Source organism: Parasteatoda tepidariorum, chromosome 12 (assembly GCF_982258835.1).
Source record: "Parasteatoda tepidariorum strain Cologne lab strain chromosome 12, Ptep-v5.0, whole genome shotgun sequence".
Classification (NCBI taxonomy): Eukaryota; Metazoa; Arthropoda; class Arachnida; order Araneae; family Theridiidae; genus Parasteatoda; species Parasteatoda tepidariorum.
This window is the reverse complement of record NC_141766.1, coordinates 66,195,580-66,267,668: the sequence shown is the minus strand read 5'-3', so window position 1 is coordinate 66,267,668 and position 72,089 is coordinate 66,195,580. Positions and strand designations below refer to the sequence as shown.

Sequence of the window (72,089 nt, the reverse complement as noted above, 5' to 3'; positions counted from 1 at the left end):
GAAGAACAACAGTACTACAGTTTGTACTTGAATAAACAAGATGATGGTTACCAGTATCAAGGGTAAAACATAGCTTTTTTGTTTCCTTTTCCCAAAGCGTGTGCAGGAATTTTCATAGTTCATACTCTTAATTTTTTTAAAAATGCAAGTAGTACAAAATATTTTGAAATGAAGCGATTTCTCATAAGCTACGGTCTTGGCTGTTTTCAGAAGAGGTCATGTTTAAATTTATCTCTCCTACGAAAATAGAAGAATTCGCGCTTTTGCAATTTCGAAGAAATGGAGTGTTGTTCTTAAGATGATGTAGAGCAACTAAAAATGATGCTTTTAAATTATGACTACTATTTAAAGGTCAGAAATAGTTATTTTTTTCTGATGCTTTCAACTTAAATTTCTTTCACTCTTCGTGTTCTTCATAATGATTCGTTTAAAATATTAACTTCTAATATTAGGATATCTACAATCAAACCCCACTATAGTGAACATTCAAGGTACCGAAATTTCGGTTCATTCTATTCATACCGCAAACAATTTTCACTAACGGTTCTGTACTCCTCCCTTTTATTACACACTATTTAAATAAATGAACAATAAAATGAAATACAAAAATAAACAATATGTTGTAACAAAAAATGTGTTATATTTTATTACTCTTCGTCTTAGGTACCATTATTATGATCTTTGTTTAGGGATGGGAAATTGAGATAATAGAAGTAAACAAGAAAAAGGCTACACTCCATTTTATAGATGGCATTAAAAATCGGTATATGTATTATAGGTAGAGATTTCAAAATTACCAGAAAATGAAGAAAAAAATCAGTCGAAGACAGAAAAAGTTCATTATATCCAACTTCCTCTCTTTTTTTACTTCACTATATCCGCAAAAAATAACAATATATGTGTATAGCAAAGCACGGGAGTTCACTATGAGCCGTGTTCACTATAGCGGGGTTTGACTGTATTTTCAAAAACCTTAAATGAAATTATTATAGTTTATAATTTAACCGCAATTACAATATTAAAAACTGTCTTACCCATGTGCGCCATCCATAGATGGCAGTACTTTTACTTTCGTTACTTGTACCGCCGGTACAAGTAAAAAGTAAGTACTTTTACTTGTACTTCGTTACTTTTTAAATTTAGTAATTTTACTTGTACTTTCGTTACTCTTTTAGGGAAGAAGTACAAGTATTTGTAACGGAAATGTGGAAGGAAATCGTTACTTTTTTCTAAAACTCGGTGAGATTTCTAAAAGCTGAAAATGCAATTATTTTGCAAAATGAATAAAAATATTAATTAGCTAGTTATTTTCATTCATTTTCGAGTTTTATACATTTATTTAATATATTTTAAATAAAAAATAAGGATTTTGTTATTACGTTTTTCAATTTTCTTTTTGAACTCACTAATAATACATTTTTGTCTTAATACATTTTTTACTAAATACATTTTTACCTAGTACATTTTTAACTAAAATTATGTTTATGCCCGACCTTGTCAAACAACGCCCAGTCAAATCTCTAAAAGCTTCAGAACTATTTGTGCCATTGAAAACTACTATAATTACTATTTTAACTCTTGAAAACTCGAAGGTATTAATTTAACCGTTGATACTAAAATTCGTTTACAAATTTTAATTATTCCGTTAGGCAGAAATGTTCGGAAAATGATTTTCTCGCATGACTTCAGCATTAGCCATTGTTACAAATAAAACTGTAGACTGTTCTGTTTCAACTTATACTGCACATTCAATTATTTTTTACTAGCTCAAAGATCGCAAGGCTATCTGAAACCCCGTGTTTGCTTTGTTTGTGCTTTTAAAACACGTTTCTATAGAGTAAAACAATTTTAAATCAATGGCAATTTAAATAAATAAAAATAATAAACTAAAAATTGAAATCAATAGATAAAAAAATTTTTTCGTGCAAATCCGTAAAAAGTTTGATATTGAAAATATATATGATTTTAAAATTATATTATACGATTATATTATAAAATTATATTATAATATTCTTCCGAATTTAAAAATAAATCAATGTCCATAACTTTCAAAATTAAAAATAATTAAATAAATAACAACAATTTTGCAAAAACATTAAAGAACATAAAAATATTATTCAATAAAATTTTAGGTTGCTTTGAATTTTCGATTTCCTAGAAATGTACTTTCAAATCGTTACTTTTTTTGTTTAGTACTTGTACTTTTACTTGCACTTTTTACTCGCTACTTTTTAAAATAAGAACTTTTTACCTTCTACTCGTTATTTTTTTTAAAAATACTTGTACTTTTACTCGTTACTTTTTAAAAGTAACGTTGCCATATATGGCGCCATCACTCCTACGTGAGAAGAACAGATGGCGCAAATGTGTTTTCTTGGTTTTATTACAACTGTTGCTTAAAACTGAAGGATAACAACAAAATAATAGAAATATGCATAAAAACAAATGTAGACAAAATTATAAATGGTTATTTTAAGAAAATATTAATGTTAATTATTTTTTTAAATATTTCGCGAAATGTGCAAACTTTCCTTCATCTTAATTGGAATATTGCTCAGTTGTCGATTTAGTAATTATATTAGATATAGTAACTAATTATCAATAAATAATGAATTATTATGAATTGATAATTCATAATAATAATTTACAATAATAATTTATAATAATTTACTAATGATTAATTAGTATTGCTTATTATATCAATAATTATATTATTAATTACATTAATACTTAATTACATTAATTATTATTTATTATTAGTTATCGGTAAATAGGCCTTAACATTAATAAAAGTAAAACTGTATTTTTAAATAAAAATTAGTTGCATTTCTAATTTACTTCCATTTCCTTAAGAATCAATAGATTAATTCATCTATTTCAGAATTTATCTAAGTTAACTTCAAGTCTTGGAGTTAATATGAAAAAAAAATATCTATGATCGAATTACTCTTTAGGCCAGGCTACAGCTGTGCATTTAAGAAAATGAATTGACCAATCTCTTACCAAAGTAAGAAGGCAATGTATATATATATATATATATATATATATATATATATATATATATATATATATATATATATATATATATATATATATATATATATATATATATATATATATATATATTAATGACTGAAATTGATGATTATTAGTCCTTAGTAAGCATAGCTTACACCAGCTACTTTTTATCAACAAAAGTAAGTTGCTTCAAATCATATATTTATTTTCGTAATATTTGAATGGTCCCTTTCTTTATTCTGAAAAACTTAGATTACGGCAACACTAGCAATCACGTGTCGAATTTTATGCGTCAGGAAAAAGAAAATGTAGTAAAAGAGGATTCGTGAATAATTAGATCATTTATGTCATTTTTCAGACGCGTTCTCGAAATTTTACAAAATGAGCTCCAACATTTCCGCTGTCTACACTTTTTGCGCAGATCAAGGTCAGTTTTACGATTTTACGGGAAAGAAGAAGAGCATTGACGGAAGAAGTTAAAAACTATGATTTTCCCTTGAGTTGTTCCTCAAAAACGAGATATGCATAAAATTCAGATTTATATGAATCAGAAAAGTCAAGCTGCTTATTAAAAAAAAAAAAAAAAAAAAAAGACAGTTTTAATAGCATTTCAATTTTTTCACTTTGTTTTTTATTTTATATCACAACATTTTTATTAAATCCATTCATATTTAATTTTTATTAGAAATTTAATGGAAAAAAAATTTTTTTCATTAAAATTTTTATTCTGAAATTTTAGTTTTTATTAAATCCATTTATATTTGAACATAAATTTAAAGAAAAAAAATTTTTTTTTCAGTGAAAGCCATTGAGTTAATTTGGTAAACCAGGCTATTTTTAGAAATACTATTTGAACACTACATTACACCACATGAAGGAGAAGTTTGAAATTTGCTTATTTTTGTTAGTAAGAGGAGAGGGTGTCCGAAATCACTAAGAAAAAAAAAAGAGTCTTCGTTATATTTATACCGACATTTACTTAAAACCTTTACTTAAAGTTAGTTTTAAATTTACTATCGAATCTTTTATAGAAAACTTAACTTAAAATTCTAATTTTCATGAAATCCATTTGAAATCCGTTTTTTTTCTTCATGCGAAAAAAAATTAATAATTTTAAATCGTGAGAAATTTAGTTGGTTATAATTTTTTTTAGTTTTCAACATTGTGACGTGTAGAAGCATGTGTAAAGCAGGTGCAATCTTTTCTTTGTGATGCACTTGAAAAGAGGAGTGCATATATATAGCATAATAAATAAATGCAATAAGAAAAACAATAAGTTTTATTTACTGCGCATAAGCTGAAAGTAAATAGGACTCATAAAATAAGTTCAAAATGTCGAGTTCAAAATGACATGGAAAAAATTACAGAATAATGAAAAATTGAAAAAGAAAAATAATAATAATGAAAATAATAAAATTCCGGAAAAAATCCGAAAAAAGGGAAAAAATTAATAAAAATCAGAAAAATAAAAGATATAATCTTTTCTTCAGCTCACACGATTATTTCCACAAAAAGGAGTGCTCTCTAATATTGTATGAATATAACGAAAGCAAAATATATCAATACAATAGTGTGAGGAGCACTAAAAAAATAGAACACATGAAGTGAAAATATCACGTAAAAACAGAAAATGAAATTCAAAGCAAAAACAGAATAAAACATAAAACGAAATCTATAAAGCGAATAGCAAATTCAAATGAACTTACATGAACGAGAAATTTTTCAAGAACGATTCAAAATATTTTTTGATTAAATTGATTTTGATTTTGATTAACTAAAAAAAAAAAAAATAGAGCACATTAAGTAAAAATATCACGTAAAAACTGAAAATGAAATGCAAAGAAAAATCAGAATGAAACATAAAACGAAATCTATAAAGCGAATAGCGAATTCAAATGAACTTACATGAACGAGAAATTTTTCAAGAACGATTTAAAATATTTTTTTTGATTAAATTGATTTTGATTTTGATTAACTAAAAAAAATAGAACACATTAAGTAAAAATATCACGTAAAAACAGAAAATGAAATGCAAAGAAAAAGCAGAATAAAGCATAAAACGAAATCTATAAAGCGAATAGCGAATTCAAATGAACTTACATGAACAGGGCATTTTTTAAGAATGATTTAAAATATTTTTTGATTGCTCCTCGCACTATTGTATGGATAGTTTTTGTTTTGGCTATATTGATACGATATTAGAAAGATTAGATTATTATTCCCTTTGCGGATATAATTGCGTGAGCTGTTGAAAAGATTATATCTTTTATTTTTCGGATTTTTATTAATTTTTTCTCCCTTTTTTTTCGGATTTTTATTATTATTATTTTTCTTTTTTTCATTGTTCTGTAATTTTTTCCATTTTTTTTTCTTTACATTTCGAATTTATATATATATATATAAGTAATTAAATTGTTTGAAAATCATAGTTTAATTCCTGAAGTTTACTTTATTAAAGCCAAATATTTACCTGTAAGAAGGATTATATTTTATAGTGTAAGTAATTGTATCGAATTTAAAATATTTGCCAATTGGGTTCCCACTTTTGCTCGATGCCTCCACATAACTAAATGTCCAACACGAACTAAATGATGAGTAACAAAAAGGCGATTTTGAATGATGAAATTATGTCGCATTGCTCCTCCTTTTTTACAATTGAGGCGGACAAGTTTCTGTAATTCATGTCATTCGTGAGATTATCATTAATAACATTGTTGAAACTTGCTTGATATTATAGGGCGGTTGAGATAATAAAAAAACACGTTTTTGACGACATTTTATCTCCTCCCTTTTTGTCAGCCGCGATAAGTAAATCGCCTGCATCTTATGCTTACGTAAAGATAAATTTTTAATTTAATTATCTTTGGAGCCGTTTAAATACTATGTAGGCATTTATTTTTCGCGATTTTAGACACCCCTCATCCCTGTCAGCAAAAAGCAAGCCCCTCCCATGGTAAAATTATGTAGCTGTCTGTCCATCCGATTAACCGTTAAGTTTACGGTAAAGAACACTTCTTTCCTTTATGGTTTTGAAACCATTTTCAAAAAACATGGTTATAAAACCGTGATTACAAAACTATACGGTTTTTAAAAAATTTACAACTAGAATTTTTCAGAAACGTAAAAAAGAAATAATTATTTAACTAGACATAGAAGGTCGGGTTTTCGTAAGGTAATGGGCATTGGAAAGTGCCGGACAGTGGAAATTCTTCATATGTTGAAGGAAATGGAGTAAATATTGTGGTGTCAACAATAGAACTCGAACTCCTGTTCTGCCGGTTAAGAGATTGACAGATAAGCCCGCTCGTCTATGATATGTACGCAGTTGCAAATAACTAAGTAGATTCATTAGGTGGTTCTAGTGGGTGTGATAAAATTCTGGTTGCTTAACCGTATTAGGTGAAAGCAGTTAATGATCAGTTTTCTCAAACTTGACAGTTCGATTACCATTTAATTTACGGTTATTTGGTTGTTTTGATTAAATATGGTAAAATAACCATTCAAAAAATTGTTATTTAACCATTTTTTCCGAGAAATTTCTAACAGTGTACTTAAGAAAGTTACACTACCCCTCTGTGTGGTTTTTGCTTACACTTTGACTTTTACAGTAGTAATCTAATTTCAAGATTAAATTTAAATAAAAGATGTAACTTGGCACAAAACAAAATTTACGTTTTTATCAATTTATAAAAATTTGAGTAAAATATTCTTTAGGGATATTTTATGTTTTTCTACCGTAATCAAAAGTCGTGACCTCTAAAACTCTTGTAAGAGATTTTTTCAACTCCTTTTTTTCTTTTTTTTTCTCCGAAATAAATTTAAGTTTTGAAATTCTTTCAATTGTAGTTATTTTTTTCATTTTACTTTAAAAAAAATTGAAAATAAGGGTATGTTAACACGAATAGTGAAACGAACAAAGGTTATATAAGTAATGCTCATAACTCTTCGTCAGCAATAATAAGCAAATGACAATCACAAACCCCCTCCCTTATGTTAGCCTTATATGATTACCGAAGATATTGTATTTTAGAAATAATAATTTTAAGCAGTGTCAATGTGGATAGTTGTGAACAGTGAAATCTGTGAAATGTGGTAAATATGAACAACTGCGGATTCTTCTTTATTTTTCAATAATCTGAGCAGAAACTAATGATAAATATTGTTCCATTTTATCATCTGACATTTTCTATTTTATCATCTGTCCTAATTTTTTGCTTGTGTATCAATTATTTCTTTTTAATAATAAATAGAAAAATTAAATCAAAAATAATCTGCAGATCTAATGGTGATCCTGTATTATGCAGCGTTGGAGGCTTTTCATACTGGAGGGCTTTGTTGTCATAATTAATTTCCTATAATTTGGACATTTTTTTCCCAAGTCCCGCAGTGAACTGTCGTGAAGGCACTGTTCCCAATAGAACACCAAAGTCAAACATCACTGGCTGCGGTCAGCATGTCAGCAAGCGGGTGACCACTTTGATCAGTCTGCGTAGGGACCGAGAGCGCGCGGTATCGGTCCTCGTTAAACTGTTCTACCGTAAAGTGCTCCACTTCACTCGCAGATCACCGGTCTACCAAAGCAGGGAGCCATCGCCTCCGCAGAGGATCGAAATTGCGATGGCATGTCTGCGGATCATCCTCAGGCATTTTTCCCAGACCGTCGCCAATAGCCCATTGCGATTACCCGACACTTTAAATTTTTGTTCGTTTAATTTTAAACGCATTGCTGTCAGATTGGCAGCTAACAGGCAATCGGACTATTTCAATTTAAAAATTATAACATCTTGAAATAGTATATCCTTGTGATTTTGAGTGAACTGAAAAGTAATCACGTGATAATCGGTCAAATGAAATTAAGTGAAGAAATGGCTTATTATGGTTGTTGTTGATGATGGTGATCTTAATGACCTACAGTTATTAGACTCACTACAAAATTTGAAGTAAAATTCTAATTATCAGGTGATATTATACAGCTGTATTGTTTTTTCCTCGGATGAAACCAGTTTGCATTTGTCCTGTATCAATTGATTAACATTGTAATGCAATACGTTAAAAATAAATACAAATAGGAAGTATATAAGTACAGTAGAGCGCCGATTATCCGAACCCTTATTATCCGAACGTCCAATTATCCGAACTATGTCTGAATTCGTTTTTTTCTTTTTCCTTTTAAAGTTTAGAATACTTTTTAAGATCTTGACAATTTTTCTAAATTAAGAAGAATAAATAATATCCCTTACATCCAAAGACCATATTTAATTTACAACCTTTTTAGCAGTTTTCTTAGAGCAGCCATACATACATGTATGGTGATACAGTTATACCTACCTACCCCTTTACAACTGAAAATTATCTTCCAAGAATGCGAGCTTCATTTTGATAGTCTACAATGGTTGGAATGCAGAAGGAGTTTATGAATAGATAAGTTCTGAAGTTTTATAATTGGGAAATGGGTAGTTGTCACTTATGTTTAATGATTAGTGATTACAGTGCTTGGAATAATAAATCTTGGAATAAAATTCTTAACAAAAAAACTGAAGTTTCTGAACCAGTAGATCTTTCGGATGAAAATGATGAAATTGTTGATTTTGAAGGAAAAATCGGAACTCTACAGACGAAGATGAAGAAGTAAGTGATCAAGTTCAAGATAGAAGCTTGCGATTCATTAGATATTGCAATGAATTGGCTAGAACGTCAAAATGATGTTGATCCAGTTTATTTAAAAAGAATAAGGGATATATGGCTGCTAAAAAAAACGCGTCTTCTTTGAAACGAAATCTTTGCTGGATTTCATTTTCAATGGAAAATAATGAAAAATGTGGTAAAATCAGTAATTGACCAAAAAAATTATAAAAAACTGAAATATGATAAAAATAATTGAAAATGAAAAAAAAGTTTTAAAAAAAGTTAATTAAAAATATTTAAAAATTGAAGAAAAAAAACTTTTAAACACGCCAAAGCTATTTTAGATAGTACTACCAGTCCTAAGCCTACAAAAGGTGCGATGGAAAGTTAGTGCATAAATAATAATCATGTACACTAGGTTTTAAACAGTTTTCCAATTATCCGAACTTTTCATTATCCGAACCATGTTCGGTCCCGAGCAGTTCGGATAATCGGCGCTCTACTATATAAAAAATCTCCGGAATAAGAACCCATTAAATGTATGTTTAAATATAAAAGTATCGCATATAAACTAGCGCAAATCACGAAATTATTAAGAAACTGCAGTGTGTCTAATAATTTGATCTAATTATTATAATATACTAATATAATGAATGCTTGATATAATAAACATTCTATATTTATATAATCTATCGTCAAATCTATATTATATATAGTCTAATTTAACCAATTGATACACTAACGTAGACAAGTGAAAACACAAAAACTGTATAGTATTAGCAGAAAATTAAGATTTTACACTGAATCTTATAGTACATCTATTAATTTAGCTAAGGGACTGTAAGCTTCCCTCTCTGCTTTTGTCAGTGAGTCACCACAAGATGCAAATTTGTATTAAATAAAATACAATGTTTTAATTCATTTTATAAAATTTGAAGTAGAATATTCTTTAGAAATCTTTCATCTTTTCCTCCTGTAATTGGAATGGTTGACCTTTAAAACTCCTACCAGAAAAATTTTTCTCCAATATTTTTTGATTTCTCTGAATTTCTTTTTTCCAATATTACTTAAATTTTATTTCAGTTTTGAAATTTTTTGAATTGATTCCCGATTTTTTAAATTTCATTGTCTTACATTTAAATTATAGTTTTAAACAAATGCGACATTTATATCCTACATAAGCGTAGCTTATTCCTTTCCTCCACCCTTATAAACAAAAATAAGCAAATCACAAAACCCCACCACCTGTGTAATATTTGAACAGCTCCAAAAATTATTTACATTAAGTCTTCTCAACATATGACAAAATTTCTGAAATAAAATAAATTCAGCAAAAAGTTGTATGTGTTTCTATACATGGCGAATTGTTTCCGAAGGGTGTGGCCTCGAAATTGAGGCCAGAGCAAAGGTTCTCATTTCATTGGTTCAGCCTAAACAATAACCCCCCAAGAAGTTGAATGTCAGGGATCATTAACAGCGAATGAGCACTCTAGTTTTGAGGAGAGGAGTATTACTCTTCCTGTGATTGGTTGAAACGAATTTCCGATTTATTCTCTTATGGCTGCACCTATACAGGTAATACATAAGTCCCCCTCCCCCGGCCCAGTCAAGCGTTATTAAACCTTAAAATTCACCGTAAAGAAGTATTTGAACAGTAGAAGGAATAAAAAATTTGCCTTGCCTTAATTTACGACAACTGGGCCACGTGACAAAGCCGCCTACCGATCTACGCAACGAAAATCAAGTCTAGTAAACAGATAGCGGGTAGTGAAGTTTTGCATATTAATAGCTTTTCTTTTGATATGATATAATTACAATTTTTTAGTTCATTATAATAATAGTTAAAAAAAATTGAAAATTGACTATTATAAAACCTGAAAACCTTTCATTGACCTGAAAATAACCACTCGCTATACGGCCATTTGCATTTTTCATTTAAATTAACTCTTGAACTTAAATTGCAACAATGAATGAAGTCAAAAACAACGGTGATTTTCTTATAGATAGGGGCTTATGCAGTGTCGTAACTTCATCCCTCGAGGCCCTGGGGCAAAAATTTTTGGCGCGGGGGGGCTCTTTCAAAAATTTTCTATACGCCATCTCTAACCGTCATTTTAGCTATCTATGTATCATGTTAGCTAATATATTTATGAAAACAAGTAACTTGTTTGCATATAAATTGGATCAAAAAATATTGTAAGTTTTCCACATGGCAAAATGCAAAATTTGAGTGAAATTGGTTCATCCTGAGAAATTAAATTTTAAAAAAGTTGTACAAATAAAACTCGATTTCTCAGGAACTAATCAACCAATTTCTCTCAGATTTTGTATTTTCCATGAGGAATTAGCTAATGTGGAACACTAGATTGCCTAAGGAAGTCACTTTGACTGCTTTTTAATTTCAATTGGAAAAACAATGATGTATATAATGACGCAATTTCTTAGAATTTTGTGACTTTTATGATTATTTTTATTGTTGATATTTACTAATAAATTGCTATATAACTAAAAATAATATCAAAAATATTAAAAATTAATTTAAATTTTTTATTTTATTTATACATTAGTTATTCTTTCACAATGCAGTCATTTTGACTGCTTTTGGGCAATATAGGTATTTCAGTCTCTCCAGTGTCGAAATGATGCAAAAAAAGTAGAAAAAAAAACTATATACCTTACAATTCAAAAGCCTTCAGACTTTTATTATATAAAAAATAATAAATATTTACTAAAAGTTATTTTTTGCATGGAATTATCTTTGGATAAAAGAATTTTATAATCATGTGCAAATTTTTTTTCAATTCCCTTAAAAAGCTCTCGAGCTGTGGCGAAATACGAAAAAATAAAATTAATATTTGGGGGTCCAAACTTTGGATAGCTCACCCGACCAAACTATTGAGACCATATTTCCCAGATTACGGCTACCTCCTATATTACGGGGATTAGAAAATCGAATCCGTTTAACAAAAGTTATGTTTATTCAGAGAAAGTATGTTTTTGCGTCTGATTACGCAACTTAAAATAAAATATCGTCTGTACTAATTAATTTGCATATTTGAGGTCACACCCTTGAACTATTAAGATGGAGTCCTAGAACGTAAAGATCCGATCATTAAATCAAAAGTTATTCAGGGTGGTCCGTTTTTGGCTCACTGTGCTCTAATGTCACCAATTAACGACATTTTACCCAGGAAATTTGACTAGGAAAAAATATTGAAGGAAATTATAGACTTTTTTTTATCTGCACATATACCCACATTTTAAAAAGTCACTATTCAAAAAATATCCAGAAATATTTTCTCTATGTACATCGATTATTTAAAAAAGAAACAAAGTTGCCATACTCCAATATGGACAGGTCCCAAAAAAATATAGCTATATTTTGAAGAGAACTCATTCTTGAATATTTGGCTTATGGTGATCATCCATGACAAAGAGTAATATATATATTTTTTAATATTCCAAAACGAAAAATGAGAAAAGTCAAAGTATTTTCGCTAATTAAAAAAAAAATTCTAATAATACCAATGGAGGTGCCATGATGAGTTTTTTCCCCATGTAGTAAATGGTGACTGGTGCAAGTTAAATATGTTAGTCATAAAGTCCTCCATGTTTCCATAACAAATCCTACCTCTGGGGGTACTGATCCAGGAGTTTCCTTGTTTTCTAGATTGGTTCAAAATTACAAGGCTACGGAGTTAAGCATTAGTAGCCGTAAGCCGAAGAATGGGTTGGCTGTTCAACAATGGTTATAAAATAAAATAAAATATCTAAACCAGAGCCGCGATAGCTCAGGAGATAGAGCGCTTGCCTTCCAATGAGGTGAACCGGCTTCGAATCCCGGCGATAGCTAATCTATACGAACTCCTCATCCGGTTTGCACCGACCACAGTGCTGATGTGAAATATCCCCGGTGGTAGACGGATCATGGGTTAGAGTTCCCTTGCCGTTAGGCTAACCGTGGGAGGTTTTCGTGGTCTCTTCTCAATGTAAAGCAAATGCGGGTTAGTTTCATTGAAAAGTTCACCACGAAGGCACGTATCTCCCAATACTTGATCTAGGAGTTCCCTTGTCTTCTGGATTGAATTCAAAATTACGAGACTACGGAGTCGAACATTAGTAGTCGTAAACCCAAAAAAATGAGTCGGCTGTTCAACGACGGATATAATAATAAAAAGTAAAATACGAATAAATAAAAATACGGATACGGATAAATAATATAATAATAAAAGTAAAGACGGATATAATAAAAAAATAATAATAATGAAAAGTAAAACATTTGAACCAGGGATTTTCTTACTCTATCATAATTGTTGTACAGCTATATCCCGGCGTGACTGGGTATATTATAGGTGTAAATTTTCTGACTATTACTTCGTATCCAGATTTATAAGTGATAAAGTGGTAATTGACATTCCTACAAGTATTAATGTATATTTAAAACCTCTTTTAAAAATTTATAGTACCCATGACAACCACGCAAAAAAATTGTAGATCTTTAACGTCTTTGGGAAAAGAAAAGAAACTTTAATTAAAGAAAATGATTTATGCTTATTGAAGACTGCGCATTACGAAATTATTTGGATTGATCAGTTAATACTTAAGAGTATCATGAAATATGCATTTGCACACTATATCCACCTTTTAAAATTCGCCTTTTGAGCTATGTCCATTTCTTAAATATGGACATTGAGCTATGTCCCTTTTCTTAAATATGCATTTGGAGCTGTGTCTATTTTCTTAGATACGCATTTTGAGCTATGCCCATTTTCTTAAATATGTATTTTGAGCTATGTTCATTTACTTAAATATGCATTTTGAGCTATGTCCATTTTTTAAAATGTGTATTTTGAGCTATGTCCCTTTTCTTAAATACATATTTTGAGCTGTGTTCATTTTCTTAAATACGCATTTTGATCTATATCTTTTCTCTCAAATATACATTTAATGCTATGTCCATTTTTTTAATAAAATTTTTGAGCTATGTCCATTTTCTTAATATGCATTTTGAATATCGTATTTAAAGCTATTTTCATTTTCTTAGACGTGTAATTTTGAACTATGACAAAAGCAAGAAACTAATCGACAAGATGAGAACAAAAGCTACTTTGGGTCAATAATGTGTGATAAAAATGATAGATTTTAAGAATATTCTGGGTCGATGTTATGCTAGAAAAATCTATTTTTTTCCCTGAAAATATTCAAATTTGCAGGAGAAAAATTAGGTTACATTTTGTTAAAGTTTTGGGCACTATCTACAATTTCAAGGAGCCGCGTTCTCCTGTATATACAAATCTAGTTTTGATTCTAATTTCCCAATTTTAGTTTTGATTTTCAAAGCAAAAATTTCAGGCTCAAAAATTTCTGTCGTTGTTGTTGTAGTTCATTTACGTCGCACTAGATCTGCACAATGGGCTATTGGCGACGGTCTGAGAAACAACCCTGAGAGAGATCCGAAGACATGCCATCACTATTTTGATCCTCTGCTGAGGGGAGAGCTCTCCCGCTTCGGTAACCCGACAACCTGCACGCGAAGTCGAGCATTTTACGGTAGAACATTTTAACGAGGATCAATACCACTCACCTTCTGTCTCTACTCAGAATAATCAAAGTGGCCATCCACCGTAGCCAGTGATGCTTGACTTCGGTGATTTGCTAAAAATTTCTGTCAATCAAGTCCGGATTAACCATTAAGCACACTAAGCACGTGCGTAGGGCACCAGAGGTAAGGGGGGCACCACGAAGCACCAATGAAAAAAAAAAATCTACTAGAAATATTTTTTTACACATTTTAATTCGATTTTTAAGTTCTGACACGGTTTTAACTGAATTGATATTGTGTTATAATTATTCCAATCACGCGGACACGAACGGAAAAGAAAGTTGTGTATTGACGGTATCCCATCACAAAATGACGAATGCTTTTTCCTAACAGACCACCTATATAGTTGGTGAATAGCTGAGACCTGAAATACAAAACTAGAGCTGGGAAGAAGTTTTGTGTAAACAAGTGTAACAAATTGATTTCCTACACTGAAAGTATCCCTTTCATCTCTGAAACATTTTGGGGACCGCTAAATACCCCCTATACTTTTGCTTTTTTTCAGTGAAAAATATTATTTCTCTGTAAACGGATTGAAACTTTTAAATTTTCCTTCTTTGTTGCAGAAAAATGGCGTATTTTCTTCTGTTGCAGAAAAATGGCGTATAAAAGAGAGGTTCCTTGACTGGCCTATTTTTCGAAATTAATTACGTGATTACATCAATTTTCTCATTTTCAACATTCATTTGTTAATTGAATTTTTAAAACTTAAGCAGATTTTAGAGTACGACTTGATCTTGGCTAAGTTTGTGTTTTGTTTTATTTCATATTCGAGGAGCTTAATTCTAAAAATATCAGTCTTTTTTGAGATTTAATAATTCATCGAGGCTATAAAAGGAGAGATTCTTTGAAGACTTCACGACTGAAGTAAAAAGTAACAATTTATTTTTATTAATTTAGTTTTAATTTGTGCTTCCCCTTTCCATTTATAGATTATTGAAAATGTTGGTAACAACATAATGGGATTTTTATTTATCATGAGATAAGTCACTTTAATCAATTGATTTTAAATAGAATATTTCTAATGAAAATTACGTATACTTCAATGGAAAAATTTAATTAGATTCAAAATTAATGTGGAAAAAGTAGGCTTATTTTATAATATAATATGAGTTTAATTTATTTTAGACCAAATGAATAATTTGTTTATCACGGGAGTCGGGTGTTCTTCACATATTATATCAGACATAAAAAAATTCTTTCTCAGAATTATATATTTCAAAAATTTTTTTTTTCTCGAGAGTTTCGGTATTCTCATCCCTGAATGGGGGGGGGGGGGCGAAATCTGGAAAATATGGTCCCAATAATATATACAGGTGTGCAATTAAACGTTTGGACTCCTTCTAGTTAATTTAACTTTTTTCGTATTTCGCCATATCTCTGGAAATTGCTAAGCAAATCAAAAAGTTTTTGCACACAATTATAAAATTCCTTTATCCGAATATAATTTTATGTAAAATAATAATTATTATATTTTATCTACTGAAGGGAAATTGAATTGTAAGGTATTACATTGTTAAGTATGTAATTTTAAGTAACAAAATACAAAAATTTAAATTAAATTGGCGGAATAATTCTAGAGAAATCAAAATTCAAAAATACTGCTTTTAAAAATTTGTTTACTCAGAAACTATTCGATTTATTTCGTTCAAATTACATACTTTAAAATGGTCAAAAAAATTTCTTACGTTACAACATAAAAATTTTTCGACTACTTTTAGTTAAAATAATTCATTATAAAAATTGTTTTTAAACGAAATTATCTTAAGAATAACGAACTTTATAATTGTATACAAAAATCTTTTGATACGCTTAAAAATTTCTCGTGATTTAGCGAAATGCGCAAAAGGTAAAATTAAAAGTTCCGAACTTTCGACTGCCTTCTGCCTAACCTATTGCTACCATATTTTTCAGATTGTGGCCAGCTGACTTCCATATTTTGAGTATCAGAATTCCAAATATGTGGAAATGAGATATATTTTTTCAAAGAAAGTACGTTTTTGTGTCGGTTTTTGTAATTTAATATATCATAAAAACATCGCCAGCATTAATTAAGTAGCACATTTAAAATGTGACCTTTGAACCCATTAAGATTGAGTTCTAGTGCGTGAAAATCCGATTATTTAATGAAAAGTTACTCAAGGTGTTCACTTTTTTATTTTGCGCACACCCTTTTTCAGAAAATATTGTATTCATTTTCAAATTTCCTCTTCATATAATAAGGCATGATTTCATAAGTTTTTATAATTAAAAAAATATTAAATTTATTTGTTGTATTTTTTCTTTATTTTTATGATTAAGTTTCCAACTAAAATTCCTTTTAAAAAAAGAGTTCAAATTCTACATTATTTTTAAAGTTAAAATATGCAACAAAACAATATTTTGAGTATAATTAAAACCAGTTCAGTATAAACTGAAAAAAGGTTGTTCAAAGTCAACTAGTTTAACAAGCTGATAATTTGTCCATATTTTAATAACTTTCATTTTAATAACTTTACATGTTAATAACTTTTTAAATTACTTTGATAGTAATGCTTTCTGAAGTTTCGTTTAAATAAAAAGCACAGGAAACAGATTAAAAAATAGCTGTAATACTGAATAGTGGAGTTCACTGTTAAAATGAAAATTAATAACCTATTTTAGTTACATATATAAAACAACCGTGTTATATTAGTGTATTAGCTTGTGTATTAAAACATTTCTATTCCTCTTTAAAATTATAATTGAAAAAAATATAACTTCTCAAAATACTATTAGATTATTTATGCACATCAAAGATACTGAAGACTATAAGAAACACTAGTTAATTGATTAAGTTATTTGGTCTGTATCAGTGCGATTCGTTGGTTACAGATGTTCTTTAAACTTAACTAATTTAAAATCTTCGATGAGAGTGAGAAAAGGCAACTTTTCTAATTACATACAGCTAAATTTCCTGTCGTTTGCATATGGTCTGAAATTTATTACAATCATTTTAAAATATTTGCTTTTAAACCTTCACCGCGCTGTGACCAGACCGACAATAAAAATAAATAAAACTGATAGATTTTTCTCTTTCAGCTGCTTCTTAGACTATTTGTGAATTTACAGTAAAATTAGTGTTCAATACAATTTAATATAAAAGCATATTGTGCGTTCTAAAATAATCACACTATATATATTCATAACTCCCCTTCTGTTGTTAATTTTCCCAAACATGAAATCAAATTGAAGTAACGTATAACGGTTTGATTATAAATTAAATCTATTATTAATTCAAAACTTTAAATTGTTTTACATTAAGCATATTAAATGTAAAGAATATTTTTGATTGATTGTTATAAATAAAATAATGTAAAATAAAATTTCAAGCACTACGTTTTTTAAAGGAGTGGAAATGAACCTATTTTGTCACAAAAAGCGAAATAATTCCGTTAATAATAATAAGAAATGCGGTAGATAATAAGAAATTTTTTGATTCATGGAGAACTGTCGCAGGTTTCTCAACGTTCTAGGAGGTAGAAGAAAAAAAAGTTGTTTGTTATTTTAATTCATTATTAATTCCGTTTATATACTGTTCGATAATTTTTTTTTGCGCGAATATTAACTTGATACCCACAGTGAAAATACTTTTAGCAAAAATTTAAAAAGCATATTCGAAAACATTACATAACGCCCGGAAAGTTTTAATAATAAATGTAGTTTATATTTTATAAAATTGAAATGAAAAAGAAAATAACTTGTGGGTCAGGAAATTTTTTTAAAAATGAATTCCCCGGAATGTCGAAATTATTTTAATTTTGCTCTGAAATTGAATAATACCTGATTAGCCTTGCAAAAACTTTCAAAGAGTTAATTGAAAAGTTTTGATTTCCACCAGATTCTCTGCAAAAAGTGTTAAATTTGGCAGATTTATAAATTAATTTATTTTTGTAAACTTTACCTCAGTTTTATTTGAGAAAAATATTTTTTTAAAATTTATATTGATTTTCTTATTTACATTTAAGAAGCATCCAAAAATGTAAGTGCTTAGGGCCTCTGAAGTTCTTAATCTGGCCCTGCTGTCAATCAATTTTTTTGTCCAGTTTAAATTTTCTGTCAATCAAAATTTCTGTCAATTTCTCCATTTTAGTTTTAATTTTCACAACAAAACTTTTAAGTTAATTTTTTTGAAGTTAAATTTTTTTAGACATTTTGAAAATTTTTATATCTTAGAATTTTCCAAACATAGCAAATACTTTAAAATGAGCAAAAAATATTAATTACAAATTAAATATCTATTTTTAAAATTGTATAGAAATCTTAGCTACAGTTTAAAAACAGTATGTGCTATTTGCGCTGAACTTTAAAAATGTATCTTTATTTTCCTGTTGCTACGCGCTTACTCGAATTCTGTTTGCTAACTGGATCTCTTAAAAAATAAGGATGAGCAACTCTGTTACTGATTTAAAGTTAGTGGTTAAAGTTAATAAAGCTATAACAATAAACTTTAGCGAAAGAGGAATAATATTTTTTTTTAAAAAAAATAACGGAAAATAAAAAGTCTGTCTGATAAACGGAAGAAAAAACTATTGAATTAATTTAATATGCATAGACGTAGCGAAGAATAAAAAATTTTTTTTATCAAAAATAAAAAGACATAAATTGTCTCAAAAGGTATTATTCATCTCTTTCACAATTATTTTATTCAGTCTGCGCATGCTCATAACCTCTAACCTCACTTTACCTGAATAATTTTCGGCATTTTTATCTGAACTTTTATAAAGTTCGAACATGGCTGCTACTGTTGTTGTCATTACAGAGAAAAGTAATATCGATGCTCCCAATCAACACATTTCATTAATCGGACATATAATTATTATTGTTCTAATCATATTCCTTCTCTTGTAAGTACTGATTTTTTTATTATTTTCCTAATTAGATCTTTTACTAAGACTAGTCCTATGCTCGATCTAGATTCGTATTCGTAAGTTCGTATACTGTGTAGTACAATTGTTAAATGTTATTTTGATGCTAAATCAGTTTAGTTATTGTATTATGCATTATAAAAGATATATTCATCAGGACATGTGGAGCAATTAGTTAGAGAATATATTCTCTATACGGGGGTATATTTTTGGGTAACGCCCTATGTGGCAGTTACACGCTAAATAATTTCTAAATGCATCATAGATTTTAGAATATAGATTTAATAGAGTGATAATATGTTGCATCTATGTTGCTTTAATAGACACATCTAATTTTTTCTGAACCTTTAATATTCATTTTAATATTCATTTTAATAATTTATTTGCCGGTACTTTACCTTTTACGAATGAGTGTATTTTTAATAACTGTTACGTTTCGTAAAGTTTCGTTAAATTTGATTCATTCTGTTTGCGGATCAGGAAAATGTTGCCAAATGTCATTAAAAAGAAGCATGTTTTACGAAAATGTAAAGCGTTTGCGATCCAATTTTTCATTATTTGAAATGTGATTCCAACATTGCATTAAATGACCCATAATTTTAAAAAAATTGACAATTGACAAAAAAATAACGTTTTTTTTGTTGTTTCTAATGACACATGGGCTAGCCAAGCTTGCCTGCCATTGGTCTTTTGCGAGTTCTGTCAAGAAGGAGCGCCTTTCGTTTGACCAGTGAACACCACAAGGGTGAAAGTACGTCTTCGCTCAGACGCACAGAGTATAGATGGCAGCACCAATCATTCGTGCAGCCACATCTTTAATATAGACATAGATCTGAAGGGGAAGGAAATTTTCTGGAGAGATCCCTATACCAATGGTACGGCTCAGCGATCGACCACAGGACTTTCAATTTCCACAGATCTTAAGATTTCCACGTATTTACTCGGTGGGTCTTAGCGCAGTTGAGGATCGGTTCGGAAAGCCGGGGTTCGATTTTCCATCCACTGGGCTACTACCTCATCCCTCTCCCCAAAAAATGAATCATTTTTCAAACGATTTAAATATTTCATAATTTTATAGTCTAGTCAATATATTTTTTATTTAGTAAGATAGTGCCTATAGTATTAAATATAAGTTTGTTACCAGTTTAATTTGCTTAAATTAAGTAGCTTTTTTTAAAAAATTTTATTTCTTCATTTTTTTCTTCTTTTTAATGGGCGAGCTTTGAAAAAACTCGTTCAAGAAATATTGCTCTTCCATATTTAGTGAGAAATTTTTGTTTGACTGAGCTTGCGCATTCCCCACTTTTATTTCTAATGCATTTTTGAAAATCAAAATTTTTAAGGTTGCAGTATTTCAATCAATATTTACTTTACATATACAATGGTTTGATTTCATGTTTGTTTAAATCAGTGTTTCCCAAATTTATGACTTTTGTGTACCCTTTCTAAATTTTTCGTAACGCTGAGCACCCCTAATAAAAAAATGAATGAATTTTTTACTATAAAAAATCGCACAAAAAGTAAAAATCACAACTGGCTGTTGACACCACTAATTATTAACTGTTAACTCTGCAAAAAATATCCAATAGAAAAATACGTAATCGTAAATTGTCATGGCTAGCTTTGTTTTTAAATAAAATTTTTTGTAATTTTCGTTTGTTGCAAGATATTTCGCATAAGAACGCGTACCCCTGCTAAACTGTTCCCGTACCCCTGGGGGTACGCGTACCACACTTTGGGAAACACTGGTTTAAATAATGTAAAAGATATGTATAATATAGAATCGCTAACGCATTTTGTTGAAGTAACTATTTTACAAACCGGAGCTATATAGTTAGTAGTTGAAATGTTTGACTCCGACTCCCGTATTACATTTTACACCGTATCCTACGGAAATTATTAATATAATCATTAAAAATTAAATAAATAAACTCATAAATTTCGAATTATCTATTTATTTATTTTATGTTATATTAGAGGTAAAGATCTTTTTTTCTTAAATTACTTTTTGTGCTATAACAAAAGAATTGGTGAAAATAAGTTTTGAAAAAAAAATTGAACAAAATAATAAAATTGTGCTAAACCATTATAAGAAAAGAGCTGGATATTACATAAATTAACATCTGAGAGTTCAACTCCGACTCCAAATTAAAATATATTTATATTTATTTTAATTTGATATTTATATATATTTATTAATATTTTCAGCGAAACCTAGGGAATAGTAAATAAAATTACTTAAAAAAATTATAAAATTCAAATTAGTTGCTTCTTTTTTATGCACTATTAGAGTTAGTTTGTACAGTCCAGTTTTTTTAAATTTATTTAGTCATTTATTAGAATTTTATTTAGTTTCATTTATGCAGTTATTTATTTCAGCGGCTAACGTACAGGATAGGCGAGTGGTAGGACTTCAAAGATTTGCTATTTTTATTATACAAAATAAATTTAATTCTTGATAATTTAGTTCAAATGACGAGGATTATCAAATTTGCAGGTTCATTATTGTTATTAATATTATTGTTAATTTTATTAATTAGAACAATGATATTTCCAGCGTTGGCTTGCATTTAGGAAGGCATTTCGCCAAGTACATAAGAAGAAAATTCTCCCGCCGCCAAGAGCCCAATTTGCTTGATGATATAGAGGAACAAGATGTTGATGTTGAGAGAGAAATTTCCAGACCAATTTCCTCTGCATCTGAGGATACAACTGCTGAAAAAGGAGTTGCTACAACTGCGCGTAGAATGCTTCGTGCCTTACCAAGAGCAATTTCAAAAGCTGCTCTTGTTGTCTCCAAATCTACTCGTAGAAGGGCTCCTAAGAATTCAGAAAACCAAGTTAATATTTCCACTATTTTTAAGCCTAGGCCAAGTTCTTCGTGCGATCGAGATGTTTTTGATATGACCAGATTCAGCTCCTTCAATTTATATGAGGACCCCCAACCCAGCACTTCTGCTACCACTGATTTTGAAGTATTGGGTGCTACCTGCAGTAATTACTATGATGAAAACTGGGAGTCTTTTTTTTCTCAAGATGGTCCTTCTGTCAGAGAAACTGCTTCCAAAAATGAAACCTTTAATCTTGATTCTGATTTGCCAAGATTTATGAATCCTCCCTCAAGGAGTGCTAGAAACAAACAAGTTCAAGGAGTTAACGAAAGAGATTTTACAACCTGCGATAATTACTATGGTAAAAACTGGGAGTCTTTTTCTTCTCAAGATTGTTCTTCTGCCTGGAAAGCAGCTTCCGAAAAAGAAACCTTTAATCCTATTTCTGATTTGCCAAACTTGACTAATCCTTCCTCAAGTGATGCAGGAAATAAAGGAGTTCAAGGACTTAGTGAAAGAGATTCTCTTCGACTCCAGCCCTGGGGTGATAAGTTAAACACCTTTGAAACAAAATTATCTGCTTCTCAAGGATCTGCTTCTAAAGATCACTATGATGATTATTACAAACATCAATCTAAGAAAGATACATACAACAATCTTGAAATCTGGCCTTCAAATTCCAGCGTAAAAGAAGAGATGGCTGAGGGGGCTACCTTTTCTCAAAAGAAAGTTAAATTCATTCAGGATCATGCTGAGTATTTCAATAACTCGAACATACTTCAAGCCGCAGACGAAAATAAAATCATCCAGTCGATGGTAGATGAAAGATTCAATACCCATACCGAATATGACGGCAATTACCACAAAAGTAATGCAGATAAAAAAGAAGCTTCTGGAAACAACTTTACTACCAAAGATGGAAAGAAAATTGTGAGAATTTTAAAACCAGTTTCAGGAAAACCCTGTCGACCCATTCATGAAGTATTAAAGCAAACTGAAGGTCCTGAACAATATTTGTTTCGTGATAAGGAAAATACCGCTGATGATTTGAATAACTCATCTGAAGAAAATGGGGATCAATCTCCTGGAATAGTCAGCATTGAATTATTTGATTGGAATACAGCTGATGATAGTAACTTGATCAAGAAGAGGAATAATGAACCTGGAACAAGCAAACAAGCAACAGTAATAAGAAGAAGTTATGGGCAACGGGACAGAAATGAACGAAAGAAACCATTTGAGCAGCTAAAGAAATTTTTTCAATGGAAAAAGGCTAAAAAGTTTGAAGATACTAGTACTGGTAAAAATTGGAAATTTTTAAGAGCTTTAAGGGAAACTCCTTACGAAGGCCATAATAAAAGTATTCCACTTCCTGTTTTCTCTCCTGAGTCCAATGGTTCTTGCTCCCAAGGAGCAAAATGTTCTTTTAGGCGTTCAAAGGCAATTACATTTATAAAAAAATTGACGAAATCTCCAAAGAATGAAACTGACGAGGAATCGCTTTCCCAAGATGTGAAAAACGAATTCAATGCTGAGGCTTTGGTTCTCGAAGAAATGAAGGAATTTCCAGAGAAGGAAACTGCTGATGAATTATTTTCCCTAGCTGTGAAAAATGAATCTAAAAATGAGGCATTGATTTTCGAACCAGAGGCTTGGTCTAGCTTTGAAAACTTGTATGATGAAGGTTAGTATTACGTTATGATAGATTTTTAAAGCTAAAATATCAATAATGTGTTTCTAATGTTAGTATTTTTCTATCATTAAGAAATTTTAAGTGACGATGAATATGGAAATGAAAGTGACAATTTGGAGGAAGACAATGATTCTATAATTGCCTGTTACGACAGCAGTGAATTTGAATTTAGCGATGAAGATAAGGAAAATCCTGACTCAAATGGTAAGAATTTAAGTATGCTAAAAATTGTATAAACGTTTCTTTTATAATAATGTCTAGGACATTATTGAATTCTAAAGCAATTTTGAATGTTGTTTGCGACAATAGTGTAGAACTTAATCAAAATGCTTTTAAGTTAGGGTCAATTTTAGTCAAATGCACTCTTTCAGTATCTTTACAAGAATGTTGGGCAAATATACAAGGACATTTGAAAGCAATTTTAAATGTTCTTTGTAACTTTAGTGTGAAAATTAATCAAAACGCTTTTATGTTAGGGTCCATTTTATTTAAATGCACTCTTTTATTATCTTTACAAGAATGTTGGGCAATTGTACAAGAACATTTGAAAGCAATTTTAAAATTTCTTTGTAATTTTAGTGTGAAAATTAATCAAAACGCTTTTATGTTAGGGTCACTTTTTTCTAAATGCACTATTTTATTATCTTTACAAGATTGTTGGGCAATTATACAAGGATATTTGAAAGCAATTTTAAATGTTCCTTGTAACTTTAGAGTGAAAATTAATCAGAACGCTTTTATGTTAGGGTCAATTTTATTTAAATGCACTTTTTTATTATCTTTACAAGAATGTTGGGCAATTTATACAAGGATATTTGAAAGCAATTTCACATGTTCTTTGTAATTTTAGTGTGAAAATTAATCAAAACACTTTTATGTAAGGGTCAATTTTATTTAAATGCACTATTTTATTACCGATTCAAGGGCTTTTTCGAAAATACGTATTGAGAAGCTAGGAGTTTATATAAGGCTCTCAGACTTTTGATCCACATATTTTTTTCAAAGTTAACCATGTTTTTAAGATTTTTAAAATTTCAAGTCCAGTGAATTTTTCAGTTTCAGTGAATTTTTCTGAAGTAAAAATATTATTCCCTCCAGTTTTTCTTTCTTATGTTGGTTTAAACTCCTATCTTTTTTTTTTCTCCTACTTTAAGAAACAAATTAATTATAATTAGTTATACAAATATCAGGTTTAAAAAATTAAATATGAATAAAGTTTTTAAAAAAATTAAAAATATTGTTAAAATCTGACCAACATTATATATAAATTTTTAATTAATTAAGTCTTGCTTATTGATTAAGTCTTGTTAATTATTTGATGTGTTTCTTAGATGCTGAAGAAATTCGAAAAATTTCCTCTCACAATTAATTAACAATGTAATTGCAATTTCATTAACGCGATGAAAAACATCTCTCAGAAAGTACAAACGTTGTTAGCAGTCAAAAACTAAGAGGGTTACAGAAATTAATTAATAGCAATAATAATAATAATAAAATAATTAAACAAAATGTGTTTGCAACTAGAAATTAACTGTGTATCATAAAAGAAATTTAATCTCAAAGTGTAAAAGGTTTCCACAAAATGAAAAAAAAATGCAATTTGAAAAATTCAAAGTGCATTTTCTTATGAATAAGTAGAAAAGAATGATAACTGATGAAAATTAGAAAAAATATATGAAGAGAAATAGATAGCAATAGATAATAAGATAATTCAAAGATAATAAAACAACTTTGTTAGTCTATCATTGGATAATTCTTCATTTTAAAGGAAGTACAAATCATTTACTTTATAGAGAACTGGTGTGGCGGAAAAGCAAGGTCAAATTAATTGTTTGCTCTGCAAGCATGCGCTTACCTGTTGAACACGCCTTCTAAGCCAGGCGTGGTTTACAAATGCATCCAACCAGGTGTTTGCAAGTCTTTGTGTTTTTTAAATTTCATTCATTTTAAGGTTCAATAAAAGAAATAGTACTCAAGAGTACATTTCAAATATGATATTTAAATAAACATATAAACGTATAGTAATGTTGCGGAAAATGAAAGGAAAGAACTTTATATAATGAAACAGAATGATTTAAGAGCACAGAAGAACATTTTAAATTGTTCGGATATTTGATTGCTATTAATTTATTCATTCATTCATTTATTTATTTATTTTGAAAAACAAAATTTTTCTCGAATGTTTTGTGCTTTTTATAAGTCAATAAGTATATTAAAAATCCTATGAGTTATTTAAAGAGAACTCATAGGTTCATTAAAAAAAAAGTACCGATTTGTTTATTTCAAATATGTTATTGAAATAAGCAAATAAATGTATAGTACTGTAGGGAAAAAAAGGAAGAACTGTAAATAATATTAATATTATTTACTGTTTTTTCAAGAAAATATAAGATAATGTAATGTAATCTTACTACATGTAAGATAATTCACAAAATTTCAAAGTGAATATCTTTGTTCTTAAAACAGTTTTGCAAAAATGAACCCAAATGTTCTGTTAGGTGTAGCAAATTACCTACTGATATTTCGTCTCATTCCCTGCACAAGGATATTTTAGGGATGCCAAAGTCTTCGAGGTTTAACAGAAACCTAACATGGTGTTTTTGAGAAGGGAAATAAAAAAAGTCACAGTTTAAATGTCTTACCCTTGAGGTAAAGCTATAATTTTAAACTATATGTATATCATCTTGATGTGAAGAACTATCTGGGTTTTAGAACTGATATAAAACTTAAATATTTTAAAAGTTATAAAATTTTTTCAAAAATCGCTTATTTAGTGACATTTTTAGCCCTGGAGAAAAATTCCTATAACTACTGATATTGCTAATTTTTATTTGTCCAGATAATGCGGTATTGGAATAAGTTTTTAAATATTAAAAGTTTAAACCACAAACGCTTATAATTTACACAAAACTGTAGCCTTTCTCCATATTGAGGTTTTGCACCATTTTCAGAATAAGCATAGAGAGAGCTGGCTACTGATAGACTAAACTTGACTTCTCATTCCTTAGTAACTGTTGAAAAGTTACAGCAGTTATGAAAATAGCATATTATTCGCAAACAAATATCATTTCATAAGAAGACGGAGCCTTCGATTAACAGTTTTAGTTGAACCAAATGGAAAAATGTATTAGATTTAAGTTTGTCAAATAAGGTGGCCATTCTTGCTCTGTTAAAAAGTCAGGACAATGCACCTTGTAGCATTTTTGTGTGTTTTAACAATGTATATGAAGCAGATCCCTATTAGAAAATCCATTTTCGTTTTCCAAAAAACTTTCTAGACTGAGGAAGCATAACATCTTTAAAATGCCGTGATAAAAATATTTGGTTTTAAACCTTTCCTGACTCATTTCATGTCACCTTATATGAGTTTTAATTGAGTTAAAAAATGTCTTTAAAATTCACAGGAATTCACAGAAGTCTTCAGGAATGAATAATAATAAAAAATAAAAAGAACTTAACTACGAGTTTTATTTTTAATGACATCTCATCTATCACGTTTTTGTTAATTTTTATTATTTCTATTTTATTGAGCTCCATTGAAAATTTATACAGATCAACACGTTAAGCTGACCACTTCTGTAAGTTGATCATATGTCTAATTTGATCCTCTAAGCACCAAACTGGCAAAAACAATTACATTCCACCTTTATAAGATGACCACATATCTAAGTAGACTATCAAATTTTTATTTTCTGCAAGTTTTATTTTATTTTATTAAACTCCTTTGGACATTTATGCATATTTACATGCTAAGTTGACCACTTCTGTTAGTTGATCAGATGTCTAAGTTGATCCTCCAAGTACCAAACTGGCTAATACAATTACATTCCACCTTTATAAGATGACCACATATCTAAGTAGACTATCAAATTTTTATTTTCTGCAAGTTTTATTTTATTTTATTAAACTCCTTTGGACATTTATGCATATTTACATGCTAAGTTGACCACTTCTGTTAGTTGATCAGATGTCTAAGTTGATCCTCCAAGTACCAAACTGGCTAATACAATTGCATTCCACCTTTATAAGATGACCTCATATCTAAGTAGACTATCAAATTTTTATTTTCAGCAAGTTTTATTTTATTTTATTAAACTCCTTTGGACATTTATGCAGATTAACATGTTAAGTTGACCAATTCTGTTAGTTGATCAGATGTCTAAGTTGATCCTCCTAGTACCAAACTGGCTAATACAATTACATTCCACCTTTATAAGATGACCACATATATAAGAAGACTATCAAATTTTTATTTTCCACAAGTGCATGGTCAACTTACACAGGTTTTACAGTACTCTTAAAATTATAATAGTTCATGTTTTATAATTCTTTTCATATTAATTAAATTAAATATGCATATTTTTTTTAGATTCTGAACGTAATGGAGAAAGCAGACGTATTTAAAAGACGGGAACTAGTCTCTGAAGAAAGAGCGACTATAATTATTAACACCTTACTTCACATTTTAATGAAATTCATTTACATTTGAATGAATTGTTCATTATTTTTTCTCTAAAGAATTATCATATCTTAATTTTAAAATTTATTTTTATTGAGTAGATATCTAAGCTTCAGATTTTAATGATGATAATTAGAATCATTCTTTTTAAAAATTTTATCATAACTAACAATATATATCACATGTAAACTTTACCTTTAAACTGTTATCCCATAAAAATAAAACAAAATTGGATTATTTTGAATAAGACATTTTCATTAAGATTGCAAGGAATTTTCATGCGGAAATTAATTTGTTTCTCATGCTATATGTTTATAAATATTTGTTTATTATTTCTTTATTAATAATATAAATGTCTTGAAAATCAAGCTGTCAAATGTTGAAAATTTACAAATTACAATACAAAATGATAAAGTGACTATTATAAATTATACAAAATAATTGAAGTGATAATTATGCTTAAAAATAAGGTACAAACCAATGAATAAAGAAAATATGTTCTAAAATATTATCATTTTTACTAAAGATTTCATAAAATTTCAGTGTGAATTTTCGTAAAGTATTTTTTGAAGATGCTATAGCAAATAATTCAAATTTTATAAATGCTTCGTACATATTTTGATAAATATTTTTATTAATTTTTTATTTACCTGTAAGAAGTTTCATTATTTTTTATAAAAATTTTAAATAGTTTTTAACAAGAGTTCATAGAGTTTTAATAGGAATAATTAAAAATATTTCTCTATTACGCTATTCCTATGGTAGAAAGTTGGGTATACATATCATATCACCCAACATGATGTTTAATATGTAACTAATAAGATAAACTTGATAAATGTTTTATGTTTCATATATATATTCTGAAAAATAGGGTTTAATACCAATGCATAAATAATTCAGTTTCTATTAAAAATGTCATTGTATTTTTATTAAAAATGTCATTGTGTTTTTTAATGAAACTCTTATAGTTTTTTACAAAAAGTTTTTTAAGTTGTTTGTTAAGATCTTATAGTTTTTAATGAAGATATTTACAATTGTACAATCCCCAGCCAAATGAATCGACGCACTACAAGATTCTATGTAAAATTTTTAATTATCACGTGATGCTACATAGCATTTTTACTTTCACTTGACTGAAACCGGCTTGTACTATCTTATGTTCCTGTATCAATTAGTTAACATTGTAATGCGATGCGTTAAAAAAATAATATATTAATGCAAATAGGAAGTATCAAAAAAAATCTCCTAAATAAAAACTCGTTATATGTGTATCGAAATCAGAAAGTATTGCAGATAAACTCGTGCAAAACAATGTAATTATTAAAACACTACAGTGCAGCGGATAATTTGGTTAAATTATTATAATTCACAAATATAATACATGAGGTACAATAATTATTCTATAATTATATAATATAGCGTCTAATTAATCCTTTCCTCGAATTTATATTATCTATCGTCTAATTTAACTAATTGATACACGCACGTAAGCAAGAGCAAATCGGTTAATCGCGTAAGAACAAATGCTATCTAGTATCACCTGATAATTAAGATTTTACATATAGTGCGCCTAATCTTATAGTGCGCTTAATAATTTGACCAGAGACTGTATTTTATAATGCTTTTAACCATCAATATAAATTGCATCAAATACATAGCATTTGAAAGATATTTGAATGAATTCAAGTTATTATGTATCAAAAATAAGGTGAAAAATTAATTTTAGGAGTATTACTAATTTGTAAAAATTGTCAGTTTCAAGGCAATGTGTTGTTGTTAAAATATTTAGATTTAAATATGTTGTTTTAAGAAATTTGATATTTTATTGTTATAGATTTTAAATTCTTTTAAAAAGGTTATGATAAGAAAATTATATGTATTTTTGTGTAATAGAAATTTCAAATTTTATCTAGTCCATTCAAATTGTATGAGATTCGTACAGATTCCAATTTAAAATATTTATCTAAAAGAGTCGCGTTTTTTATTGAAACTTTGATAGATTTTTAAATAAGTCCTTAAAGTTGTTCGTTAAAATTTTATCGTTTTTTAATGAAGGTATTTACAATTATATTTTGCATTCTCTTTAATCCTAAGTGTAAATTATATCATTCCATTTAAATGATCTCAACTTATTGTGTACCAATAATAGGTTGTAAAATTATTTCTGGGAGTAATAATATTTTGTAAAAATTGTCAGTTACTGTTTTTGCTGAAATGTTTATATTTAAATTTGCTGTTTTAAGAAATTTGTTATTTTATTGTTGAATTTTTTAAATTCCTTTTATGTTATGGACTGAAAATCTTATCTATTCTAGTCTAATAGAAATTTCTAATATTACCAAGTCCATTCAAATTGTAAGAGATTCGTAATGTATATTAGCTTTTGATCAATTCTATTTTGTTAAATGTGCTTTTTGAACTATAAAAAACTATTAAATTAAATTTTCGAAAAATTTCTTTGAGAATTTATCCTGCATTTTATTTTGAAGCATTGTTTTGAAACTTAAAAGACCTGTTAATGATTAATTATGACATTAGTGCTTACAAAGTAAGGTGGATGCAATTCATTTATTTTGCGAAAGATAGCTTATATATAACATATTTTTTCTTCTATATAAATGTTCCATGAAATGTTTACTTTTTTTCTGTAGATTTAATGTTTAGCTTTTGATGTTTATTTCAGTTTTCCATTTGTATATGGAACAATCAATCAAACGATATTTTCTCCAAAATTTGAAAATAAATGAATTATTAAATTTTTTTTACCAAAATGTTTTTAAAATTAAATGCTTGCTAGAACCATAAAACAAAACTATTAAAGAACTATAAAGTAGTTTTTATAATGCTGTTATTTTAATTTATTAAAAATAAAATTATGCAGTAGAAAAATAAAATTTCAAGAAAAATTCTGTCAGTTTTTATTGTTTAATTCATGTTTTGGAGATTTTTTCATTAATCTAAGATTAAGACAAATTTTTGTAATGCTTAATACTTAACAATACCATATATGTCATTTCGTAAATAATTGCATATTATATATATATATATATATATATATATATATATATATATATATATATATATATATATATATATATATATATGCATATATATATATATATATATATATGCATATATATATATATATATATATATATATATATATATATATATATATATATATATATATATATATATATATATATATATATATATATATATATATATATATATATATATATATATGCATATATATGCATATATATATATATATATATATATATATATATATATATATATATATATATATATATATATATATATATATATATATATATATATATATATATATATGCATAAACTGATAATAAATATGAAATATAAATTAATATATAAATGTTTACATCCTAGAAATGTTGTAATTGATTTTTGTTTTTCACTGTTTCATTCCTTTCAGAAGATTTTTCTATTATTTTAAGTGTTTTGGGGCTAAAATTTCATCCATGATTAATACGAAAATGTTTTTCATGTGATTTATTCATTGTGTTTGTTGTATTTGCATAAATTTGTAAGATTCGGTGATGGAAAATAAAAATTTGAAAAAAGACAATTTTCGTTGCTGTCTTGACTATAAATTTTTCGTTTTTCATTTATGTTACTTTAATGAAATTATTTCTATGAATTGACATTTTTTAGTTAATAACTTCAAACACATTCAAGTACCCAAGACATTCCATAAAATTTTATTTAAATGCTTCGGATACAGAGTGTTACTACATATGTTTCAAATACAATATATAATTGGAAACTCTCCAATGCATTAAAATTCAATTTTGAATACATAAGAGTTTTCGCAGAATAACGAAGTATGAAGTGTATAGATGATTTATATTGTATAATAGCTTAAAATTAATGATTCTCAAACAATATGTAATTTACAAGAACTATTCAGTACACATTATGAAAAATAACAAAATATCAAATTAAAATCACATGATAACAATAAAAAGATAACTATAATTCCTAAACTAGATATTCTTGTTTTTTTTTCATTAAAAAAATGGAGTACATAAAAATTTTAGTAAACAAGAAAATTATCTTTTCAAAATTATCCACTCTATGGTATGTGGAAGCAAAATCGTTTGGAATGAAGCTAAAAAAGCTAAATTTTAATGTATTTAAAAAGTATATAAATGTGATGTGCAATTGAAATAACCTAGATATAACTCAATGTAGTTTAAACACATATCGATTATAAATCAGGTCAAAATATGATAATAAAATTGAAAGTTAATGTTTACAAAAACTTTACCAATGTATATTCAACACAATGTGTACCCAGATGAATTAGTCAGTAATGATTAAAGTATAATGAAAAAACAATAAAATTCCAGTTTAATGTTTATAAAAACCTTACCAATACCTAATGTATAGTCAAAACTATGACAATGTGTATTCAAATGAAACAGTCAGTACTCAATAAAGGCATTTAAAAATATAATAAAAAATTTAATGTTTAGAAAAACCTTACTAAAGTACATTCAAAACAATGTGTTGCCAGATGAAGGAATCAGTACTCATAAAAGTATAATATAAATATAATAAAATTCAAATTTAATGTTTATGAAAACCTTACTAATGTATATTCAAAACAATTTGCTGCCAGATGAAGGAATCAGTACTCATAAAAGTATAATATAAATATAATAAAATTCAAATTTAATGTTTATGAAAACCTCACTAACGTATATTCAAAACAATGTGCTGCCAGATGAAGCAATCAGTACCCATAAAGGTATAATATAAATATAATAAAATTTAAATTTAATGTATATAAAATCCTTACCAATGTAAAATCAAAACAATGATAATGTGTACCCAGATGAAACAATCATCACTCATTAAATGCAGTTAAAAAAAGAATAAAATTCAATGTTAATGTTTATAGAAACCTTAGCAATGTATATTCAAAACAATGCATACCCAGATGAATTAGTCCGTATCATTAAAACTGTTTACATGCCAATGTTTCAAAAATGGAACAATGAGTTTGAATTTTAATTTTAATGAGCCCTTGAAGTCCAAGTTATATTATTTTTCATAAATTTAAAATTAAATTATTAAGTACTTTTTTGTTGCATTTATAAGTTTTTTTTTAAGAATCTTAGAAATTTGATATAACTTGTACATTTGTATCCTGCTTGTATTACAATTTACCAAAAAATCAAATTTTTGTAATATTACTAAATACTTTCAAGCTTTTAAAGAAATAATACAACGCGTTGAAGGCATCAAATTCAATTCAAAATTTAATTTTAAATTTTGAAGTATTAGTTTAAAACAAAATGTTTCATTTTTGAAACATTGGCGTTTCATAGATTCAATTCTTCAATTTCAAGTGATTCATTGAGTAATGTTGTGTGCCTTTAAAAGGTATTAAGACATTAATTCAAGATAAATTATGATGTTTGAATGGAATAAGGGGTATGGATGAACATGTTCAGGTTCAACTACTGTTCAAATTCATTTGCAGGTGGCGGTCATCAAAGTGTTCGTGACATAGAAGAATGAATTCATAGGAGGTATGAATTCATAATTAGGTATGAATACATTCTTAGGTATGAATAGGTATGAATTCATTCTTAGAATGAATTCATAGGAGGTATTGCCAAGAGAATTGAAAATTTGAAAAATTTTTTTAAAATATCATAAACGCGTGAATTGTGCTCCTCTAAAAGTATTTTAGAAACTAATCCTGGTGAATATGTTGAATAATCTCGTTAATATCTAATAAATTTATACTTAAAATTTAAAGTATTAATGTATTTAAAAAAAATTTTATTTTCAAACTTTTGAATTTTTTTCTTAATTTTTTTATGTAGGGCATCATTTTGTTGCAGAAGGAGATATGTACTAAAAAACAGCTGAAACGATCGTGACCAGCGACAGTAAAAAATGCCCTTGTCAAGCTTGTTTCAAAAACGGAAATTTGTTAAAAACATGCTTAAATATTTTTCATTCAATTTTCTTTTTAATATTTTCTGTTTTTTAATGCTATTTAGTAGGTAATTTATCAAATTTCAGGTTAATTAGCTTATCCTCCCTTTTCTTCTTTTTAACTTGTCTTTAAATGGTTAAAGGCAGTTTAAAATATAATAATATTAAAATTTAATAATTACAAAAATCTTACCAATGTGTAGTCAAAATAATGTATATTCAGATGAAATAATCAATGCAAATTAAAGCTATTACAAAAGCAATTAAAATATACTAAAATTAAATTTATCAGTCAAGACAATGTGTACAAGATGTAATATTCGGTTCTCATTAAAGCAAAAACAAGGCAGTAATAATAAAATCAAATTTAATGTTTATGAAAAATGTGTATTCAGATGAAATATTCACTGGACATTAAAGTTATTACAAAGCAATTTAAAATATAATAAAAATAAAATTTAATAATTTTAAACGTCTTACTAATGAGTAGTCAAAACAATGTGCATTCAGATGAAATAATCCACCAAAATGAAAGTTATTACAAAGCAGTTAAATATAGAATGAAAATCAAATTCAATATTTATGAACACTTCAATGTGTAGTCAAAGCAAATTGTATTCAAATTAAATAGTAAATACACATTAAAGCTATTACAAAGCATTTTAAAATATAATGAAAATCATTTTTAAAGATAATAAAAATTTTATCAATGAGTAATCAAAACAAAGTGTATTCAGATGAAATAGCCTATACACATTAAAGCTTTTACAAAGCAGTTCAAAAGATAATGAATTTAAATTTAATGTTTAAAAAGGCCTTAATATGTATCAAAACAATGTTTATTCTGTTGAAGTAGTCAATACATATTAAAGTTATTACAACGCTCTTTAAAATGTAATAAAAATCATTTTCAATGATTATAAAAACCTTATCAATGTGTAGTGAAAAAATGTATTCATATGAAATAATCAATGCATATTAAAGCTATCACAAGGTAGTTTGGACTATAATAAAAATCAAATTTAATAATTATATAAACTGTAATGAGCAGTCAAAAAATGTGCACTCGATGAAATAGCTAGTTCTCATTAAAGCAGGAACCAGGTAGTAAATCATAATAAAATCAAATTTAATGTCTGAAAAAGCCTTACCAATTTATGGTCTGAACAATGTATATTCAGTAAAAAAAAATAGTCAATACACAGTGTAATTATTACAAAGAAGTTAAAATATATTAAAAATGAAATTTAATGATTATAACATCCTTATTAATGTATAATCAAAACAAAACTTATTGAAATGAAATAAATATACAGTGACTATTACAAAGTAGTTTAAAACATAATAAAAATCAAGTTTAATGATTATAAAATCCTTATTAATGTATAGTCAAAATAAAATGTATTGAGATGAAATAAATATACAGTGACTATTACAAAGTAGTTTAAAATATAATAAAAATCAAATTTAATGATTATAAAATCCTTATTAATGTATAGTCAAAACAAAACTTATTGAGGTGAAATAAATATACAGTGACTATTACAAAGTAGTTTAAAATATAATAAAAATCAAATTTAATGATTATAAAATCCTTATTAATGTATAGTCAAAATAAAATGTATTGAGATGAAATAAATATACAGTGACTATTACAAAGTAGTTTAAAATATACTAAAAATCAAATTTAATGATTATAAAATCCTTATTAATGTATAGTCAAAACAAAACTTATTGAGATGAAATAAATATACAGTGACTATTACAAAGTAGTTTAAAATATAATAAAAATCAAATTTAATGATTATAAAATCCTTATTAATGTATAGTCAAAATAAAATGTATTGAGATGAAATAAATATACAGTGACTATTACAAAGTAGTTTAAAATATAATAAAAATCAAATTTAATGATTATAAAAATTTTACCTATGTGTAGTTAATATACAATATGCACTCATATGGATTGGTTTTTATTAAGACAATTACAAGTAAGTTGTCTTAAAGAAAATATTCCTTTTTGTTGATATTTACAAATTAAAGTGAAAGCCACAAAGAAAAAAAGAAACGAATGGGAAACAAGTGCTAAAGCTAAAAAATATTTTTAATACAGCTAAAATAAACTTTAAAATTGCTCTAGAATCCGTTAAAATCTGAATTTTACTATCTAGTACATATTAAAACGTGAGATTTCTTTTAAATGATTCATTGATTGAAGATTTTGTTTTAATTTGTGCAACATTTTTCAGAAAAAAAAATACTTGGACATTGTTTGTAATTAGGATTTTTAGATAAAATTGTCACTCCTTTTTCAGTAATCCCAAAAAATTAAAACCAAATATATAAATAAATGAGAACATCGTAGGTCTCTAAAACAAATAATTTTAATTTAGTTTTTGGACATGCCAGGATAAAAATGGCTAAGTGGAAGAGGTAAAAAAATGTGAAAAAAAAAATCATTATTCCTTTTCACGTTTACGACATGGAAAAAATGCACAAATGGATGGCTATATTTATTTAGGATGGAAGGAAAACAAAAAACATCTTAAGAGAGTAGGAATTAGAAGGGTGAGCTATTATTTTAAACTCTTTTTTTTTGTCATTTAAGAAGAAAATGGCCGTTTGCAAATTAGTTGTTTTGCTTAGAGCATGTGGAAAAGGGTTAAAAGCACGATTTAGAATTCTCTGACAATTTCGTCACGATTACTGTTTTTGTTTTGCGAAATATTTAAAATGAATTCGCAAGATACGTAGGATAATTTTCTTCTATAAATTCTAAGAATAAATCTCAGGAAACGACATTTTTTTCAGATGGAACAAGCGACGAAAATTAGTATTTCTCTCATTCTTGCATTGGAGAGCCATGGAGAGTTCGAAGGAGTGAGTAATTTTTTTTTGACATTTACTAAGTTTTGAAAGAGAAAAATCTGATAAACTCTTTTGATAATTCTTTTAAAACAATTATATATAAAAATGTAACAATTCTGAGATTAATAAAGGAAAAAAAAGTGTTAATTATAATTAATAAAGAATTAAAGGAATAATTTCAGAACAAGCTGGATACGTTTTTATAATTCTTGATCAGTGTTCTAAATTTAGTTAATTCTTTTTAATGTTAACAGAAGTAAATTATAGTCAAAATCATTATTTTTAAAAAGTTAATATCATAGTCAGGAATATTTTTGTTTTTATAAAAATTTGTGTTTTGAAAATTGTTTTAAAGTGTGCTAAATAAATTTATGTATTTCCATTAATATTTGTTTTGAGTTTCCGTTAATTCTATCTGAAAATCATGAAATCTGAAAACTAAGTGGTACTTGTTTTACTTTGTGGTTCAACTATATTTTCATAGCAATATACTAAAGCATTCCACAAGGTGAAATTTAGCAATTTTGACATTTTTTACTATCTATATTTGAACTTTTCATCATTAGAAATCTCTTTAAATTGAGATCGATTGTTATGATTTCTATTTATTTTATTCACATAAAATATATTTTCTTAGTATCTTTTGGCAATTACAAACTGTAAATGTATTTTCAGAAAAACTTTAATTTTGAGAAAATCTTTTTACCCCTTTTACAAAAAGTTTTTTCATAGAATTATTCGAAACTTAGTATGTAGCTTTTGTATAATGTTCTGAGTTAAAAGCTAAGGCTGAAGTGTGAATTTATTATTTCAGTCCTGTTTTGAGCAAGAATGTTTAGAATTTCTCTCTTTTGAAAAAAATAATACTGAACATTATATTTAGTACTATTTCAATGCATCTTTGAATTTTTTTTTTTTAAGATTTAAGTTTAAAACACAGGTTAATTTTGTTAAAAAAAAAAGTTAATTTTGATATTTATGCATTACAATTTGTTGTTGTTAACGTGATTTACTGTTAACGTGACACAAAAAATTTGTAGTTTGCTTTTATTTTGAAAAAAATTTTCTTTTATGAAGTCTTAAATATTACTTTAAGAAAACCCTAATTCTAGTTAGTAAAACAAAAATGTACGGTATTTAAACCATTTATTTGATAATTTTTCTGTTCATATGGTAACAATTTACCGGAAATTTCGGTTTTTAAAATTATAATTCTTATTACCTCACATTTAGAAAGAAATACGTAACTGAAAAATGAACTTAATCGAGTAAATGGTTTTCATTCCACGTTTTAAAGTATCACAGTAAATTACTAAATTTTACCACGTTTACCTAATCTTTTTACATACTATAAAATTATATTATTAATTTTACCAAAAAACATTACTTAAGCCCTTTGTTTAAAATTATTGGAGTTTTTGGTGTTCTCATAGAGCTAGAAACACGGTAAATATTGAGATATCCTACTCTTTTTTCAGAGTAAAATATTTCTGAGTAAAATATTCTTAAATTGCTTCTTTTATGTCCTAATTATTTCTTAAATGTCACATATTATGTCTTAAATATTATTATATCACAATAATAAAATGTTTTCAAAAACTTTTAATATTGTTTATAAACGTACTTTGCACTTTGTTTTATTACACGATCAACGAAAATATAATGAAACGAAAATATTTGCAATAAATTTTGAATCGTCGTGAAACATAATATATATTAACTTTATTGGAATTTTAAAATAATTCTGAGTTGAACCAACTTTTAATACTTCTTAACAATGTTTTCACTGTTTAATGGTTCAACTTGTGCGGGGAAAAATCCAGTTAAAATAATGACATATCTGATGAGTAAAACAATAATTCTGGTAATAAAAACCAAATTATACGGTTAGTTCACTATGACATCAATATAAAATAAATTTTAAAGTATAAATGTTTCTTATGCCATGCTCTAAGGTATCATGATGAAATTACCATATTTTACCACATTTAATCACATGTTATAAAACCAAATTTTATTGTTAATTTCACCAATATGATTACCAAAGCACTTCTGTAAAAACTACCGAGCTTTTTGGTGTTCCTATAGAGCCAGATACACGGTAAATTTTTACCACATTCTGGTAGCTTCTACAATACTATTTTTTCTAAGTGTGAACAGAAACATGGTTTAATTTAATAATTTATAATTTTGCACCGAAGAACTTAAAGTGGTTCTAGAACCGATGTTATTCTTAACCTTTTAATCAATTCTGCTGAGAGTGTAATAAAAACAAAAATTCAATTCCTGGTTCAGAAAAAATTTACTATTTTTAAATCGTCTTTTAAATCTAAAAAAAAAGTTTATTTTTTGTTTGTCGATAATTATATTTTGAGCTTTTGATATAAACAATGAAATTTAAACAATAGACGTTAAACTTATGCAACAATTAAACACTGCGTGTTTTCATTAGAAATCCTTCATCTTAGAAGTTAAATCTTAGAAGTTAAAGCTCTTTTATTAAAAAAGAGTGTATGACAATTAAGCTAAGATGAATCATTTAAAAGTACTATTTATGAAATAATTATATTTGTCTACATAAGATATAAAAACATGCATTTTTGTTAATTAATTGTATTTAGCATAATTTATAGTTCTTTTGTTTTAATATATTTAAGATGACTTCTCTTAAGCTATAGTTAAGTAATTGCCAACCATCAAATCATTGTCACTTTGTCACATTATTAACTAATTCTGTGAACAATACTTGTTTCAGCTTCTTTCTTTTTTCTTAGATCTAAAAATTCATTTTATTAAACATATTTGGAAAAGACACTAAATATTCTTTTAAATTGATGACATATTTAAGAAATGAGAAATTGCACATTGTCGATTGCAGTTGCCTTGACCAGAAAACCTTGAGACTTACACCCCTAAAAATTCAGTCAATTACCCATTAAGTAAAACTAATATATAATTCATAAATGCCAAAATTATATTTCTTATTACTACACATTTATTATAAAATACAAAACTGAAAATTATATTTTGCCGAATAAATGGGTTTTATGTCATTATCTAAGGTATCATGTTAAAATTACCACATTTAAATAATTTTATCAAATATAAAACCTTACTTTTTTAATTTATTTAACGAAATTTATTACCAAAGTAAAAATCAAAAAGTTGGGTAAAAATTACGGAGCTTTTTGATGTTCCCATTAAAGTAAATTTTGACCATCTTTTTTTTTCTCAATGCAGGAACAAAAGAAAAATTCGCAAAATATTAATCAAAATACATATCAAAGTCAAACAGATATTTTCATCAAATAAATAAGTTTATTGGCAAAAAATAAGTATTTGTTTAACAAGTTAAGTTCAGTTATTTTTAATGACTAAATAAATATTTTGTATTGTTTTAGATTCAGTTATTGACCATAACACTTCTTTAGAAAATCACTTTTTCTCCGTTTAGGTTTTAACCCCCTCTTTTAATTTCCATGAGTCAAAATCTCTCCCTAATTGGGTCAAATCATCCTCATGAAGAGAGCTTTGATCCAGCTTTTTAACTCATGAAATATCCTTAATAAAAAAAGATTGTTTTTTATATAAGTAAAGATTGTAATCTGGGGAAATAAAAACCATACCTTCAAATTATTATTTTCACTATATTAATTATTGTCTTAAATACTGTACATTATATTAGATATTTTATAGTATTTATTCGGTTAAAGATTTTTTTCATTGTAAAAAGCGGATCAAACCTCCTATGTTTTCCTTATTTAGTTTATTGTTTCTAATGTTTTAATTTATTATGAAAGTAAGTAAATTCGAACTGAATTTTTAACCCAAAAATTATATTACTGAATTCGAAACTATAATTTTAAATGTTAAGTCACATAGGTATTCTTTTCCCTAATGGTTCATTATATGCATATTTCATAATATCAATGCTGTTCATTAAATTATATATTTTATAATATTCATTCTGCTAAAGATAGTTTTTATTGCAAAAAGCTGGTCAAACCTCCAATGTTTTCCTAATTTAGTTTATTATTACTAATGTTTTAATTTATTATGTAAGTAGGTGAATTCAAATTGAAATTTTAACCTAAAAATTATATTATTGAATTCGAAACTATTCTCATTTTAAACGTTAGGTCACATAGCTATTCTTTTCCCTAATGGTTCATTATAGTGTTCATTATATATATATATATATTATAATATCAATACTGTTCATTATATTATATATTTTATAATAATTATTCTGCTAAAGATGTTTTTCATTGTAAAAAGCAGGTCAAACCTCCTATGTTTTCCTTATTTAGTTTATTGTTTCTAATGTTTTAATTTATTATGAAAGTAAGTAAATTCGAACTGAATTTTTAACCCAAAAATTATATTACTGAATTCGAAACTATAATTTTAAATGTTAAGTCACATAGGTATTCTTTTCCCTAATGGTTCATTATATGCATATTTCATAATATCAATGCTGTTCATTAAATTATATATTTTATAATATTCATTCTGCTAAAGATAGTTTTTATTGCAAAAAGCTGGTCAAACCTCCAATGTTTTCCTAATTTAGTTTATTATTACTAATGTTTTAATTTATTATGTAAGTAGGTGAATTCAAATTGAAATTTTAACCTAAAAATTATATTATTGAATTCGAAACTATTCTCATTTTAAACGTTAGGTCACATAGCTATTCTTTTCCCTAATGGTTCATTATAGTGTTCATTATATATATATATATATTATAATATCAATACTGTTCATTATATTATATATTTTATAATAATTATTCTGCTAAAGATGTTTTTCATTGTAAAAAGCAGGTCAAACCTCCCATGTTTTCCTTATTTAGTTTATTGTTACTAATGTTTTAACTTCTTATGTAAGTAAGTAAATTCAAACTGAAATTTTAAACTAAAAATTATATTTTTGAAATCGAAACTATTCTCATTTTAAATCTTAACTCACACAGCTATTCTTTTCCCTAATGGTTCATTACATTGTTCACTATATATATATTTTATAATATCAATACTTTTCATTATATTATCTATCTCATAATATTTATTCTGTTAAAGATATTTTCTTATTGTAAAAAGCTGGTCAAACCTCCCATGTTTTCCTAATTTAGTTTATTATTACTAATGTTTTAATTCATTATGTAATTAAGTAAATTCAAATTGAAATTTTAACCAAAAAATTATATTTTTGAATTCAAAACTATTCTTATTTTAAATGCTGAATCACATAGGTATTCTTTTCCCTGATTTTTCATTATATGCATATTTTATAATATCAATACTGTTCATTATATTATATATTTTATAATATTCATTCTGCTAAAGACAGTTTTTTATTGTAAAAAGCTGGTCAAACCCCCCATGTTTTCCTTATTTAGTTTATTGTTACTAATGTTAATTTTTTTATGTAAGTAAGTAAATTCAAACTGAAATTTTAACCTACAAGTTACATTTTTGAATTCGAAACTATTCTTATTTTAAATATTAAGTCACACAGGTATTCTTTTCCCTAATGGTTCATTGCACTGTTAATTCGAAACTATTTTTATTTAAAATGTTAAGTCACATAGGCATTCTTTTCTCTAATGGTTGACACTAAATTATCATGCTCCTCGTTACGTAAGTATCGCTCATTTAACGTCACCCCGTGAACACTTGTGAAGGGAGTTACATTCAGACAACACACAACAGAGGAGAAACACACATACACACATACAGGGAGAAAGAAGAAAAGAGGGATACTCAAGTGGGGTTCCTGCCATTGGCTTCACAATCAGGCACCCTGACTACTTCCCTGACCTGGATGGCAGCCACATAGTTATTAGTTTATAATTAAAAACTGAATCATATTCCAGCTATATAATTATCTATGTCAAAGACAAACTACTTTATTTAAGAATATGTTATTCATATTTCCTTGAAAGAATGTCTAATAAATGAAATTTGCTTACAATTTATTAAGTGGTGTGATAATTAATATTGAATAATAATTAAAAAGCAAATGATATTAACTATAAAAACAGACCATTAAAAGTCTATTCGAAGGAGACTTTAAGTAACTGCTTTTAAAAAATCAATAAAATTTATACAAATCAGCATTTTGATTAAAAGAAAATTGAGCATTTGATTGAGCATTTGAGCAAATCAGCATTTTGATTAAAAGCATTTTGATTAAAAGCATTAGTGTAAACTAACATTTTCGCTTTACAAAAATAAATCATCATCATCACTATATATGGCAGGACAGCCCAAGTTGGCGCTTGGTTTTCTGCGGAGGATTCCTTCAGGACACATTATTCTTTAACAGGACTGCAAATCTATAATCCCAATTACTTTAAAATCTGATTCCACAGAATTGAAAAAACTCTTTTTTTTTTACCTTCCACTCTTTCAGCTAGAAAAAAAAATGATAATAAACAAAAGTTTGAAATTTTGAAAAAAAATTAAATAAACGAACTACTTCACATAATCAATCTAATTTAGTGAATAAACACCCGAATAATAAATGTGCTAGTAATTAACCTACATTATCACTCAATTAGAATGTTTCCACACTAACTCTCACACAAACCTGACACACCACTTGGAATTTTTTCATTTAAGCCAGTAATTATAAATGTTGAAATCAAAAGTGACTGTTAAATATTTTATATAATTGTTCACAAATAACTTACATTTCTTATTATTTAAAGTAATAATGCATAAAACTAATTTAGAGCTCTAAAGTAGCAATTCAAAAACAAAAAAAAAAACAAAAAAACTTACTCTTTCAATGTAAAGCTTACTTTTTCTTCTTTTACAATTTACTACTCAACAATACAGTGTATTGTCAGGTAATTCAGCATGAAGTATAAAACAGCATTGTAAATGCGCCAAAGGTATAAAAAAAGGTTTTAATTATTAAATAGCAAATTCATTCCAGCTGTTTACATTAACTTCATGTCCATACTAAGCCCCTTCTCCCCTACAGTATCACCCAAACAGTCGTTATAGTTTCAGTTTATGAAACTTAAAAGAAAATAATGCTTTAAAATTATTTATGTTAAACACATATCAAAAATAAATCTCAATGTGTAATTAACAGTCTTTAAAACTATTAAAACAGTTTGGAAAGTGTTTTTATAACAGATGGATCCCAGCTGTCCCCATTACCTTCATGTCCAGACTAACCCCCTTTTCCCCTATAGTATCTCCCAAATGCTTGCTATATTTTAAGTTCATGAAATTAAAGAGAAAAGAATGTTTTAAAATTATTTATGCTGAATACATGTCAAAAATAATTCTCAGTGTGTAATAAACAGTCTCTAAAATGTTTAAAACAGTTTAAAAAGTGTTTTTATAACAGATGGATCCCAGCTGTCTACATTACCCTCATGTTCAGACTAACCACCTTCCCCCTATAGCATCTCCCAAACGCTCTCTATATTTTGAATTCATAAAATTTAAAAGAAAAGAATGTTTTAAAATTATATATGTTGAATACAAGTGAAAAATAATTCTCAGTGTGTAATTAACAGTCTCTGAAATTTTTAAAACAGTTTGGAAAGTGTTTTTATAACAGATTGACCCCAGCTGTCCCCATTATCTTCATGTCCAGACTAACCCCCTTCTCCCCTATAGTATCTTCCAAACGCTTGCTATATTTTGAGTTCATGAAATTAAAGAGAAAAGAATGTTTTAAAATTATTTATGTTAAATACATGTCAAAAATAATTCTCAATGTGAAATTAACAGTCTCTAAAATTACTAAAACAGTTTGGAAAGTGTTTTATAATAGATTGAATCCAGCTGTCCACATTACCCTCATGTCCAGACTAACCAACCCCCTTCTCCTCTTGAATCCATAAACTTTAAAAGAAAAGAATGCTTTAAAATTATTTATATTCAATACATATCAAAAATAATTCTCAGTGTGCAATTAGCAGTCTCTAAAATTATTAAAACAGATTGGAAAGTGCTTTTATAACAGATTGATCCCAGCTGTCCCCATTACCTTCATGTGTAGACTAACCTCCTTCTCCCCTATAGTATCTCCCAAATGCTTGCTATATTTTGAGTTCATGGAATTAAAGAGAAAAGAATGTTTTAAAATTATTATGGTGAATACATATCAAAAATAATTCTCAGTGTGTAATTAACAGTCTCTAAAATGCTTAAAACAGTTTGAGAAGTGTTTTTATAACAGATGGATCCCAGCTGCCTACATTACCCTTATGTCCAGACTAACCACCTTCTCCCCTATAGCATCTCCCAAACGCTCTCTATATTTTGAATTCATAAAATTTAAAAGAAAAGAATGTTTTAAAATTATATATGTTGAATACAAGTGAAAAATAATTCTCAGTGTGTAATTAACAGTCTCTAAAATTCTTAAAACAGTTTGGAAAGTGTTTTTATAACAGATTGATCCCAGCTGTCCCCATTATCTTCATGTCCAGACTAACCCCCTTCTTCCCTATAGTATTTCCCAAATGCTTGCTATATTTTGAGTTTATGAAATTAAACAGAAAAGAATGTTTTAAAATTATTTATGTTAAATACATGTCAAAAATAATTCTCAATGAGAAATTAACAGTCCCTAAAATTACTAAAACAGTTTGGAAAGTGTTTTATAATAGATTGAACCCAGCTGTCCACATTACCCTCATGTCCTGACTAACAAACCCCCTTCTCCTCTTGAATCCATAAAATTTAAAATAAAAAAATTTATTAAAATTATTTGTATTTAATACATATCAAAAATAATTCTCAGTGTGCAATTAGCAGTTTCTAAAATTATTAAGACAGTTTGGAAAGTGTTTTTATAACAGATTGATCCCAGCTGTCCCTATTACCTTCATGTCTAAACTTACCTCCTTCTCCCCTATAGTATCTCCCAAATGCTTGCTATATTTTGAGTTCATGAAATTAAAGAGAAAAGAATGTTTTAAAATTATTATGTTGAATACATATCAAAAATAATTCTCAGTGTGTCATTAACAGTCTCTAAAATTACTAAAACAGTTTGGAAAGTGTTTTATAATGGATTGAACCCAGCTGTCCACGTTATCCTCATGTCCAGACTAACCAACCCCCTTCTCTTCTTGAATCCATAAAATTTAAAAGAAAAGAATGTTTTAAAATTATTTATGCTGAATACATGTCAAAAATAATTCTCAGTGTGTAATTAACAGTCTCTGAAATGTTTAAAACAGTTTGAAAAGTGTTTTTGTAACAGATGGATCCCAGCTGTCTACATTACCCTCATGTCCAGACTAACCACCTTCTTCCCTATAGTATCTCCGAAATGCTTGCTATATTTTGAGTTCATGAAATTAAAAAGAAAAGAATGTTTTAAAACTATTTATGCTAAATACATATCAAAAATAATTCTCAATGTGAAATTAACAGTCTCTAAAATTACTAAAACAGTTTGGAAAGTGTTTTATTATAGATTGAACCCAGCTGTCCACATTACCCCCATATACAGACTAACCAACCCCCTTCTCCTCTTGAATCCATAAAATTTAAAAGAAAAGAATGTTTTAAAATTATTTATATTCAATACATGTCAAAAATAATTCTTAGGGTGTAATTAACAGTCTCTAAAATCATTAAAACAATTTGGAAAGTGTTTTTATAACAGATTGATCCCAGCTGTCCCCATTACCTTCATGTCCAGACTAACCCCCTTCTACCCTATAGTATCACCCAAATGCTTGCTATATTTTGAGTTCATGAAATAAAAGAGAAGAGAATGTTTTATAATTATTTATGTTGAATACAAGTGAAAAATAATTCTCAGTGTGCAATTTGCAGTCTCTAAAATTATTAAAACAGTTTGGAAAGTGTTTTTATAACAGATTGATCCCAGCTGTCCCCATTACCTTCATGTTTAAACTAACCTCCTTCTCCCCTATAGTATCTCCCCTATAGTATCTCCCAAATGCTTGCTATATTTTGAGTTCATGAAATTAAAGAGAAAAGAATGTTTTAAAATTATTATGTTGAATTCATATCAAAAATAATTCTCAGTGTGTCATTAACAGTCTCTAAAATTACTAAAACAGTCTGGAAAGTGTTTTATAATAGATTGAACCCAGCTGTCCACATTACCCTCATATCCAGACTAACCAACCCCCTTCTCCTCTTGAATCCATAAACTTTAAAAGAAAAGAATGCTTTAAAATTATTTGTATTCAATACATGTCAAAAATAATTCTTAGGGTGTAATTAACAGTCTCTAAAATCATTAAAACAATTTGGAAAGTGTTTTGTAACAGATTGATCCCAGCTGTCCCCATTACCCTCATGCCCAGACTAACCCCCTTCTACCCTATAGTATCACCCAAAATTTGCTATATTTTGAGTTCATGAAATAAAAGAGAAAGGAATGTTTTAAAATTATCTATGTTGAATACATATCAAAAATAATTCTCAGTGTGTCATTAACAGTCTCTAAAACTATTAAAACAGTTTGGAAAGTGTTTTTATAATAGATTGATTCCAGCTGTCCCCATTATCTTCATGTCCAGACTAACCCCTTCTCCCCTATAGTATCTCCCAAATGCTTGCTATATTTTGAGTTCATGAAATTAAAGAGAAAAGAATGTTTTAAAATTATTTATGCTAAATGCATGTCAAAAATAATTCTCAATGTGAAATTAGCAGTCTCTTAAAATTACTAAAACAGTTTGGAAAGTGTTTTTATAACAGATTGATCCCAGCTGTCTCCATTATCTTCATGTCCAGACTAACCCCCTTCTCCCCTATAGTATCTCTCAAATGCTTGCTATATTTTGAGTTCATGAAATAAAAGAGAAAGGAATGTTTTAAAATTATCTATGTTGAATACATATCAAAAATAATTCTCAGTGTGTCATTAACAGTCTCTAAAACTATTAAAACAGTTTGGAAAGTGTTTTTATAATAGATTGATTCCAGCTGTCCCCATTATCTTCATGTCCAGACTAACCCCTTCTCCCCTATAGTATCTCCCAAATGCTTGCTATATTTTGAGTTCATGAAATTAAAGAGAAAAGAATGTTTTAAAATTATTTATGCTAAATGCATGTCAAAAATAATTCTCAATGTGAAATTAGCAGTCTCTTAAAATTACTAAAACAGTTTGGAAAGTGTTTTTATAACAGATTGATCCCAGCTGTCTCCATTATCTTCATGTCCAGACTAACCCCCTTCTCCCCTATAGTATCTCTCAAATGCTTGCTATGTTTGAGTTCATGAAATTAAAGAGAAAAGAATGTTTAAAATTATTTATGTTGAATACATATCAAAAATAATTCTCAGTGTGTCATTAACAGTGTCTAAAATTATTAAATCAGTTTGGAAAGTGTTTTTATAACAGATTGATCCCTGCTGTCTCCATTATCTTTATGTCCAGACTAACCCCCTTCTCCCCTATAGTATCTCCCAAATGCTTGCTATATTTTGCGTTCCTGAAATTAAAGAGAAAAGAATGCTTTAAAATTATTTATGTTGAATGCATGTCAAAAATAATTCTCAGTGTGTAATTAACAGTCTATAAAATCATTAAAACAATTTGAAAAGTATTTTTATAACAGATGGTTCCCTGATGTCCACATTACCCTCATGTCCAGACTAACCTCCTTCTCCCCCATATCATCTCCCAAACGCTCTCTATATTTTGAATTCATAAAATATGAACGAAAAGCATGTTTTAAAATTTTTTATGTTAAATACATGTCAAAAATAATTCTCAATGTGTAATTAACAGTCTCTAAAACTATTGAAACAGTTTGGAAAGTGTTTTAATAACACATTGATCAAAGCTGTCCGCATTACTCTCATGTCCAGACTAACCCCCTTATCCCCTATTGCATCTCCCAAACGCTCTCTATATTTTGAATTCATAAAATTTAAAAGAAAAGCATGTTTTAAAATTTTTTATGTTAAATACATGTCAAAAATAATTCTCAGTGTATAATTAACAGTCTCTGAAATTATGAAAACAATTTGGAAAGTGTTTTTATATCAGATGGATCCCAGCTGTCTACATTACCCTCATGTCCAGACTAACCCCTTTCTCTCCTATAGCATATCCCAAACGCTCTCTATATTTTGAATTCATAAAATTTAAAAGAAAATAATGTTTTAAAATTACGTATGTTAAATACACGTCAGAAATAATTTTCGATGTCTAATAAACAGTCTCTAAAATTGTTAAAATAGTTTGGAAAGTGTTTTCATTACTTATTAAAAATCGACCTCAAAACTAATGTTATTTACCTTTTCATATTGCTTAAAAAGTAATTTAAAAAAATTTAAAACACTTCTATATTCTATAAACAGTCACGGCCGAATAATTTTATTTATATCGTTTATAAAAGTAATTTGAAAAACAGATTTAATTTGACTATTTCTTTTAAATAAACTATTTGAGAAATATTTGTTACGAAAATGATCCACTAGTTTGCGCTCATAGGTATACATAAACATGCGGAAGGATACATAGGTCGTTCATACTTTTAAATAGAATAATAAAATTTTCCAGTATACAGAAGCAATAATAAAATATAGAAATATAACTAATAGCCCTTGCAATCTCTGGGAAAATATAAAGTCTTCAATATAAATACCTTCTTAATTCATAACTATTTAACGTCTCTTAATCAGTCTACTGTAATAATCTGTACTTCGGCAACTAAAGAAAGGGTTCCGTTAAAAAACAAGCCAATTTTATCCGTCCGGTCTGTATAAAACGAATATCTAAAATCACTTAAAACACCTGCTCAATTCAATATGAAGATCATCATTAGAAGTTCTTTAATCATCTTTTTACTATTGGTGTAAGTAAATAATCTTATAATTTATCGTTTCATTTACATAGCGTGAATTAAAAACCATTAATTCTACATTTATGAGTGGGATGATATATTTCAATCAATGTTTGGGGAGGAATTAAAGTGGTATTATTTTTACTATAAACATGTCAGAATCTTAAGTTATGTTTTTTTTTTCCTTTCCTATCCTGTTTTTTTTTTTCACTTTTGAAATGAAATAACCTAAAGATTTACTTTTATTCCTATATTCGCTATTGATCAAGGGCGCGTGGCAGTCAGTCATGTTGAAATCAAAATAAATAGAGTCAATCCGGGCAAATATAATATGAACTCAAAATATAACTTAAACATTAATTTTTTTTATTGTTTATAATAAGAAATTTTGGGAAGTTTTAGGTAAAAAAAATTGGTCATGTCAGAAAAAGTACTTTATCTTATATCTATTCTAGTACTTTCTTAAAAGTACTTAAAGTACTTTTTAAGTACTTAAAAGATACTTTTAAGTATTTTATCTCATTGATGACCTTTTCTTGTTTTTTTATTATTTGAATCCCTAATGACCCTTTTCTATTTAAGGTACAGATATGAAGTAAAATTCATTCTTATATTTGTTTATTATTCTTTTTAAAATAGTGTAATGAATAAATGTTTTATAAATTATTTAACTATTTACAATGTTACTTTTCTGTGATTGCTGTTTTATGATTTCGTTTTCTGATTTTGTACTTAAGTCACAATAGAAAGTGTTTTAAATGATAGGCAAGGTGTTTTGTAATGACTACCCTCAATGCTTAATTTTCAATATCTCTGTTTAAAATGGAGTAGGAACATATATATATATATATATATATATATATATATATATATATATATATATATATATATATATATATATATATATATATATATATATATATATATATATATATATATATATATATATATATTATATTATATTATATTATATTTATATATATATATATATATATATATAATATATATATATATATATATATATATATATATATATATATATATATATATATATATATATATATATATATATATATATATTATATTATATTATATTATATATATATATATATATATATATATATATAATATATATATATATATATATATATATATATATATATATATATATATATATATATATATATATATATATATATATATATTATATTATATTATATTTATATATATATATATATATATATAATATATATATATATATATATATTGTATATATATATATATATATATATATATATATATATATATATATATATATATATATATATATATATATATATATATATATATATATATATATATTATTTGATTTATATGAATTTTGACTGATTCAAATTAAATTATTTTTTTTATTAAATATTTAATAATGATGCTAACTTTCTCTGCTTTCTGGCGCTTTAAAAATATTTTCCTTCATATAAAATTTTTTTCATTTTTGAAGTTGATATAGGTAAAATTAAAATTCTATTTTACATTTCATTCGTTAAAGAACCAACAGATGATATAGAGTTAGTACCACTAATGTTTCAAAGAGAATTTTAATTTTAGGCAGAATCAAATTATTATTACTATGTATTTTGAAATTACTTTATTATTTAAAAATGAAAATAAGACTTTCGCAAATAAAAATTTATGTAAAAGAGTAGGCAAATATTGGATTGGTCAACCCCCAACCTCTAATTAAGAAAGCATTCCAAGATTAATTATATTAGCGTATGGAAATATTAAATTTGAAGTAAATTAAGAAATGTAAAAATAATGACATTACTTGAAAATATGAGCAAAAAATATACAGATGCAGATCTATATTCAAACATAGTTTATTCATTTACAATCACTTTGATGTTAGACAGAATATAATAATTTTTATGCAAAATCTTAAAATTGAAATATATAACACTTTTTATATATATCACAGCATTCATTAAAAAAATACAAAATATTCACTCAAAAATATGATTGATAGTATGTTTTTGTTGCTGAGAGAGTGCATTCAATTCGAACTTATTTTTAATTTGCATTAATTTAAAATAAAAATTGTGTTGGCGTATGCCTCTATGCTTACAGTTTTGAAATTTGGGATGATCTAAGAATAATTTTCAATATTTTAATAAAATACTAAATTTCTTGATATACTCTGCCTCATCTGAATTAAAATTTACAATATAACTAAATTACTCTTTTACAAACATAATTTATAACTTGATAAAAAGATTAAAATTTAACTCAGTTTGGAAAAAATTACTGTCATTTCTTACAAATTAGTAAATGGTGGTGAGCATTTGAGAAAAAGCAATATTTTTATTAGATATTTATTATTATATTCATTATTATATTCATTATTATATATTCATTATTATAGATTTTTCTGGTACTATTACTTTAAGTACATCATATTTTTCAGTTGATTGTAAAAAACACAACAAGAATTGAAAAAATTACACACAAATAAAACTTTGGAGCCTTTTCACAAAATAATAATTATTTTTCCAAATACAGGTTCTTCATTCTCGAAACTTGAAACTGTACACATTCCTTGTTTGTAAGCTGTTCTTGAAACTAGTACTTTTGAAGTTTAAAAAAACTGTTCATAACCTTGAATTCTGGTAATTTCGGTAAACTGAAATTCTGGTAATTTCGGCAGAATAAATATTTTCCATTACAGGCTTTGCACTGGTTATAACAATATTTTTTTCTAAGCTTCTTTCTTGATCAAAAGCATTGAAGTTTTTGGTGCCTTTGTGCTAACGAAAGAAGATTAAAAATAATGTAATTTATGGTAATAAAATGTATAGGAATTGAAGTAATTTTACAGAACAACAAAATTTGAATCCTTACATTTTTAAAACATAGAAAGATCAATCAAAGCAGGTCATATTTTAATTACTATTTTTAAAATGCTATGTTAAAAAAAATTGCGAAATTGTCGTTCTTATGCAGAAAAATGTTTTAAACATTTCACCATCTGAAACATTTTTTAGAGACCATCTATTTATAGGGGGGGGGGGGGTATTTTTATCTTAAGACTTCTTTCACCCCTAAAGATCCTGAAAAGGAAAGTTTTGATATTTTGAAATATTATTATTTTTTTTTGTTGTTGTTAAAATGCGCCGATACACCCAAGTTGAATTTCTTCTCATGATAAATGTTGAATTGACTTTCATTCAGAGCAACTCGTCAAAAAATTTACAGAAGGAACTGTCAACTGTTAAATTATTAAATGAACATATGATCATCACTTGGATAGATCAAAGAGTTCGTCTTGAGTCTAAGAGGGCGGGATATGGCTGCTGATAAACACGCAAGCAGTTTTCATGTAGATGGCATTAAAACTCCACATGTATACTGTTTGTGAGGATTGTCTTTTTAAGTAAAGTTCTTTAGTTTCATAGAAGCAGATATATTTCTGAATAAGAAAAAATTACTCTTATAATTAAAATAAAACTTTTTTTTAAAAATTGTACTTAAAAAAAACTGTAAATATTATAAAGAATACATATGACCTTTTTCATGATCTAACGTTTGATTTTATGCTCATGTTATCTTTTCCCTCCCTCACAAAACGCAAATGTGGGTAAATTACAAAAAGAAAATAATAATAATAATTCATGGAAAAATAATAATCTAAAACAAGGTATTTATGAGCATCTAAGTATTTTTTTTAATTTAGATTTAATGAAAAAATATATTTATTGACTTTCTAGATACGATATTCTGTTCAATTTAGAATTTGTTTCGCTTAGTAAAAAAATATTAATACGAAAATCTATTTTTAAAATAAATTATAATAAGAAATCATCTTATTTCTAAATGCTCTGAAACAAATCTTGTCTTGGTCGGTATTTTGTTCAAATTTCAGTAAGATTCTTGGTGAATAAAAAAATAAAAAAAATTAGCGCTTTTTTTTTTCCAACGCCAATATGTTTCTTTGTTTTTTTTACCCTACCTCGTGCACCAAAGAGAAACCCAGTTTCCATGACAACGGCTGCTTTTCTCTCTAGTGCGTATAATTCTCTTTAAAAATTTTACAACAAAGGCATTTAAGAATGTATAGACAAAAATTCGAGTAATTATGCGACATTACAAACGAAAATGAGCAATATGGAACATGAAAATCAAAACAGAAGCATAGATATTGATAAGAAGTTTTAATCCTAACAGAAAGCACGTATGATTTTTTTGTTAGGTAGAATGCAATTAAAACACGGAACTAGAACATTTTCACCAGCAGTAAATTTGTCGGAAATCTATGCTGCTTAAGATTGCCGTTTCCCCCCGTTTATTTGTCACTGGTATTGCACTTTCTGTGTGCATAAATTGGATGTGCCTCCTTATTTACTTAAAAGGAGCTAATATAGATTTTTAAATGTCTAATTATTCATACAACGAATATAGTTTCCTAGGAGAAATTTGAAACTAACTCTTTCAGGACACACAACAAAATTTTTAAAGACGACATGAAAGAAATGAACTGTAATCATTGCAAATAAATAAGAAAAGTATACTTACTTGCAAAAGAAATACACAATTTCAAAGACAAATTGCATGAGATGATAGCAAGCTTCAACAACAAAAATCGTCCATTAGTCAACAGTTACAAAATAAGTCATCGGTCACAGTTAAAGCTTCTGCCTTTCATACTACGAAAGTTTGATGCAATCGATTGCGCTATGAATGTATTTCTCGAATATATTTACCAATTTATGGTGCAACCTAAATAAAACAATTTTTCATTTAACCAATTTATGGTACAATTAGAAACTTTGCACCAAATATTGGTTAAACATTTACCCAGATATTTTCAGTGTACCAAATTTTATCATATATTATAAAATCTTATTATATTATTAATTTAACCAAATTCATTTTCAAAGAACTTCGGTAATAATTACCTAGCATTCGGGTGTTCCCATATAGCCAAAAATGCGTCAAATTCTACCATATTTTGGTAGTTTTGATAATACTGTTTTTTTTTCAGTGAAAAGATTAAAATATTTATTAATTTTGGTTCAGATGAGGGTTTATTAAATGTTTTGATAAGAGAACCCCATAATATTTATGAAAATTTTGTGGGACCCTATAAGGAAAGCATTGACCAAGCACGTGCTCACACAAATGCAGAGGTCAGATTATTAAAATATTACTTTTGGGCTTAGATATATATCGATATTTAAATGAAGAATTATTTAAATATTATACTTTGATAAGGGTCATTTTCACGAAAGCTTGAAAGCACTTAAGTTAATGAAATCGAAAAGAAAATTGAATAGTAATTCCCAATATTGAAATCAAACTTCATTTTCTGAAGTCGATATTAACATTCTCAGGAAAAAAATATTTGAAAACTTATTACTTATTTTCTGAAAAGCAAATTTTTTCTTATTTTAATTTAACAAAGAGGACATGAGGAAATGATACATGAGTCTATTTTAGTTACATAAAGTAAACAAAAATTATAAAAACATAATAGTTTTATTTTTATTATTTTATTTAAACACATTCTAATAAACATTTTCCACCCCAAGAAATAAATAGCCGAATCTAGAAATCCAGAAGCTGTAGTCACAGAACTGGCCGGGCCCGTATAAGTCACAACTTAAGACTAAATTTACAAAATTGTTTAGTTATAAAATACTTTTAAATTATTTATAACATATAATGATTAATAACTTGTGATATATTAGTTAATTGAAATCGATATTCCCTTTATTTTTTGTTAACGCATTCTAAACAGACTATTTTTTTAACACCAGATTCCCTAAGGAAATAATTTTGACTGTTTTTAATTTCAATTAGAAAAACAATGATGTATATAATGACGCAATTTCTTAGAATTTTTTACAACATATAATTTCTTTATCGTTAATATTTACAAATAATTGTTATATAACTGTAAATAATATAAAAAATATCGAAAATCAATTTTAAACAAATTTCTTTACGCATTATTTATTCTTTAACAATCCAGTCCTTTTGATTGCTTTTAGGCAATATAGGTATATACTAAGTTTCAGTCTATAGTCTATTAATTTTTCAAATTTTTTCATGTCTTCATTTGTAACTGCAAATAATGTTACTAAGCAATTTTCTTTTAATCCAGAGACAAGTGTTTCATAATTATGCACATCTGCCACTTACCGATCTACTGTTCTTTTCATAACAGCTCCAATTCCGTTGAAAGCTCCTTTTTCATGTCCGGATTCATTATAGTTCCAAATAAAGTTTAGAATACCAGCAGTAAGCTGTTTTATATGTTGTGATATAAAAGAAACATTTTTCTGTTTCCATATTGAGTTGATGGCCCATCACTTAGCATATCAACATGTTTTACTTCATTTGTACTCAAAATCCATCTAAAAATGGGTATAATTGCCCATATTGCTGTTTTATCATGTTGAAGTAAGGGAGTTATTGCAGCGAAAGAGTTGGAAACTAACTACTCTATCACCTTTTTTTTTGTAATAAACTCTTGGGTGTATAGTTAGTTACCTGTTGCCTACCACTTCCAAAATGCACTGACTGAATCTCTTCACTATATTTGCGACTGTAATTTTCGCTTAACTCAATATGTACTAGTATTGAATCTGTTGATAATTGTTTTTTCAGTTCATTCATAGTTGTACACTAATGAACTATATTTGCAATATGGACCATATATTTTGGTAAGGTGCCCTCTAGCTTTTCAATTAAATTGGATGTACTAACTTCATATTCTGTCTAAATAGGTTTATTAGAAATCTTTTCTTGATTTTTCACAATATATTTATTTTTTCCTGAAACCCACTTTTTGTACTTGACTACTTCCTTATCAATAATCTCTTTATAAATTGGCATTTTATCTTTACGATTAGGACATTTTCTGAACAAACAATTTTCACAGCTGGAATCACTAGTTATTGTTTTTATTAAACATGCTGATGATTTATATTCAGTAATATTAATCTCATAAAGTTTTATTTTATTTTATAACCGTCGTTGAACAGCCGACCCAATGAAGAACCTGCATGCTTCGGGTAATCGCAGAATGTTGATTATTTCGAATAGTTTATATCTTAAAACTCCCTAAAACCAATTCAGAATTTAAAAAATTGACCCGAATATTAAAAAAAAACTTAACTTAAAATTAGCCCAAAACGAAACTAACTTCACGTGACACAAAATGAGGCGTGGTTTGCTATGACGTCAAGATATAGTAACTCAGCGAACGGGAGGAGTTAAACCAAAGATTCCTATTTAAAAAATGTGTTACAAAGGCGTTTTGATTTGAACCGCATTTTTTAAAAATTGTTTTTCTTTCATGCTTATATTATTTATATATAGTTTAAATATATATGTAGTGTATATCAGTTGCATCCTCCTCCTTGAGAAAATTTTTATGAGCACCTTTCAGCATAATGAAATAAAATTGAGGAATGAAAAAATAAATATCGAATCTACATTTTTTTAAAACAACTTTTGAAATAAATTCATTTTTATTTATTTATCCTGATTCATTTTTATTTATATTTGTCTATACATAAAAGTCTGAACTGTTTTGAAAGTTTTTTATTTAATGAGTTGATCCCAATTAGAGGGAATGGAATGAATGGTATATGACCTGGAATTATAAGTTTTTAGGTAAATAAAATGTTTTAAAAAATTCTTTTTTATTATTAACTTCTAAAATATTTTATTAAATTTTTTTTGAAGAAATATAAATAATGCTAAACACCTATCATTTTTTATTTTAACTTTCATAATTTTTTCTCCTAGATAAAATAATTTTTTATTTTTAACTCAAAACCCTTCAGCATAATGAAATAAAATTGAGGAATGAAAAAATAAATGTCGAAACTTTTTTTTCAATAACTTTTGAAATAAATTCATTTTTCTTCATTTATACTGATTTATTTTTATTTATATTTGTCTATACGAGTCTGAACTGTTTTGAAAGTTTTTATTTAATGAGTTGATCCCAATTAGAGGGAATGGAATGAATGGTATATGACCTGGAATTTAGGTAAATTCTTTTAAAAATATTCTCTTTATTATTAACTTCTAAAATATTTTCAGGATTTTTTTTTTTTTGAAGAAATGCAAATAAAGCTAAACCCCTATCATTTTTTATTTTAACTTTCATAATTTTTTCATCCAGATAAAATTAATTAATTATTTTTTAACTCAAAACCCTTCAGTATAATGAAGTAAAATTGAGGAATGAAAAAATAAATGTCGAATCGAAACTACTTTTTTTTTCAACAACTTTAGAAAAAATTAAATTAATTTTTTATACTGATTCATTTTTATTTATATTTGTCTATATATAAAAGTCTGAACTGTTTTGAAAGTTTTTATTTAATGAGTTGATCCCAATTAGAGGGAATGGAATGAATGGTATATGATCTGGAATTTAGGTAAATTTTTAAAAAAAAATTCATTTTATTATTAACTTCTAAAATATTTTCTTGATTTTTTTTTTGAAGAAATGTGAATAATGCTAAACCCTATCCTTTTTTATTTTAACTTTCATAATTTTTTCTTCCAAATAAAATTATATTTTAACTTTAAAAAAAAGAACCTGTACACAACTGTTCAGTCAGAATAAAATTCTTTCATTTTAAAGAATAAAGAAGGAAAAAAAAAAAAAAAAAGAAATAAAGAAAGAAAGTGATCTGAACAGCATTTCAAAAACATTTTAGAATTCAGTATAATGAATTATTCATTCAGAGAAGCTTATCAATCAGAAAAACATTCTTATAGAATTAAATTATAATTAAGTAAGTTACTGTAAAATGGTCTTAGCAACAGTATAATGCAGTAGTTGCAGACAATTTGCGAGTATTGTTTTCATCGCGTTTGATGGCTTTGCACAAAATTTGTCTTTTTTCTTCTTTTAGTACACAAAAAAATAATTTATTTGGCGTGTTTAAAGTAGAACTATTGCACATGGTACAATGCAACACTTGTAGTTTTTGCTTGGAGCCATTTTTCAAAATTTATACTCGGACCGGCATATGCTTTCACCGTTTCACATGATGGGAGTTGTGGTTGTACTATATCGTGACGTCATCCGAGCAGATGGGAAACCTAGCAGAAATTTAGGGGGCGGGGCTAATCGAGCGATTTCAACCATTAATAACAAAATAACTAGTTATCGCCCCCGGTCTGAAATTGGTGTCTATCTTTATAAAATGACATGATGTTTCATTTTAAAACATAAAAAAAAAGCATGCAGGTTCCTCATTTCATGGGTTTACGACTACTTACGTTCAACTCCGTAGCCTTGTAATTTTGAACCAATCCAGAAGACAAGGAAACTCCTGGATCAGTACCCCCAGAGGTATTGATTTGTGGTGGGAACATGGAGGACTTTGAGACTCGACAGATTTAACGTGCATCAGTCACCATTTACTACACGGGGAGTCTTCAGCCGGCGAGGATCGAACCCACGCCCTCTTGGATATGGGCCCAGCGCCCTACCGACCAGGCTATCCCGGCCCCTCTCATAAAGTTTTGAGATAATCATTTCTATATTAGCATGTTCCATACATTTACATGTATCTCTATCGTTAATTGCTGGTTGTTTTACCCAAAATGGACGCATTCGACAAAAAGTAGGATAACTGATTTGACAATTTGGGATTTCACTAAAATATTTTTTTATGTAGATTTCTTAGTATATCAAAAAGCGCTCTCTTTTGCTTCTTTATCTTATTTCTTGTGACGCATTCCTTTTACCTGAGCACATTCTGGATACATCAGCAGATTCAAAAAAAGTAACAAATGTTTTTGAAGTTTCATAAGTTTTGTTATTTTTTTTTTCAAATGGCAGGCACTGAACTTCATTCTTCGCCTAGAAGATGCCGGAAGTGTTACTCATTTAAGTCACGTGTTACTCATTTAAGTGTCCAAAGTCACGGAGGCGAGCAACACCACCCACGCCACACTGCCAGAAACCCGTTCATAGGGTGGGCCACATTCACACATCACACACAACAGAGGACAACACAAAGAGAGAAACATCCATGTCCAGAGCGGGATTCGAACATGCAGCCATTGGCTTCGCAGTCAAGCGCGCTAACCGCTCGGCCACCTGGCCGGCGTTTTGTTATTTTCATTAAATTCTAATTTTACCGATTCTTTATGCTTTCTATATTTCAGAAATCTCTTTGAAAAGTGCAATGCTGTATACTATTTCAGAATTTTTCCACTTTGAAGTCTATTAAATAACTTTTTTTTCTCTGTGAGTCTTTGCTAAAGTTTTAAAATCAGTTCCTACTTGCAAACATAGTGCTTCACTAAAAACCAACTGCTTGCGAACTGATAGTAATACTCTTTCCGTGCCCAGAAATTTATATACACGACTTTCTGGCGTCAATCTCTTTTGGTCTTGATTCTTAATTCTATGTAATTGCTTTTTGCAACCTTCAGCTTGAGTTTTTGAACAGATACTTCATATTCAAATTCATTTATCTGTTTTTTTTTTTTTTACTTCAAATTAGCTCTATTTCTTGCACATAATTTAATAAATCTAACTTTACTTGAACTTAGATTATTATGCTCAGAAATTCTCAATGTGTTTTGTTCACTGGAATACCCTGGAACGTTATAATTCAATGATGGCTTATTTAAATTTTTACTTGATTCTGTTAGAGCTTGTTTTCTCAATCTGTAGTTGCAGGAATTCTTCTTCCATAGTTTCCTTTTCACCCTTAAATTAAGACAAGTCCTTTGGAAGGCAGGTTTCACTTCTCCTTCTTCCTTTTTTTTCAGGTATTTAATTCGCTCTTTCTGTTTTAAAATTAAAGAGGAATCTGGATTTGGCTTCCTTTCATTTTCAATCATATTCTTTTTTCTTTAAACGAGCTTCTTTTTTTTTGTTTGTCTTTCCCAAAGTTAAGCTATCTCGAAAATAGTAGATTCTAATATTTCTTAGATTCTTTTTAAAACAGGGATTCTGTATTTAGTAAAATGCCTAAACTAATTAATTCAAGATCATAATTATATTAAAACTGCTTGCCTTATTTCACACTGTGTAGAACTCATGAATAAATTGGAATTTGGCATTTAAATAAAATTCATCATACGATAAAATTAATATTGTAAGTTCTCCAATAAAAGCCATAACATATAATTTGAATAGAAATTAATTAGGTTAATTAATTTTTTCATTCAAAAATATTTTTAAGAGCATGATAACTTCATCAGGTAATATTATATTTTAAATAAAATAAATTAAGAATGGGTTAGACCTTAGAATTATACTTAATACAATATATTCTGTAATTTTTAATTCTATTTTATAAAATAAAAGAAGAACCAAGAACAAAAAAAAAAAAAAAAAAATATTAAATGATACACTCATCATGAATGCTCTAGAATCATTCCCTCATTTTATACATTTGTGAGGGAATGACAAATTTAATATAATTTAAAAATACCAGTTAGGCCTAATTGATTTCTGAAATCAATCACATACAATTATATTCATACAAGAAAGCAACATATAATTATCCCCTTTCTCAATGAAGTTGTATTTTATTTTACTTTAAAAAAATACATGAGGGAATGACAATTGTAAAAAATTTTACTTGGTTTGATTCAATTAAATTTATTCCACAGCAAAGCTTCTTTAAGCTGAGGATGGAAACATCCTGCTATTTTGTTCTATGAGATGCCATTTGTTAACTGCTAAAGTTTTTATTAAAATATTTTTATTCTAAGAAGATCGCGTGTGGTAAGAACATTGCTGTGAAGGAATTATGCAAAACACTAGGGACAAAGTTTAAAATATTGCTGTGGTAATATTTTTATCAGAAATTAAATTTAAAATTGATTTTCTGAATTCTATATTTCAATATTCTGAAATAAAAAAGACGAATTTATAAACTTATTTTCCTTTATTTCAGAAACATTTTTTTCTTTTTTTAAATCGGGGACAAGTGAGGGAATAACATATTGATATACTTTAATTACCTAAAATAAATAAAAATTGATAATTATATTTTTATTCTTTTGTTAACCTGCATTCTGAAAGATACTTACCCCGAAATTTTCGTAAACAAGCATAAAATATACTGGGGACATGAAAATGACAGTTTTTGTGAGAAAACTATATATACAGTCTAACCCCGCTATAGTGAACCTTTAAGGGACCAAAATTTTGGTTCACTATAACCGGGTGTTCACTATATCCGTACCGCAAACAATTTTAACTAATGGTTCCAAACTCCTCTTTTTTATTATACATTATTTAAATAAATGACCCATAAAATGAAATAAAAAAAATGACTGAAAAATAATAATGTGTTTACTTGCTTTCATTTTTTATTACTCTTCCTCTTGTGTACAAGAAAAAATTATTAATCTTTAGCTGATGCAGGGAAAAATTTGTCCATATATCTGCCTCAGTTGGCCTTTGTTTAGGGATGGAAAAGTGTGATAAAAGATGCTTATTGCTACATTCCATTCTATAGATGGTTTTAAAAATCAGTATAAGTATTTATTTTGAAGTAGACATTTCAAAATTATAAATAAATAAAAAAAATGAAGAAAAAAAAATCTGTCGAAGACAGAAAAAAGTTCAAAATATCCAACTTCCTTACTTTTTTAGTTCACTATATCCACAAAAAATAACATTATACGTGCATAGCGAGGCACGGGACCGAACATTTCGTTCACTATATCCGGGAGTTCACTATAAACCGGGTTCACTATAGCGGGGTTTGACTGTACATATATATATATATATATATATATATATATATATATATATATATATATATATATATATATATATATATATATATATATATATACAGTACCGGTCAAAAGTTTAGACTCAGTCTTGAATTTTCAAAAATGAACAAATAACTGAAAATCACAACAAATTAACTTTATTTTGACAAATATAGGGACACTTATGCGTTAAGGTATGCTATAACTTATGTGGTATGCTATAATTTTATGTATAACTTATGAATTTCGTCCAGTCTTGGATTCTTCGAAACATACCCTTTTAGCTTTAGTCACAACAGTGCATATTTTTGGCATTCTTTTTATTAGTTTTTGCAATTTTCTAGTTGAGATCTGGTTCCAGCAACTAAGGAAAGATTCCCAAGAAGTTTTGATTGGTACAGCGTATTTTTCTAACAATTCTAATTAATTCATCCCACAATAGCTCAAGGACTAATATTGGAGGATTAAGGGGACAAATCCACATATTTCAGTACTTTTTTCTTTTCTTTTGATGCAATGTAGTTTCTACACAATTTCGATTAATGTTTCGGATCCTTATCTTGCTGAATAACAAATCCTTGACCAACGATTCTCTGTCCACATGGAAAATCGTAACACTACAATATTCTGTAATCATATTTTTTTATCTATAATTCCCTCTATTCTTACAAGATCTCCAACTTTGTCACCGATAAAACATCCTCAAACTGTATCTGAAGCTCCACCATGCTTAACAGTTTGTAGTAAACATTATTTTTTCATATGTTCACCAACTAAACGACGAACATACTGTCTTCGTTTGCTTCCAAGAAACTCAAATTTCGACACGTCAGTAAAAAAGTGTTTCCTGTTCAAACCACTGTTCTAAAGAACATTTAACATGTTTTTTAACTCATTGCAGTCGTTTAATAATATTTTGTTTTTTCAAAAGAGTTTTTCTAGCAGCTTCATAACCCTTTGCCACTAAGTCGATGTTGTACAGTAGTTACTGACGCAGGTTTCTGTCTAGTAACATTCAATTTCTCACCGATTTCTGGTGTTGTTCGAGTTCGCTGATTTTGATAAACTTATCCTCACGTTTGGACATTATTCTAGGTCTATCTGATCGTTGGTGATCTTATTTTGGTCAGTTTCTTTCTTCTTTTGCAAAGTTCTGACAGCAGTGGTCTGGGAAACATTAGTTTTTATGGGCAATTTGTCTCTTTTATAGCCTTCTCCATAAAGTGCAATAATTACAGAACGTGTTTCGACACTCATATCGACCCCTATTTCTGTAGTAAATTATATAAAATAAATGTTAACTTTTATTTTTAATGTGTCCAAGTTATTCTGCCAAATGAAGGTTATTATATCGATACTTTAAATGTGCTTTGTACATGAAATTAACTTATAATGAACCTTACATAAGAATATGAAAAGTAAATTGCTTATAAACTGAGAATTAATGGAAATGTTTAAATAAATTACATGTTTTTTAGATTAAGTATTTACATGCACTTTCGTTCATTTCGTGTTGATGTTCATGTTTGATAAATTACATGTTTAAGCTAGAAATATATAATTATTTTTGAAAGTTTTGAAAAAAATACAAGTGACATTTAAACATTCTAAACTTTTGACCGGTACTGTGTATTCTGAAGCAAGTACACTTAAAAATGACTGTTTTTATAAAAATGACCCTCAAAAACGTAATTTCTTTGAATGCATGTTCTTATTTAATTATAATTTCCTTTTGTACAACAGCATCAAAACCACCCTCACTGATGGAATAAAGGGGACGTCAACTAACATAAGCGAACTGCAGCCTACCCCAACTGTCGTGATCTCTACCACCACTACGGATGATCCACAACCTGGCTCATCTGCTGTTCCTGTGTATTATGTAAGTGATTCTTCGGAGGATGACCAGCCGCCTAGAAAACAAATGAGGCTAGACCTTCCCCTGCCAACCGATATTGAAATTCAGCCTCCATTAGAAAATTCATCTGGTCTTTCGCCTGAAGTCGAAACCCTTGACGATTTTTATATGAGACTCTTTCCTGATCTGGTGCCTTCTATATCAGGATACAACGACTATGAGATGGAAACAGATGCCCACCCTGAATTAGAAAATGCAGCTGCTTTTGGTTATTTTCCTGAAGAAAATGCCCTCGTTGACTTATGTAACAGATGCTTTTCGGATCTTCTTCCATCCATTGGAGAATACAATGATTATCCAAGTTCAATAAATGCACAAATCCACCCTCCGTTAGAACACGACATTGCTTCTGTTATTGAGCTTGAAGATGATGACTACTCCATCGGTGACTACTATAGCGGATCATGCCTTATGGATATTTCCCCATCTGCAGCAGGACGCAGTGAGATTTCGACTGACTTTTTGGAGACTTCTCCAGTGGAAATTACACTGGAGGATTCCGACCCTGAAAGTCAGAATGAAAGAGCTGTTTCTGAAAGCTTCATAAATCAGGATGATGATTCCGATGTGAGCACCAGAGCTGTGATGTCGGATTCGGAATCGATGAGTCGTAGTCGATGCAGACATCGAAGAGAATATCAACGAAGTTTAATTCGATACGGGAGGCACGAAAACTTATGTGACTCTGACTCCGACTAGTTAAATTTTACCCTAACAGGATAAAAACACCAACCTAGTTTCGATTCAATTCTTTAAATAAGCCTTGTGTTGACTGAAAAATTTTCGAATGTAAAAATGTGTCGAGTTTATTTTATACAGGCACAACTGTTTCTAAAAAATTATTTTATTTCTACTCTAAAAATTTCATTATTTTCAAAGTTAAAATAAAGCATTGTAATTGCTTCTATTTTATTGCTTTTGTTCATTTTACCATTATAATCATTATATATTAAAAAAATATGATGCTAATCTTCTTTTTTTCCCATAGAGAATTTTATGATATGATAATTCATATTAAATGTTTCCCACAAACGAAAAAATTTTATTTAAAAATAACATAAGCCATTAAGTTTTTACAATAGCTGAAAATCTTAATCATTCTTTGACATTCTAATTGTAAACATTAAAAATTTTCAATTCCCTTTATTCAAATGGCGCACGTCGGCGAGTGGACAGAAGACCAGATAATGCATCATCCTGACTGTGTGCAAGGTCAGGTTCAAGACGGAGGTGGGTCTGTCATATCTGGGGGGGGGGGGTTCTTATCATGGATTGGATCCCCTCACTGAGGTAGTCACTAAGATGAACCAACATGTTTATTTGAACATTCTGGATGATGAGGTGTTTCCTTTCAACAACATCTTCACGAAGAACTGTCGATCTATATGCTGTCAATGTCCCTATTTTTCGAGACGACAACAGCAAAATTCATCGAGCTGGAAGAATATGTGACTGGTTTTATGTCTGGTTAAAACGGCAAAATTAGTATATTCGCAATTTGGTGGATTTGAGCAGGGACCTATCAAGACAAATTCAGGGTCAGGGCCCACCAAATTTTCCAGGCCTCTTACAAACTAATTTGAAATTAAATAGCTAAAGAGTAGTCCTAACAATAAAAAAAAAATCTACTGAACTGCATGATTCAAGAGAAACATTCCAAAAAATTTTGAAAGCAGACCATCGAAGATCATTTTCCTAAGATAAAGTTTACGCATGTATATATTAAAGCAAAGTAGAAAACAAAATAATGATATGTCAAAATAAAAATAGTTAGATAACCACAAACAATTGATGTCAGTGATTTTTGCTAAAAGTCACCGATTAGCAGAATTATTTTTTATTGTAAACTGTAATTATATTTTATTTAGTACTTAAACCAACACTAAGTTAGCCCAGCTTTTATTAGTTTTAACGATAAGTTCAGCATGTATGCTAAAATATTAAGGTTATTACTTATAATTTTTTATTAAAAATTACATTTCAACACACAAAAAATATCCAAAAGAGCCAAAATTATATCTACTCATAGAAAACTAAAAACACAATAAAAAATAATTTATTTAGAAATAACACGTTTTAAGAAAAATTAAAATTTATAATCAATGAAAAAGTTATACTCAAAACATTTAATAGTATTCAATGCAATAGGCTTCTTAAAAAGGCTTTTTATTACATTTTTTTCAGCAAGTAATTTCATGAGAATTTCAAAATCCTGTATTGTAGTATAATCCGATTCAACTTTGCTTTAAAATTTGATCTTAATTATTACTAAACATATACAATACCAGAATATAAAAAAGAAACCATGATATGTTCAAATAAAAATAGCTAAAAACATTTGAAGTCCACAAACAAAAGCTATCTTGGACTGTGTCATTAAGCTGTAATTACTCATTAGTTAAAATAACATAAAGATAGACCACCTTACTTTCCAATTTGATTAGTGCAATGTTTACGTGAGTATGGTTGTATCATAATATAAAGAAAAAGCACTTTTTCAGAACTGTTCCTTTCAGTATTTAAAAAAAATAGCAACATTGAGGACCTTTTACTAATTTTTGGGGCCCCTCAGAAACTGTGGGCCCTAGGCCTATGCCTAATGGGCCTGGGAGATAATCAGGACCTGGATTTGAGCGATCAAATGGACTCACTTCCCAACCAAATCCAGGTAGTTATCAAATTTATGGGGACTTTATTAAAAGATGTTTTTCATGTATGACTAATTTCTAGATGATAAAGACTAATTTCTTGATTAATTTTTTACTCATTTTTTCTATTAAGCTTGTTTAAAATTAAAACTTGTTTTGAATTTTTACTCAGCAAATTTTCATAAAATTTTTAGCGGTTTGTATGAAAATGAATTCGATGTATCATTTATCTATTTAAATTTAGCAATCAAGTAATATTTATCAATCAGTTTAAATATTAAACTACACATTTTTCATAGGTTTCCGTAAAATAAGGAATATAATTGAGTACATTTTTAACCATCTATTCAGACAGTTATGATTTATAAACAAACTGCAAGAAATTCAAAATTTTTTGAAGAAAAAAAAGTAGTACGAAACAAGTTTAACTATCTTAAATCTCTTTAACCTTTTGAAGCGCGATTTTCATTAAACATATTTTTTCAACCTTTTTCATTACTTGTACTAATTTAAGTGAAGATAGGAGAAAGGTATTATATTTCAGCATTTTAATAATTTATGGTTATGAAATACAACATGAAACAATTGTGTCTTTTTCTGCGTTCCTAACACGATTCACTTAAAAACAATAATTTTTAATTTTTTTCACTTATTTGCAGTTATTTAGATCTAAGAGAAACTATATTCATCAGGAAATTTATTTAATTTTCAAATTAAATAAATAATTTGATTACTTTTTGAATATGAATAAAAAAAACTACCTCTTTTTTGGATTTTATATTTTAGTAAAAATATAATTCGCAAACGCAACGACTTATAGGAAGCGTTCTGATTTGAGACAATGTATCTGCTAGCTGAACAAGAGGATCATCAGTTACACTGAATATTTCTTCAGTGTAGAATTCTTTCTTTATTGTGGTTTATTAAATTAAAAAAAGAAAAATGTTTGATATTCTTTCTTATGCAAGTGGAAGCAAAATGGAATCAAGGAAGGAACATTCAAAACACATCAGAAAATATTTGTAAAATATCTTCTTATTAGAGTTAAAACCTACTGCCGGAGAAATGGTTCTACAATATTTAATGATCTAATATGAAATGTCTATTTAAACTTTACATTTTTCTGAATCATATTATTACAAACATTAAAATATGCAAAATGTATACAGAAGCACATAATTTTATACCATTTAATTTTGTATTATTTATTTAATTTTGTACCGTTTGTTTCATACAAAGATTGTTATCGAAAAATTATAAACTAAAAAATGTAGAACAAAGAATGCTTGCAATAAAAAAAACCATTATAAAAATTTCTCATTTTCAAATAAAAATTTTTTTATATTGTTTCTTTTTTGTCAGTCTAAGTTCTTAATCAGACTTAAAAAACTATTCTGCAGAAAACTATCACAAAATTAGAAAGAAAAAAAAATTATTTACAAGCAAACTTTTTATTATAAAAACCATAATACTTACTTGCTTTAAAAATCTAGAGAATTCCAAATGAAATGTTCTTCGTTTGAAAGTTTTATTCTCAAATAATATATACATATAATAGCCCTTCATTACTTTTAGATGACAACAAAATTTTATAATTGTAACATCTCGATATGAATTTCAATATGCAACTGAACTCTAATTGAAATTATTCAATCAAAATTAAAAAAATGCTTGCCTAGAAAACGATAAAAATTTATTAATAATCAACACAAATGATACTATTTCAAGTAATTCGGATGATTCTTTACTGTTGTTCTTCGAATTATATAGATACAGAAATATATACTATTCTATAAAGAAGAATATTCTCTATTTATTACAGTTCTGCACATTCTACAAACATTTATTCATTGGAATTAAGAAAGCTATGTTGACTTCACTTTAATTTGTAATAAATTGAAGACGGGGAAAAAATGTATTTCACCGTAATACACACATCTGAAATAATATGCGATCACGAAATCAATGCGATCGAGTTATCGGTTGCAAGTTTATTAATGTTTATTAATGTTCTGGGTCGTTTTTTCAAGTTATTTAGCCTTTTCCTTAAGAAAATTTTGCTTCTTATTTTCTGCTAAAAAAAATGGCGAACAACTTTTTTTTTTTTTTTTTTTTTTTAAATAGCGTTTTTAAAAGAACGTATTTTGTGTCGAAATGTACAAGATTAAATTTAAAAACATTATCAACACAATATATATATATATATATATAAATGTAGGGGAGCATGGAAAAAATTACAGAGCAATGGAAAAAGAGAAAAAGGAAAAAAATTAATAAAAATCCGGAAAATAAAAGATATAATCTTTTCCTCAGCTTTCACGATTATAACTGCAAAAAGGAGTGCTTTCTAATATTGTATCAATATAGCCAATGCAAAATATATCAATATAATAGTGTGAGAAGCAAAAAAAAATTTACGAAAAATTTACAGCAAATAAAATAGAACATATTAAGTGAAAATATCTCGCAAAAACAGAAAATAAAATGTAAAGGAAAAACAGAACAAAACAAAAAACGAAATCTATAAAGCGAGTAATAAAGTCTGATGAACTTACATGAACGGGAGATTTTTGAAGGATGATATAAAATATTTTCGTTTAAAGATTGCTAGATTACAAAATATGAAAACAGAAGCTCAAATTGAGGTAAAAAACGTAAATAAGGATTTTTGTTTTATAGTGCGTTCCTACTGCAGTACTGAAGTGCGTTTGATTTGTTAGTTACCAAGGATGGGCCCGAAAATAAATGCGTGCAAGGTCATATTATACTGGATAATTTAAATAAGTTGACAGTTAATAATTTTAGAAAATTAACTCTTATTTAAAAAAAAAAAAAATAGAAAAGAGATAGAGAAAGAAAGATGAATTGCCTGTTTTGCACTTAATTTTAGTCACGGATTTGCACGTGGTAATAATTATATAAATTAACAAAGATTTTTCGTAAATTTATTTACAATAACATACAATTAACTAAAGGATTTGATATAGAATTTAATTACTTTAGTTGTTGTTAACCATTATTTTTTTATCAAATTTTGATATAGTTAGTCTATTTGTTTTTTGGATAACTGAACATTACTACATATTCTTTTAATTCTACTCATTTGATTAAAAATGGTATTTAAATATATGTTTTTAGAAATATTTCCTGAGTACAAGTAATTAGTTTATTTATATTAAAATTAAAATCATTTCTTTTATCGTATAAATCAACAAAGCAGATATTTTCTTCTTTTATAATATCCGAAAAATTAAAATTAATATTATCATCATGATTACGAAGCAAGATTAATTCCTCGGGGTAAATATTATTTAATAAAATAGTATGTTCTTGAAAACTAAAGGTAATTAAATCATTAATAAATCTAAAAACAAATTTAATATTAGAAGTATAAAATTTTTAGAATAATGTAAAAATAAGTTAACTAAGAAAGATGAAAAATTAGATCCTTGTGATATTCCATCAATTTGAAGAAAATTATTTTTTCCATTGTAAAGATAACTATTAAAAAGACAAAAATTAAATAGAATTTTCCAATAATCAAAATATATTAAGGATATTTTTAAAATCATAGTAATAATTCAAAAGGACATCTTTTAGTTTAGAAAGGGGAATTCTATTGAAATGATCCTGGAAATCAAAAGTCGCAATAGAATTAATTTTATTATCTTTAATAAATTCTAAAATCGGTCTATTATTAGCGATGATCCACGAAAAACCTTCTTTAATAATATTGTTCATAATTTTATTTATATTAAAGAAGCCGAAGAATGTTAAATTAAAGATATTGTCGATATTTTTTAGATCTCCTGCTAATAAATGAATTTACTGTTAATAGATTAATGCTAATAAATAGTTAAGTACACGAAGCATTTTAGTATTTATGATATTTATTGTGTTTTAAATTGGTAAATACGGAGTTATTATAACGTTTATCGAAGTTATGTATAAAGTTCAGAAGTTTTTATTTTTGCATACACTGAATAGCTAAATATATAATTAGTTTTTAGACATAACTGAGCCACTTTAACTCTCATAAAAAATAATAACATTTAGTAATCATAGATGGCGCTAGTAAAAAGAAAACACTTGTGACTTTAAAAAATAAATCCTTGTTCGAAAAAGAAATATTTTTAATGCCAAAAATATTTTCTTTCACTCATATTTTTTTGAATAATTACTAACTTATAATGAAATTTTAGAAATCTTACAATATATGCGCTCAAATTTTCTGAATTTAGTACTTTAAAAATTGCTTGTAGCTTTCGGCAAGACTATCAAATAAGGACATGCACAGAAATTTTGTTAAGAGGTTGTAGCTTTGAAAAATATTTAAGCAAAATAGCATAAGCCATCGAATAATGAAATAAAACTAAATTGCCAAAATAAACTATTTATTAAAAACTTTAAAATAAAAACAGACCTAGAACATACTTGAACTTCTAAAATAGCTGGGAAACGGAACTATGCTCCCTGCAGCTCGCGTAAAAGCTAAAGTAATAAAAATACAATAAAATAAAACCTTGAAGATTTCGACGATTGAATTCTAAGGTAAACACTCTATACGAAATCGCTAATCCAATAGACAAGCAGACAAAACATCCCAATTAGCAAGAGTTTCACAGCGCATGCGTTACAAAGCAACAAATAACAAAAGATTTCTTCGAACAAGTTAATGTTAAATTATTCATCTACGGCTGAACATAGCACAATTAAATATTTTATAATTTTGAAGAAAAAAAATTTGCGTATGTGTTTTAGTATTTTTCCCTAATAATTTTAATTGTTTAATTAAGGCTGTTAAATCGAACGTTTTGATATCAAATGAAAATTTTTAAATTATAGTACCTTTTGCTTTTAATCCTCCGACTACTGTTTGACACCCCCTCCCTTCCAATCGCATAAAAGGAGTGGCTGGGCATGGCATAGGGGTTAGTGTAAGATTATGGT

General features: G+C 27.5%; 2 protein-coding genes across 2 annotated transcripts; both read left to right on the top strand.

Annotated features, from left to right (window-relative positions):
• Positions 1-18,979: 18,979 nt before the first annotated feature.
• Positions 18,980-28,491, top strand: LOC122269912 (uncharacterized). The gene is made up of 3 exons (XM_071188318.2): positions 18,980-19,110; positions 21,689-23,859; positions 28,025-28,491. Exons 1-2 carry the CDS (start codon positions 18,998-19,000, stop codon positions 23,649-23,651), a joined length of 2,076 nt encoding a protein of 691 aa, XP_071044419.2. The 5' UTR covers positions 18,980-18,997; the 3' UTR covers positions 23,652-23,859; positions 28,025-28,491.
• A 21,200-nt stretch (positions 28,492-49,691) lies between these two features.
• On the top strand, positions 49,692-65,190 carry LOC139427279 (uncharacterized). Its single transcript, XM_071188351.2, has 2 exons — positions 49,692-49,808; positions 64,317-65,190. The coding sequence occupies exons 1-2, from the start codon at positions 49,762-49,764 to the stop codon at positions 65,188-65,190; spliced, it is 921 nt and encodes a 306-aa protein (XP_071044452.2). The 5' UTR covers positions 49,692-49,761.
• Positions 65,191-72,089: the final 6,899 nt, after the last annotated feature.

What these genes read in the sequence shown, in the direction of transcription:
- LOC139427279 (XM_071188351.2), top strand. Translation starts at nt 49,762, where the DNA reads ATGAAGATCATCATTAGAAGTTCTTTAATCATCTTTTTACTATTGGT. An exon ending in ATCATCTTTTTACTATTGGT is followed by an intron (nt 49,809 to 64,316) that starts GTAAGTAAATAA and finishes TTTGTACAACAG; the next exon opens with CATCAAAACCACCCTCACTG.
- LOC122269912 (XM_071188318.2), top strand. Translation starts at nt 18,998, where the DNA reads ATGGCTGCTACTGTTGTTGTCATTACAGAGAAAAGTAATATCGATGCT. An exon ending in CTAATCATATTCCTTCTCTT is followed by an intron (nt 19,111 to 21,688) that starts GTAAGTACTGAT and finishes TGATATTTCCAG; the next exon opens with CGTTGGCTTGCATTTAGGAA.